This window comes from Protopterus annectens, chromosome 2.part0 (genome assembly GCF_019279795.1).
Source record: "Protopterus annectens isolate FY-2018-M chromosome 2.part0, PAN1.0, whole genome shotgun sequence".
Taxonomy (NCBI): domain Eukaryota; kingdom Metazoa; phylum Chordata; order Ceratodontiformes; family Protopteridae; genus Protopterus; species Protopterus annectens.
In genome coordinates this window covers 1425722824-1425794912 of record NC_056728.1, presented here as the reverse complement: position 1 = coordinate 1425794912, position 72089 = coordinate 1425722824, and positions in this window count along the sequence as shown.

Below are 72089 nucleotides of genomic sequence, written 5' to 3'. Positions count from 1 at the left end.
CCAGGCCTGTTCTTCAGTCAGCAGCATGCCTTAATTTCAATACCCACAGGGATTGTGCATATATACATACATATATACATACCAATGACATAGTAAGGTGCTAAAGTTGTTTCCTCTTTCGAATGCAAGGGCAAGCACTTAGTCTATAATGTCTTAAAAAGAAAGCATTGGCCAAATGGAAAAAACCTTGCAGACTGCATAGGCAGTACATTCTTATTTATTTATTACTTACTGGAAAAGTCTGACTATGTTTGCAACCCTTTTTAAGTAGAGGCCTGGGTAGAAAAGGTCCAAATAAATTTCACAACGTATTACAAAAATTACACATTACACATCTGCAGCACACATATTTGATGGGGTATTTTACCATAAAGAGATTGTTAAACTGACACTGACTTAAATGAAGGGACAACTAGAATATATTATTCAGATTGCATTGCTTATTTCAACCACATAATGTCAGCTAGATAGTCTTAGAATAAATTAAGGCCACCATTTAAGACAAAGCTAGGCATGTTGAATGTATATCCAAATAAGTACTATAATCCTAAGATGATACTTATACTTTATGTAAATTAAGAGGCACCATCATGAGGAAATATATTACACTGGCTTCGGATTTTTTTAAAAAAAAGTTAAAAAAAAGTATATTAGTTTACAAAGACAGTTTGTGCTGATACCAACTGATGACTAAATGTAATACATTTGCGAAGAGCTTATATTGCTGTTTTGTAGCACATAGTAATAATGTCAAATTATATTCAATGGAAATAATCATTTACCTGCAATGACAAAAAAAGTGCAATTTTGTTATGAATACCAGGCCACTTACATTGCATGACTCTTGTACACATTATACCTTGCCCATCTCTAGCCAAGTAGCATTCTGCAAAACATACAACATACTAAGGAAGTGTTTCCTGTTATAAAATTACAAAACAAAGATGTACAATGGCCAGTGGTATCTTACCTGAGTGGTTGTTCCATGGCAAAATGAAGAGAAGAACGTTTAACAATGTACGTTGTAAGGGTACTGCAACTGTCCAGTGATTCATTATTGTCCATGTCCACATACATAAAAGACACGAAAAGAAAAAAAGATTTTGTTCATGAGATCCCAGAAAATGCCAAAGTACAGTGATATGTCATCATCTTGGTACTGTCACTGCCATACTGTGGGCAGATATGGCTTGAAAACACCTGCAGTGGCTGTGGAATACCAAGAGACAGCATAAGGTACAGTATCCAAGACAATCATGATATAGGTTTGTCTGAAAACAAACACATGACTCAGGTTTAATAAAGTGACCACAGCATGTAGCATAAAATAACACATATCACTGACCAGAAATGCCTCTGCATTGATGTGCAAATAAAGTGTGTGATACGTGCAACAGCAGAAGCAGTAACAAGCAATGCATTTCTGAAATATGAATGAATATTATACAAAGCATGACTGGATTGTATACATCCATTTCAAACATTTATTCGGAGTGCAGAGCACCAGAGCAGCCTACAGCTGGACAATTACATGCAATTCACTACCTCACCTACAGCTTCAAATGTAGGAGTTTCAGCATGTAAATGTACTGATGAGATATAATACCCGATGCATAGAATGACAACAACTAGATGGTGGAAATCCATGTACATGTGTAATGCACATGCAAATAGGTATGCAAAAAAAAAAACAGTTTTATGGAGTCATGAATATTACAGTAATCCTTTAAATACAAGCCATTACAAAACATAACATATATATGCTTACATCTGGATAAGCATGTCTCCTGTATGTGTATGTGTGTGCACGCATGTATGTGTATATGTGCAAGTGGATGCATCTTTGTGTATGTGTCTGTATGTGTGTTTGAATGTACATTGCACCATTTCCACAACCAGATGCTTGACTAAAAAGGAAAGGAACTCATAATGAAGGCCACAAAAATTGCTGTAGGATGAAAAAGAATATGTAAGGCAGTGACAAAAGAGACTATGGGAAATTTTATCACATCAAAAGGACAGTATACACACACACACACACACACACACACACACACACACACACACACACACACACACACACACACACACACACACACACACATACAAACCAGTTGAACTCTGAGAAAAGTATACAAGTATGGTGGAAAATTATGGCTAAAGGCATATTTTATAGTGAAGGACCTTTTATCTGTTTCTAATAGACAAAAGAAAGATTACATGGATGCAAATGAAACGCAAACTGGATGTTGACACAAAAATGAAGGTACCAAGAGGTAATAATAAACAAGCAAAAAAGAGGGGGACAAATATAGAACACAAAGAAAGCATGGATGATGATACTGAAAGAGACACCTTAGAGAATGGGTGCAGCCAGCTACCAAAGCAAGGCCTGATAACAGACAAGGGAAATGAACTACCAAAGCAAGGCCTAATAAGAAATAAGCTACCCTGTCTTTGTGTAGATGGTTTCTGTAAACCCTAGTGATTAAATATGCTGAAAGGCCCTGAGGCCCCGAGGAGATTTCTAAGTGTGTTGAAGATCATCTGTGCAGTGGTGGCCATTTCACTGATAGTTGTTCAGATGTTCATTCTGACTCTCAAAGACTTCTCCTGTGCCTCAGTTCACCTGCCAGTGAAGACAAACTTTAGCATCTTAAAATTATATTTCATAATTCATATCCTGTGGAACAAATTCCATGTTATCTCCAAATGATGGTGACAACCTTCTGCTGATAAGATATCATGCTGTGAAAGGAACATTAGCCTAGAAAAGATCAGGTGTTGTATCACATTAGAAACTGTAACATATGGAGAGAGTCAGAAATAGGGATTTAAAATACAGCAACTATGCTATGTTAAAGCCAGCAATTAATATTACATATGCAAGGAAAAACAAAGAAGTGTCATTCAGACTCTGTACTATGACAGCAAGTGTGCCAGATCTATGTCAGTTGATTGAGTTTTCAGTTCAAAATTAATATCGGCGGGAAGATATGATCAAATTTCTGAAAACTTGAACGTTAAAACAAAACCCCCCACAAAAATCTGTTTTTTTCCTACAGTTTTTCAGGAGGCAAGCCCCCCTGAAAATTATAAACACCAACTCTGTGATCGCACTACATTGAGGAAAATGTGACATTTTCCTGTCCTCACTGTACTGCGATCTCCATTCAAAAGCTTCAGTTTTTGAAAACCCGATCAACTAATAGGAATCCAGTGCACCATATGCTGATATACTGATAACACTGATAGCCACTGCATTAACAATTCAGATGTATCTGGTATGTTCTGGCAGAGCATACATCAATACTCAACCATGAGTCTTAAACTGTATAAACATTTTGTAATTTAGCACAGCACTATAATTTTTATGGCATGTATGATTTGTGATTTTGTGAATGTGTGCATCTATATGTTGAGTTTCTACACAAGGGCATATGCATGAGGCATGTGCATGTGTGTGTGTGTGTGTGTGTGTGTGTGTGTGTGTGTGTGTGTGTGTGTGTGTGTGTGTGTGTGTGTGTGTGTGTGTGCACACGCGCGCACATGCGTGCACTCGTGTATGTAACAATGTGTAAATGAAAATGGGTGTTTTCCAATTTTCTTGTAAACTTTTACAAAATTACAGTATTTCAACTAAGTATTGTGAAAACAAGAGAGTTTCTGAAATCTGGCATTTTAAGCAAGAACACTCATTCACCACCACAGGTATTTCATGTTGTAATTACTACTTGTGAACCGGCCATTTCCCTTTATTCAGTGTTCCATACTTAGAACATGCTTTTGGTTGCATAAACATATATTTATATATGCAATAAAAACTGTAATGGTGCCAGGATAATGAAGATAACGACTGGAATTCATACTAATTTAGCATTGGAAAGCCTTGGAATGTCACCTAATAAAAAACAGAATTTCATTTTTGTTGCACCTAAATTAGTATCCTTAATCTTACATGTCTAACGTGTTCACCCATGTGCACAGTCTTCATGATATACGTCTGTAAGCTATGATAGTCTTTGATGTAATGGCAATAAAAAGATGAACAAAGATAACATATCATAGGCTCATAGGTTCATAGATGTGTATTAGGCTAATGCCCCTGGAGCCTTTACAAGCCTATCACATAGGATTACCCTGGCATCATGCCACCGAACCTTAGTTCCCAGTGCCTTTGTCGTGTAGAGCCACTGGAGTGATCACATGGGTGAATTATCTATTTCCCATCCACTCATCAAGCTTTCTCTTGAAGAGGGCCAGTGAGGTGCTCTGCCTGACATGTATGGGAAATCTATTTCAGAGCATGGGCAGTCTCTGGGTTATGAACCTGTCCCTCCAGCATGTTCTGTTGATTGTGGTAATGAGGTTGAGGTCTGTGGAGCGTGTGTTGTGGAAGGATTGGGATTTCTTTAGATGTAGCATTTCTAACAGAGCTGGGTCAGACATGGCTTTGTAAGTCAAGCAGAGACTGCCTCTAAGTAGGCATTATGAGACAGAGAATAGTTGGAGTTTTTTGAGTCTGTCCATATAGGACAAGTGTCATCATTTAAAAAGTGTAAGTACATATGTGCAGCACAAAGCTACACACATTGTTGTACATGGTGTATACTCATTTGTTTATGTGTATGTATCTATATGTAAAATATGTATATGTATCTTTCTCTATAGGTATATATATATATATATATATATATATTGTACAATGTAAGTAGTGAATGCTATTTCATCGTACTGATAATATCGAAACAACAAAATATCGAACAAACTGAACAGCAAATTTTTTCTAGGGAAAAAGTTTGCTGCTCCATAAAAAAATAAAAATAAACTTAAACACAAATTTAAGTGGGGGGCTTCACCCCAACACCCCCCCATGTGGGGGGGTTGTGCCCCCACAACCTGCCTACTTAAATATACCAACTTTGAGATCGCACCATAGTGGATGAAATGGCAAAGTCCCGAAGTGCAATTTCAACAGTATCAGAACGACTAAATAGCATTCGCTATTTAGTCCATTCAATAGCGTCATATAGACCCTATATATATATATATATATATATATATATATATATATATATATATATATATATATATAAAACCTTGTATTTATTTTACTTATTTATTTCTTGACATTGGATTACTGGGAAAGTCCAACTTGCATGAGATCATTTTCAGGAGAGGCCTAGTGAGAAAAGTTCCAAATTATTGCAAGACATTTTAAAAACAATAATTTTACAGTCTTCATCAAAACGTTAAAAAATGCGACATCAATGCACCACTACGCATATACTTGAACACACACACACACACACACACATATATATATATATATATATATATATATATATATATATATGTGTGTGTGTGTGTGTGTATGAAAATTACCTCTGGAAATATCACACACTTGTTATGCGAGCATAAGTGATCAAGCAGTCACATGATTACAGAATGCGGCATTACTTAGTGCATTACTAGAAGTATGTGTCGCAGCAGGGACTGGGAATTTTGCTCTCTGTTGTGTAATCTCAGTGTGGGTTTGATTAGGCCTGCCCCTGCAAAAAAAATTATTATTTTTTTTTAATATTTTGACTTTTGTTTTAAATAATTACACCAAATTAGACATAATGTGAAAACATTTTTAAGAATATATACAAATTGTATGAAAATAATTTAATAGTTATAAAGATTCTAGCCAGTTTATAGAACATTTAAAGGTAAGTAAGTGCAATACAAACAGGAATTGAAATATGAAGTGAGAGAAAAGCACGCTTATTGTATATTTAGAGAGAAAGTTAGGGGAGAAAATTGATAAAAGTAAGGAAGTGAATGAAGAATGGAGAGTAAGGAGATTAATGGTATGAATAGGTATTGGTCAAATTTAGGGATATAGTTTATCCTGGTGTTGACCAAGAACAGAGCCATGTTTTTAGCTGAAAAGTGTTTTAGTTTAGTTTTTAATGATGGGAGGGAGGGTATCGAACTGATGAATAGAGATAAGGAGTCCCAGGCCTTAGCATCATGGTATGAGTACAGGTAATACCCAACAGACTTGATAGGTTTGTGGACAGGCAAGAATTTTTGGTCATTGAATCATAATGCCCGACTGAGAACACAGTTGTTTAGAACATTATTTAGTGCTAGACAAGCAGATGAATTCTGGATAGTTCTTTAGGTGATATGAAGCTGTGTATATGTTTATTGATTTAACCAGTTTAGACAGGTTCTAACCAGTTTAGACTTTTTAGTCCGATACAATAGTGAGTTCTGAAAGGGGTATTTGCTGCAACTTTAGCAACTTTGTTATAGCATTATTCAGGTTTCGGTTTTTCCGATGACTGAAGGTTGGTAAGGACAGGAGTGCCTTAAAGAAGTGTGATGAGGAGATAAGTAGTGGCAAGTATAATTTTAGTTATGCTGCTGAAAAATTGTTTGGCTCTATAAAGCATACATAGTTTTGATGATTTGTTTTTACACAATTTTGTATATACAGATTGAACTTAAGATTGACGTCATTATAATCCCTAATAATTTGCTATGGGAAGTGGCTTCAATGGTTGTATTATTAAGAGAGAGGACTTTCAATTTTGCTTTTTCATAGGAGAGGGATTTGGGCAAAAATGTAGTGGCTTGCTTTTTTTCCCCTGAGTTGAGCATGAGTTGTGAGATATAAAGCCATGCTTCAGTCACTGTTAATGTTTCCTGAGTAAATTTCTGGAGATGTCCCATGTTCTCAGATATGCAAATAAATATGTGGAGTCATCTGTGTACTGTATTAGGGAGGCCTGTTATGTGGATGTGCAGAGGGTGCAGGTGAGAATGTTAAAGAGGAGGGGACCAAGGATAGAGCCTTAGGATCAAGCCTTGCAGTACACCCGTAGTAACTGGGAGGTATGCAGAGTGGGTGGAGTGCCATTTTACTGACCGATACCTTTTGGATAGGTAGCTTTTGAACCATAGAATGATTGGCAGAGAGACACCTAATGAGAGCAGTTTAGAAATAAGGAAGAGACTATTTTGCTGTTGTCTCTAGCTTTATAGAAAGTAATCTATATAGGTTAGAAGTGCGGTATTAATACTATGGGAAGGACAGAAGCCATGTTGTGTGGGGATATGAGTTCTTCCTACAGGGGATAGTTGAGCAATTGTTTCTGAATACATTTAAAGTACTTTAGAGAGGGAGATAAGATTGCTATAGGTCTAAAGTTAGTAATGTCTGTTGAATTTCCTCCTTTATGTGACATTTGTAAGAGAGAAGGAATGTGGAACTCCTCATATATATGTTTACTTGTATACATACATACATATATATATATATATATATATATATATATATATATATATACACACACACACACACACACACACACACACACACACACACACACACACACACACACACACACACATACAAACACACACAAACACACACACAGATACATACACACAAACACACACACAAACACACATATATATAAATATATATATATATATACACACACACACACACACACACACACACACACACACACACACACACACACACACACACACACACACACACACACACACACACACACACACGTGCATACAAACACACACACACACACACACACAGATACATACACACAAACATACACACAAACACATATATATATATATATATATATATATATATATATATATATATATATATATATATACATACAGACATACACACACATATATACATGTTTATATTTGCACATGCAGCAGGTCATCACTCCGCTATGGGGCATTGTACTCATGATAATGGAGACAAATTGGCATCATGGCTGTATAGTGGTAGTAATTCACAGAAAAAAGTTGTATGCATTCCACTTTATCTGATAGTACAAAACCAGTATCTTTCTTCTGCCTCAGCTACTTGAATTGCACTAGCATGCAGCAAGGGTGTCGATTGGCAGTTAGGCTATACGAGGAGCTGCTTGTACTTGAACTCAAACATTAGTTCAGCCAAGCAGCTGCCACATGTAATTGCTCTCGCTCTAGGGTAAGAAGTCAGGCAGCACCTGTGGGTTAGGTAACAGGGAAGGGAGATGGAGAGGGTGGACTTTCAATTTAGGAAGAGGACGGGAGGGGGATTCTTAGTTTAGGGAGCAATTGGGAGGTTAGGCTTATGGTGGGGAGGGGGGATTTAGGTTTAGAGAAAGAGAGGTACATTATATTTTCAGAGGGGAGGAGGATTTTAGGTTTAAGAAGTGAAAAGGAGTTTAGGTTTTGGGAGGGGAGGGGGATTTTAAATTTATGGAGCAATTGACACATTGGGCTTATGGAGGGCAGGGGACATTTTCAGTTTAAGGAGCAACTGATGCATTAGCTTTAGAAAGGGGAAGAGGATTTTATTGTTAGGAAGTGAAGATATGCTTATGTTTAGAGAGGGGAGTTTACAGGGAGCAAATTAGGTTTGTGGAGGGGGATTTTAGGTTTAGGGAGAGGAGGAGGATTTTTAGGTTCAGGCAGCAAACAAATGAAGCAAGTTAGTTGGAGTTAGAGATCTTGACAAAATGAGCAACTGGCAGCGAGGACATGTGTCTCGAGCAAATGTTTATCGAGCACTTATAGCAGACTTTTTCTAGATGCATGTCTTGTCATTCCCTGAAAATCCCCCCCCCCCCGCCAAATTCCCAGCTTCAGTGCACTTCAGGCACTACCCCATTTTGCCCTCCTTCCTGCTGCCCAGTTTTTCCATTATTAGCCTGTTGTCGCCTGAACAATTGCCAGTCACTCATCTTATTCCCATATCACTGGCTAGATATGCCATTCCATTATCCCACACAAACATTTACCCAGAAGTCTTGTCAACTTTGAAAAATTCAAAATCTCCTTCACCTCAGTTTAGATCTTCCAGATGATTACTTATAAAGTTTGTAAATTAAATCATTCTCTTATTTAATTTAAGATTTTTATCTTTCAAAATGATTTTCTTCTTTCTTCCTCACTTTTAACTTTTACCTATAATTATATTTAATGCTAAAGCCAATGTCAAGAGAACCATTTTCTCGCTAGCAGGATTTTTGGTCAGCTGGGTGCACATTAATAGACTTATTTAGTCTTACAGACAACATCCTTCACAACTTCAAGTTTTCACTGACCTGACTAAGGCCTTAGTTTAGGTGAACCCTGCTCCAATGTACTTTCCATATGTACCTTTCCATTTGTAGCCCTTTATTACAATATCTAGCCATTCAAAAATAAAAAAGGAGTTTTTGAAATCTGTATTGGTCTTAATGAAATTAATTATGGCATTGCCTCATTTCATTCCACCTTTTGCAACAGATTATGTTAAATCTGACTAAATTGTCAGTCTTTTGAGGTTATTGCCAGCTAAGATTCATGAATGACATCATGCCTTTTAAAGGTAAAAGTTGTAGGAATCAAATCTAAGAATGAAATATAATTGGCAGCATGTCAAAGGAAGACATCAGTGCATTAGTGGTGGATGCAGTTTCATACCACACATTGAAACAAGACCAAGTAATTATCTCATCAATACAGGGTAATTATGGGTGCCATACACATGCACTGGAATCCAAAACACAATGGGTGTGCCCAACACAACTTAAATGCAACAAAGTACAATAATGACAACTTTCTGAAAGCACTCAGCAGAGGCTAAATGCGCTTAATCTTAAAGCCAGTAAATTCCACATGTTCCTAGGGAATCCTGCAGAATCTACAACCATTCTTAAAAAAAATTGCAGTTGGATTTAAAGCAATACAGCAGGCTTGAGTACTTTAAGACCATGCAAGAGGACGATCTGTAAATGCATCACAGAATGTAGCCAGTTATGCACTGAGCCAAGCTACAGTTAAGCTAGCTCTCTGAACTGGAAATAATAGATAGATACAGATAGATACAGATTAGATAGAAAGCTGGTGCAGGCCGTATGCAGGGTGTGTGCACTCCGCATGTATACTTGCAGTCAGAAGGGTAACCCAGAACACATAAAATCAAAAATTGTGCCTGTGGCTAGGTATACCAACCTCTGGGATATTTCAGTGCCTCTCACAGTTCCTGGTAGTAATGTGCCCTAAAATGGATGAATATATTCAATTTGAAACAACACCCATGGAGAGAAGAACAGCCAGGCAACAGTTCACTACAAATGCCAAATTCTGATGTGTCCTCGGTGCAATAGATTGCACCCTTATCCCAATTAAACCCCATGATGTACCTGATGCTGAATGGTACATCAATAGATAGGGGTAACCATCACTCAATTGTGAGGTGGTGTGCTCAGCAGACAGCCTCATTTCTAATATCATGGCAAGACACCCTGGTAGTGTGCACAATGCTACTATATGGAGTGAAAGTAGTCTGAGGGCTGCTTTCCAACATGGGGAAATTCCTGGGGGACAATTACATGGTAAGTAGAGGATCACACCTGTCAACAATAAGCATGAGAACTAGATATGTGTTTTCTCCTTCTTACAAACTGGTGACTGTGGTTATCCACTGCAGCCTTGGCTAATGAGGCCATGTAGAGACCCATCAGCCCCTACCAAGGATGATTACAACAGAGCAAACACAGTGACATGAAACATCACTGAGCATGTGTTTGGTGTGGTGACAACAAAATTCAGATATCTGAACACATCTGAGGATGTAGTGCTATATACACCAGAAATGGCATCTGAGATGGTTGCCATGTGTTTCATGCTACACAATATGATAACAGCAAAACATGATGGTTAGCCAGCTGTAAGTGTGGGTGACTTACTCCAAGAACGACATATGTCTGGTGAAGACATATCAGACCTGTCACAGGATGACCAGTAGTATACTGGAGTGAGAAGAAATAGGTGTGGGTGACAGAGGATGCAGGCATTTGTTTGAGCTCAGGTAGCATTGCTGCATCTGACACACATATTTGAATCATGGCAAGCCACACTTATAAATGTACACAGATTTAATAATTATGTTTATGTGTTGTCCCATAGCAGCAGCACTGATCATGACTAAGGGAAAGAAACCATTAGTCATCTACACTGAACATCTTACAAAACAGAAACATAGGTACACCAGTAATAACATGCACAACACTCAGCAAGGAACCAATCAGGAAGTATATAGAGGAAATATCACTGTAGGCAGTCACTCTCCAAAGTACCTCATCAAAGGGTTACATCATCCAAGCAGACCACACAGCTAAATATGTGGGACACAGGAGTTGTATGCTATAGAAGGTTTTGTTGGACTGGTAGGATATCATCATGCAGGTATCTAGCATGGGAAGGTAACTGTAAAATTGCCAGTACCACAAGAAATCTAGGGCCCATACAGTGCATAGGAATGTAACAGCCTCACATCCTATGCCTGACATGGAATGTCATACATAAGGCGATGCTTTGATGTACAGGGTCTTGCTGCAACATGACTGTTATAGTTCAGAATATGTTCAGCTAGGCAGGGAATGTAACAGCTGTAACATAATCAAAAAGCAGAGGCTGTATTCTAACATTGATACATCGCACATAGCATTGTTTGGTATGTAACAGTGTGGTCTAACACATTAAACACCACAGAGTAGCATAAGCAATTGTAAATATCTGAAGAACCAGTCAAAATAAAAAAAGCCTCACATGCCATGCTTGGAATGTCACACGTAAGGCAATACTTTGATGCACAAGGTGTTGTTGCAACATTACTTTATTATAGTTCAGAATATGTTCAATTAGGCAGAGTATCAGTAACAGTGACTGCACAGCAGGTGTGGAACATGCAGGAATGCCACGGCTACAGCAACTTAAGTGTGTGTGCGTGTGTGTGTGTGTGTGTGTGTGTGTGTGTGTGTGTGTGTGTGTGTGTGTGTTTGTAATCAGTGAAATATGGCAAAGCACACATGGGAACTACAAGTCAGCATGAGGATACAGAATGGAAACAGGTCCACATAAGGCCAATAAGTGCTAAGGGTGTGGCATGTGCAGTACCTTATTAAATTGCCATAAGTAACACAGGTTTGCATACAGAGGTATGCCTGTGCATGTATGAATGGTATACAAGGGAATGTGTAATGTAACAATCGATGCTGGATGAATATGGTAACTTGCTGTTAATAATGTAAATATGTGTATATGTCAATTAGAAACAGATGCAAACATTGAACCATGGTGATTATCACATAGACCATTATGGTTGTCAATATCTGTATTAACATAAAGTAATGATAAATAAGTACAACATATCACAACTAGAAGCTAGTTACCTAAATGAAAAAAATTATCAGAAAAACACTATGGCATCAGACATTTGAAAAACCACTTACAGTGCAGCAGTCATCATTGTTACAGGGTCAAAATGATACAACAGGACACACATTAACTCAACCATAAGTGTAATTTTAATTCAGTCTGGGCCACCCACACCGACAGCTCAGACCAAAGTCCTGGCTGCCTCTGCCATGTCAGGAAACACTTATCCCATGGATCTCTATTAAGGAGCTGGATGTGGTGAAACTAGAATTGTGGGACACAGTGTGGTAGGAGCAGTAGTGTGATGTGGCTGTCTGTGTGTGAGTGCCAGCCTCAGTGTTGAGTGACCAAGATCAGATGTCCATGTACATTGCAGCACAGACATTGATGTCTGAAGGCAATATGTGTGGTTCTAATGAGAGAAGGGTCTGCCTCTCTCCACTGCTGATAATCTGCTCAGTAGAGTTAGGGCATGTAGCACCTAGGCTGTACTGTGGTACTGCTCTAGCACCACTGTAACGAGGCTTTCAGTGCAGTGTGCAACTGATACTGCACTGTCATACTGTACAGCCATTGCTGCCATGACCTCTCCGTGTCTGCACTCCTGATCTTCATGTAACACACACACAGCTGGTGTGCTACACCATCGGTGGCACAGTCAAGACATCACTGTGAATGTTCATTTCCTTGTAATAGTAGGCAGACTCCCTCTGACACTCATCCATGCACATCAGCTACACTCCCCTGTGTAGTATAGAAACAGACCATTGTGGAGAAGATTTACCATTATAACCACACATTACAGAGGTCAGTGGGACACAGTCATCAACTTGTCTTTCATCTGATGCCACCTCATCTTCAGAAGCGCCGGATACATTATCATCCCTATGGCCAGCTACACCATGAATCACATGTCTGTCCCCTTCAAGGGCCAAACAATGAATCCAGTCTCCCATGTGCCATAGACCATATTATCAAAGTGAGGCATTTTACATACCACCTCAGTATCAGGGGATGGACTACTGGAAGAGCCAAGTAGTGGATTTGCTGCAAAAAGAGACAGATAATAAATGTCATATACAGTCACAGAAGTCACATGATGCAGCATAGTGCTAACATTTGGATAACTACATAACAACACTAATGATGATTATCTGAACTTACCAGGTCATTGTGTCGGTGGGTGGTTCAGGGACCCTACATAGCAGAGATATGTCATGTCAGTGACAAATCAATCACATATGACAGATAAAGTAATTTTAAGTAAAACGTACGTGATATGTCTTCTCCTGACTTCACCATTGTTGGTGAGGGTTGAAATGACACTATCATGTAAAAATACAAGTAAGCCATTTAGTAGTAAACACATAAAAGGTATCATGCAGCATTACACCTAAGATATAATTCATAACAAATAAGATATACACATACCTTATGGCTGATGATGATGTTTTCACTGCAGGTGTTCTGTGCATGTGAATAAGACTACATTAGTCATGAATGTCACATATGTAATTATCAATAGTGAACAGAAACAAACATCCACTCAGCCTTACTAGGTACATCCTACCTTGTTGGGGAGTATATCACATGACATAAAGCAGATCCTGTAGTATAAAATGGCAAACAGACAACCATTTCAGTATAATCCGGTCATAACAGGATGCAGAAGCACACAACTATGGATCACAGGAACAGGCTATGAAGACACTTACATGAAAGATGGTACACACGTGTGCAGATATATATGTGTGAAGAAGAAGCCAGCATTAATATTATAGATCACAAGTGCACTAAACAGTACTGAAAATATCAGCAGTATGAACAATCTTACTAGTTCTGCCTGTAACTGACTGGTCCTGCCCATGTCTTGTGATGATGTATCTGAAGGTTAAAATGGCACATAACATGTGAATATTCTTCACAATCGTAACAAGAGGCAGAGTCACAAAGCAACTATGGATCACAATAACCGTATATGGAGACACATACATGACACATATTAATGATGTTCAGATGCTGATTGGCCTATGCAAGTAGAAAACACAGCTTCACAGAAGTTTCCATCATTGCTACGTATGTACTGTGTTGGTAAGATACCATGCTATAACATTTACATTGTTCATCTCCATAATGTGGGTTTTCATATCCATGGAGTAGTTCCCAGTAACAAAATTATAACAATATGTTAAGATTTGTGCAATAATGTCCTTCAATGTGAAGTGGTATTTGCTGCACTGTTCATGTACATTAGACATACATGTACAGCCTGAAAACCCTGACTCAATGCCTTCCTCTGAAATCCAATAGTCTTGGTAGATTTTATGATAGGAGGCCAGAAACAACATTATTTAATTTTGGAGAGCTATTATTAACTACTCAAGTGATGCTGACATCCTTCAAAAAGGCCTCACTGAGACCAACGACTGCTGTCAGAACCATGACCTTAAGCTCGATGCCAAAAAATGTGCCATCATCCCCCTTGGGTAAAACCCAGTTCCCTTGAATTATCACATCGATGGTAGTCCACTGAAAACAGAAGGCGTTATAAGAGATCTGGGAACACAGGTTGATACCAACCTCTTTTTTGAATACCACATTGCCACTGTGGTCAGAAAGTCCTTCTATGTGGCACATCTCATTAAGGGTTTTGCATCCAGGAAGAAAGAGGTCATTGTCTCTCTCTACTCTCCCTCATTAGGCCAATCATTGAGTACAATGCCACATTTGGCATGTACCTCACTAGACACCTGCAACAACTGGAGAGGCCACAAAAGTACCTCACACTTAAACACTGTCCTATATGGACAAACTCAAAAAACTCCAACTATTCTCTGTCTCATATCACCTACTTAAAGGCGATCTCTGCTTGTCATACAAAGCCATGTCTGACCCAGCTCTGTAAGAAATACTACATCTAAAGAAATCCCAATCCTCCGCAGCACACACTCCACATACCTCAACCTCATTACCACAATCAACAAAACATGCTGGAGGGACAGGTTCATAGGTTCATAGGTTCATAGGTTCATACTAGGCTATCTGCCCAAGGGCATTTATAAGCCTAGCCCATAGTTATTTGGCTTTCGCCACCCCTTTAGTTTGAATAAAACTATGCCTATTATTTTGCTGTGCCTCTGTCAAGCAGTGACACTGAAGTAATCCCTGGGGTATATCTGCGATCCCCCATCCATTGGTCAAGATTCCTCTTGAACAAGGCCAGCGAGGTGCTCTGCCTCACATGTACCGGGATTTTGTTCCACAGCATAGGGAGTCTCTGGGTGATGAATCTGTCCCTCCAGCATGTTCTATTAATAACCGTGTCAAGGTTTAAGTCTCCGCCCTTGTGGTTCTGAGGGATCTAGATTTTTGAGGTGAAGCATATTCATCAAATCAGGGTTTGACATGGCCTTATATGTCAGGCACAGGTCACCTCTGAGCAAGCGGTATGAGACTGAATAGAGCTGGAGTTCTTTCAGTCGGGCAGCATAAGACATATTTTTGAGACCCTTTATCCTTTTGGTGAGGAACTTTTGGGGCCTTTCCAGCTGCTGCAGGTGTCTGGTCAGATACATTCCGAATGGGGCATTGTAGTCAATCATAGGTCTAATGAGTGATGAGTACAGGGGCGATGACCTCCCTTGATCTAGATGTGAATCCCTTCATGATCAGGTGGGCAATGTAGAAGGTTTTCCTAACTACTTTAGCAACATGAGTGTCAAATGAAAGGCTACTGTCAACCTGGGTCCCCAGATCCCTGATGACTTCTTCTGTGCTCAGTGGATTGCCACCTATATGGTAGCTAGGGGTAACCTTGTTTTTCCCGAAGGGTATGACTATGCATTTCTTGGCATTTAACTTTAGGCCATGGCTCTGGCACCAGTTATCCGTTTCTGTGAGGCACTTCTGAAGGATATCTGTGTCAGATGTGTTTTCGACTATGGCGCCCAGTTTGCAGTCACCTGCAAACGTTGTCAGCCATAACCCTCCTGTGTTTGCTTGTACTTCAGAAAAGTAGATGCCGAACAAGAGTGGACCCAGGACTGAGCCCTGTGGGACACCACTTGTGACAGGCTTTGAGTCTGACATGGCTCCAGCAACTCTGACCCTGTGGGTTCTGTCACTTAGCCAGTTTGCAACCCATCTTGTGATGTATGGGTTTATATTCAAGCTGATGAGTTTTTTGATAATACCTGAGTGGGGTATTGTGTCGAAGGCCTTTGCCAGGTCAAGGTAGGCTGTATGGACTGCCTTTCCCTCATCAATGGCCTTGGTGACTGTCTCGAAAAAGTCAACCAAGTTTAAAAGGCATGATCTGCCTTTGACAAAGCCAAACTGGGTTGGATCCAAAGTCTGCAAGTTCCCTATGTCTTTATTTATGAGTTCCATTATGATCCTCTCCATGGCTTTGCAGATAAGGCTTGTCAAGCTGATGGGACGGTAATTTCCAGGGTCGGTGGAGGCACCGCCCTTGTGAAGTGGGACCACAGTCACCGTGCGCCACTCCTTGGGTACGTATCCTGAGGTGAGGCTAAGATTAAACAGCTGTCCTAACTGCGGGTTTAATTCCTCATTGAGTTCATGGAGCACACAGCCGGGGACACCATCCGGTCCCATGGATGCTGTGTTTTTTGCTTTGGAGAGAGCAGTTCGCACCTGGGAGTTGGAGATGTTTGGGGGGCTACAACCCTCTGGTATAGATATCTCTCCTTTTGGGGGGGAGGGGAGAAGTTTGCACTGAACCTGTCAGCCAGTATGTTGGCAATGTGTGTAGAATCAGTAATCTTCACATCATTTTGAACTAATTCTGAGCATATCTGGGAGTTTCCTCCTAGGTTTCTAACATAGCTAAAGAAGGCCTTATGATTGTCTTTTGAATCCTTGGCGATTTTTCTCTCAAAATTTACCTTGGATGATTTTATGAGAGCTCTTAGTTTTTTACTTATAATGGTCAAAGGTGTCTTACCTTTCAAGGATTTTGCTCTATCTTGTATTAGCTTCCTCCTTTTGTTGTAGAGCTTGTTTATGGCTGGGGTCCACCAGACTGGACGCTTGCCTTTGGTACAAAGAGTCTTAGTTTTGTTTGGGATTGCCTGATCCATGCAGTCCTGTAGGTGCTGGTAGAAGGCATTTGTAAGTGATTCAGCAGTTTGAGTAATGTTTACCACTGGCTCAGGGGCCTTAAAGGAGACCACACTAGTTTTTAGAAGTGTGAAGTTGGCTTTTGAGAAGTTTTTCACTGTGGTCTTTTTGTTTCAGGTGGGGGGGATGAGGACCTCCAGCGAGATTAGTTTATGATCTGATCTCACCAGTGAGGGGTATACTTCGGTGTTGAACATTGTGATCCCATGTTCGTGATGATGAGATCAAGTATGTTTTCTCCTCTTGTGGGGATGGTGACTAGTTGTTCCATGGCATTTGAGTTTATGAACTCCAGGAACCTTTGGGCTAGAGTGTTTGGGCTTGAGTAGTGTTCCCAGTCTATATTAGGGTAGTTGAAGTCACCTAGTATGATGGTGTTTGGAGATACATTTTTCCCTCCATTGTTTTCAGGAAGGTCATGTGAGGTTCCTGAGTTTGAGAGGGTGGCCTGTAACATGCTACAAATTGCAGAGCAGTCTTGCCTATGGTTAATTGCACCTGGATGGTCTCCGATGCATCGTGTGTTGCCACCAACCTTGAGGTGTGGGTGTCCTTTATGAATATGGACACCCCCCTCCTTTCTTGGTGTTGTCCGGATTTTGGGGCCGGAACGCATGATATGAGGTGAAACCTGCTAGTGCTGGGGTGCTCTCAGGAGCCTTGAACCAGGTTTCTGTCACAGCACAGACATCGATGTTCTCCATACTGAGAACATAAATAAACCAGAGACTGCTCATGCTCTGGAATAGACTTCCCATACATGTCAAGCAGAGCACCTCACTGGCCCTCTTCAAGAGAAATCTTAATGAGTGGATGGGAAATAAAAAATTCATCCCGGGGATCACTCCAGTGGCTATACTCGACAAAGTCACTAGGAACTAAGGTTGGGTGGCACAATGCCAGGTTAATCCTATGTGCTAGGCTTGTAAAGGCTCCAGGGCCATTAGCCTAGTACACACCTATGAACCTATGAACCTATGAGAGGCAATGGTGGCCTACCTCCAGTGGCAATCCTCACCCTCTCATAGTGGCAGATTATCTTGGCTGTACTGATGATCATGTCAAAGCGACATTGCCACCAGACTTCATTAGATCTATAACCACTCATGGCATTTATCATATGTAGATCTATCCAGACTTGATTCTTTCACATACTACTGGCCATCCTTCCAAACAAGCTGTGTCCATGCTGGTGCAGATCCTTTATTATAATCTCATTTTCTGTATGTGAGAAATTGCCTCATCTATTATAGTTCAACATCTGGAAATCAGGGTGATATGCACATCTAGGGTTTAATAAAGGGACTCAGATATTTACATAATAATTTTACATGCATATATCACATGAATGACTCACCTCCTGTTTACATTGTAGAATTATGCAAAAAAATCGGTGTCATTATATCACTGTCATGCACAGGTAATCAAAATGAATGTTAAGAACATGTACGAAGAGCTGATCCATGCCCTAATATCATCAGCATACATGTGCACAGCTGTCAATGCATTCAACAACTTTGTAGAGGTCATATATGAAGAGGAAAAAGTTTTTTTTTTTTCTCAAAAATTTTTTATTAATTATATGAATAGCAAGACAATTAAAAGATTATACATAACAAGAAGGCATAAATGAACATATAACAATTCATCTAGTGATAACAACCTTCATGAGATTTTGATAAGTTATTTAGAAATAAAACATACACCATATGTACACTATATACAAGTTAGGCAACCTGAGGGGGGGGGGAAATATATATATATATTTAACATTAACTATTTAATATGTTTAGAACCTTTTCTAACACAACCTTTCTAATAGCTTTTTTTTGGACTTCCACCTAAGTATCTTTGAGCATCAATAAATTTAGAAGCCATTTTCTGGAAAGTAACCCATTTTAATTTAGAACGATCAATCCAATTTTGTATTATATAAAGTTTTAGTAATGAGCAAATAAAAATGATAACATGAATATCAACTTTTGAAAGATGAATCAATGGAATATGTAGAATAGCAAATTCCCACGTCAACGTGGATTTTTGATATCCCATTTTCTGCAGTCTGACTTTCAAAGATGTCCACAATCTGTGAGAAAAATGACAATACCATAGAATATGAAGGAGGTCTGCTTGGGGATGAGAACAGCATGAACACGAAGGGGACTTATTTGGGTTAAATTTGTTTAATTTGATTGGGGTAAAGTAGGCATCATTATTAATCATTAATTGTGTGTATGCTAATTTTTAAAAGGGATAAATTCCTTAGTGTGTCTAATAGCCAGGACTTTCTGAGATTCTGACAATTGGGAATTATAATTCAACCAAACATTAGATAAAAGACAGTTGTGGTCCATCATTAAAGAATTAATTAATTTATATGAGTTTGAGAGCATTTTATCAGATGATGAAAGTATTTTGATAATCGTGTTAAGGTTTTTCAATTGTGAGTCTATGGGGACCAGAGATACAAATTTGTTTTTAATTATTGCTCTTAGTTGTGTAAGAATTGGTGAGTAATTCCAGTTTACTTTCAATAACTTACGCCAGTCAGATAAAGGCAAGTCAAGATATTTCAAAACATCTCCTACTTTTAGATTTTTAATTAAAGGATAGTTTGTTAAGTTCAAAAGTTTATTGTCCAATAACATATTTGGGTTTAGATGAATTGGCTGAACATGGTGCGAGATCTTTTCTAGTTTACACATTTTGAGTAAGGTTTGGAAATCTCTAATCTTTTGTTTAAATACTGTAGATATATTTTTAATAAATAAACTATCCAGAGAGATAAAGGGAATAGCTTCAGGATTTAAATTATTAGAAATGACATAATTATACCATAATTTTATCCATAAAGAGTGATTTGGATAAGAAGTGTTATTGAATTTAGAGATAGTAAGAAGTTTATTGGATGAGACAATCAAATAATAGAGATAAAGATTAGGTAAACCCAAACCTCCCTTGTCCTTCGAAAGTGCCAATCTAGAATAGGAAATTCTAACAGATTTAGGGAACCATATGAATTTTGCCAAAGCTTTATTTACAGACTCAAAAAATTTTTTGAAATTATCTGATCAGATGATGAGAATTGGTAAAGAAATTTAGGCAGAATATTCATTTTAATAATGGCCACCCTTGAAAGAAATGAAAGGTTTAGATGCTTCCATCTGTCCATATCAGACAATATAGAGTTCCATAATTTATTAATATTATTTTGAAAGGAAGATTTATTATTGTGTTCTAAATTGATTCCTAAATATTTTATATTATAAGTAAACTGAAAATGATCGTCTGGAAACAAAAAGATTTGTGTGCTAAATGATTTAAGGGAAAAATATGAGTTTTTGTAGAATTTAAAAGATAGTTGGAAACCAAAGAAAAATAATCAATAGAATTCATTATTTTCCTGTAATCAGATAATGGAGTTTGAAAGTAGATTACTAAATCATCCATAAAAGCAGAGAAATGAATATTAGTATTAAGAATTCTAGGGATGTTATGAAAAGTATTTTGAGTAATAAACAATAGCAAAGGTTCTAAGTAAATGTTGAAAAGAAAAGGGGACAATGGACAACCCTGTCTTGTTCCTTTAGTGATCTTTATCGGAGCAGAAAATTGACCATTAATGTATAGTCTAGTAAACATATTCTTGTATAAAACTTTTAAAAAATTATAAAGAATAAGGGAATATTAAAACATAACATAGTTTGAAATAGAAAGTTCCAACATACTCTGTCAAAGGCATTTGATGCATCTATAATCAAAGCATATATAGGGTTTGGATTTTTCTTAATGAGATGAAGTATAGTCTCTAAAGATAGAGTATTATCCCAAGCATGTCTCTGAGACATAAAACCTGATTGATCTGACGAGATAATTGAGGGTAAAATCCGTTTCAATCTGTTAGCCAGAATAGATGACATAATCTTAATATCCACGTTAATTAAAGAATTGGGTCTATAATTTACTGGGTCAGATTTATCTTTATTATTTTTTAGAATTAGAATGGTTTTGGATGTGTTCCAATGAATATCTGAGATATCATTAACTCTTATATGATTGTAAACTTTAAATAGAAAGGGAAGAACTACCAATTTGAAAGTTTTGAAAAATTCTGGAGTAAAACCATCAGGTCCTGGAGATTTACCCAATTTAAGATTATCTATTGAATCCGAGATTTCTTGTACCGATATAGGGGTAGAAAGTAGTTTTTGCTGATTATCATTAAGTTTAGGGAACTGCAAAGAGTCTAAAAAGAGTTTTGAGTGATTATCTTTAACAGAATTAGAAGTACCTGAATATAACTCAGTGTAAAGAGAGGTGAAAAGTTGAATAATCTCTTCATCGGTATTATATAATCTGTTATTATAAGATAAAGATGTAATATTTGGATTTCTGAAGTTAACTTTAATAATTCTCGCTAACAATTTAGATGGAACCTGGGCCCACTCTGAATATGAAGCAAGTAGCTTTTGTTCAGCTAAGGAGAGGTTATTTTGGTGAAGCAGAATTAAATCTTTCTGACAATCAAAATTTGTTTTTCTAAAGTAGCATCGTAGTTCAGACTAAGATGATTTTCCAACGAAGAAATTCTTGATTTTAAAATTCCTCTTTCTTAAAGTATTGTTTTTGAAAAAGCAGCTTTACTAATAAATAAACCTCTTAATCTTGCTTTACATGCAGCCCATTGTATGTCATAAGGAATGTCTGATGATTCAAGACTATTCACCATTTCATTTAGGATTTCTGAAGCTTGTTTGCAAATATCTTCATTTGACAATAAGTTATTATTTAAGGTCCACTTATTAAACATAGTTTTATTTTTGATATTGGGTTTTATGTTCAATTTTAGTGAAATTCTTGAGTGATCCGAAAAGAATCTGGGTTCTGTAGTAAAGTCCACAATATATTTTGAAATATAATCTGAAATTAAAAAGAAGTCTAATCTGGACCACGAATGATAGCACTTAGAATAATAAGTATATATATCATTCTTGTTTATATTTTTAACAGTGCGGAGGGGGTCTATTAAATTATATTCTGTCATCAAATCATTTAGAGCCAGAGTAGATTGAAGATTATAGGTGACAGTGGAGCAGGAACGATCAATTACAGGGTTTATAACTGCATTCCAGTCACCACCCACTATAATATGATGATCCTTATAGGATGCAAGAATATTGTAAATTTTAAAATGAACAAATGTTGTGAATTACATGGGCCATATAGATTTAAAATTAATAAGGGTTTGTCCAAACCAGCAATAGAAGCGGTAAATAAGCACCACCTCCCCTCATCATCAAATTTCTCATCAATAATATTCCCAATGATTTTTTGTTTAATGATTATAGCTACACCTCTGGAGTTAGATGAGTCACCTGAAGCTATAATCTTTTTGATCCATTTTTTTTTTAACTCTTTATTCCAATCAGTACGTGAAATATGGGTATCTTGAATAAAACAAATGTTAGCCTGTGATTTAAAGATCATATGAAATAATAGTGACTTTTTCGCTTTATCTTGAATGCCTCTAACATTCCAAGAATCTAAAATTATGTCAACAGGCATATTCTACAAGTATAATCATTATTGATGCTATAAAAGTGAACTCAAGGTGCAAATCCAACACATTAAAAAGAAGAAGAAAAAAAATAAAAGAAAAAACAGTCTTTAAGTATTCAAGCAAGTCATCAAATAACATTTGTTGAAAAAAAAAGAAAAAAGATTTTTTAAGAACCATGAAATGTATAATAATAGCCTTTATCCTAACCCTAGTGCCTACCCACCAATCCCCCTGTGATAAAGGAAGAGCAGAAGAACATGAAAAAAAACATTGTAATTATAGATAATAATAACCTCAAGTTAGAATACAAATTACTCAAAGGAAGCCTAACATAACATAAAGTCCGAGTAATACTACTAAAAATATATACAAAATTAACTAATATCAAGATGTCCAACATGCTTAATCCCTACTTCTAATACTAATATAAAGCTCCTATCCTTAAATTGAAATTTATAGTGATTAAATGTATTTCCTCAAGTATTTCAAGAGAAAGAGAAACAAGTAAATAATAAATAAATCAAACTCTGCTTAACTAGAACACTCTATCATAAGAAGTAATACAACTAAAACTGAAAGATATGTAAGATAACATATATAAGTATAACAAAACCAACTGGTAACATTATAATATAAGTAAATAAGCATAGCATTACTGAACTAAAGATAATAGTCATGCACTACCTACTGAACCTTCTTTAGTACTTTAGTGATAATTTCATTAATCAACATGACCATTAGTATGATAAAAGCACTAATAGCTGTAGAATGAGTATTTAGTTATAGTTCAAATAAAGCAAAAAACAACTACCAAGCAACCATATCTCAAAATGAAAAACAATTCAGTCTGGAGATGTATCTATTAACTAGATAATAATAGTACAGGAACTATTCAAAATGAAATATTATAAGCTGTAAGGTTTTAACACTAGTTAATATACATGAATAAAGTATAATTATATTATTAAATAGTAACTTAAACAGCATCATATATATTGGACTGAATGTACAACAATGTGCATACATATAATTTTAAATCTACTTTTTGAATATTTTACTAATGACTCTGTTAGGTTATGTAGCCATACTATTCTTCTAAGCCATAGATGTAACATAGCAAAACAGCATGAAAAGACAAGGCTTTTAAAGTAAACATTTTGAACATCTAATTAAAACAGAAACAAGCAAGCTAAATGCAGTAAATCTAAGGGCTTAAATATATATATGTAGATTCAGCTAATCATATTAAAGATAGTTATTTCAAACCTTTCAAATAAGTAAAGGCTTTCTTAAACATAAACTACTAATCATAAATATCACATCCAGCCTCTGAGAAGAGAGAGAGCAGAGAATAGAAAGAACATGAAACTTTCTTATGAACAGGTATACTTTGTAACATTTGTCAAATTAAACACTTCAGTATAATATAAAATATTGTATGAAAAAATATTCTGAATAGGAAAATATGTTCATTTCTTTACACATCCTTTAGAATTTTAATATATAAAACTAACCTGTTCATTTGTTTCCAGAAACATTTTCACTCTGCTTTATGAAAGTAGCAGCTTGCTTTGAAGTCATGCAGACACACTAAAAGTCACTGAATATATTATGTGACATGAATCTGTTTAAATTTAAAAAGCAACCTTCATTTATGAAGAGAAAACACTTTAAATAATAGCCAGATCTATTAAAAAGTTAGTGCTATTGAATACTTGTTGAAAACAAGCAGACTTGTGTATTTGAAACTGTCCTTATTTCCTCACAAATGATGACATCACCATCCATCTCAGAGAGACTGTAGTGTGCATGTTCATGCAGAGCATCAGCTGGAACTCTGAGGGGAAGATTTTCTTGCTAGAATGTTGAGATGGAATGTTTTTCCCTCCAAAAATCATTTAGCTTACACAGAAGGCTGTAACTCCAAAGCTTGTAGTAAAATTAACATATTATCTATTTACACAGCAAGCATATGTGAGAGAAAGAGAAAAAGTAAATACAGGAATTTAAATGCTTCTATTAATCCACACAAATCTAACAAGCATATATCCTGTCACTGCACACTGTCACACCAAATCCATCATGTGTAAATTACATGACAAGTTCTTAAGGTAATATAATTATGTCACACCAGAATTACAAATCATGTAACACAAATACTGTCAGATTAAAGAAAAGAAAAGATCAAACCTTATTGTAGTTCTTTAACAGTAGAATATTAAGATACAGTGTCAGGAAGCTTTTTAAATGTTTTAAGAAAAATGTCTTTTGCATCTTTAGGATCTGAACATACAAATCTTTTGTCATTAGCTGTGAAAGACAAGGTATTAGGATATGCCATTCGAAATCTAATCCCTCTTTTTATCAAGTCAGCACAATAGGGGGCTAGTTTTTCTCTATTTAATTTGATCTGTGCAGGAAGATCTTGGGAAAATGATAGTTTGTGAGACTTCCATATGAATTGTTTCTTTGTTTTAGCAGTTTCTAGGATCTGGAAAGTGTCTTGAAAGTTTAGTAACTTAGTATAAATTAACCTTGGTGTAGAAGAATCTTGTTTTGTACGCAGTGCTCTGTGTGCTCTCTCTACAATTATGGATTTTGAAGAAGCTTCACAATTTAACAGTGTTTCAAAGATATTTTTAGTCACAGATAACAAGTTTTTATTGTCATAAGATTCAGGTAAACCACGAATAATGATGTTATTTCTTCGACTCCTGGCTTCCAGATCCAATATTTTAGTTTATAAATCTGAAATAGTTTTATCTCTAGATTTAAAGTCACTTTCCAATAAGTCTGTTTTAACTTCCAAAGCTAAGATTTTATTTTCAATAGTAACAATACTATTGTTTATTTGCTTTAAAGATTTACTAAAGTCAGCAAACTGTTCTGAAAAGTTTTGTATAGCACTTTGGATTGGTTTTAATGCTATTTTTAGTTCTTCTAAAAGGAAATTTGAGCCATTTAAATCTTTATTACTTACATTAATAGTTTCTGTAGGTTGTCTAGATGATTTCAGTCTTTTGAACCTGAATCTTTTCAGGAGAGAGCATTGAAGTATATTTGGCCTTTGTAGGCTGAGTCTCCATGGAGTCAGATTTTGTAGCCATGCCCAGAAATGGAATGCAGTCAACAGGATACCAGGAACCAGGAACAGACTGGAGCAGTAGGAGTCCCAGCAGCAGAGAGACCAAGAATGTTCTGAGGTAAAATAAATCCCAGGATAATAATTCCAGAAGAAAAAATAATCCAAATGCGTAGAAAAAGATTTATAAAATCTTTTAGTATAAAAATTTGAGGAAAAAGGTTGATGTAAAGTTGTAAAAAAAACAAAAGTTAAATAGCTGTGAGGAGCTCAGAGAGTAAGGACTAGACTAGTCGGCGGCCATCTTGGAATCAAGAGGAAAAAGTTGAACTCATGTCAATGGACATCATTATAAGTAAGGGCAAAACCCATAATCAATGTACCACAACTCAAGTACTTTAACAATTGTGCTGCCACAGCTAAATGCACATCTGAAAATAACTATCAACTCTACCTCGGTAATGGAGGATGCATGCCAGATATTAATGCAGTTAGTGGCAGACAGCATCACCTATGTGACTGTCATGATAGGGTATGCAACACAACTACTGACATTTATACAGAAACAAGTCAGGAAAACAACAGCATTTGAAAATGACCTGCTATGCAGTCATGACCACATATAACTGACATAAATGGAGGGACAAAGGCTCAAAATAGGGACAGATGTTAAATGTTCCTCTTATAAACTTAAAAAGTTGCTAGAATGACATATTCTGTCTTGGCATGCCCTTTTCTGAAGGATATGAAGTCTGAAACTCAAGTATATGTCATTATTTGGTGACTTCAATCCTCAAATCACCCCAGCAATTTGCCAGTAAACCACAGATTTTATAAGGAACAGACCAAATGTGAGGCAAAAGTATGGACATTCTGCAAAAATTAAGACAGTTGTGAGTTATGAACAGGGCTGGTTTGTTTGTAGCCATACAACTGCATATGGGGAAAATCTCCTTGTTACTGATAGACATTTATCCATATGAATACATATTGTGGAAGTCTTCCCCATTCTTTTGTAACTGGCAGACTATAATGCAGAGAATTTTTAAAAAGTGTATGAATGAAAACATATTTCAGTTGTTTTGTACAGCTTAATGTGAACATAAATATGCAATAATAACATTGTATTCTACCACAGCAATGCTAACAGGTGACAGCTTACCTTTTGAAAGTTAGCCCTCATTCAGCTATACCCCAGTTTGACGTTAGCTAAGCATAGAAACCTTTTAAGTGCCATTTGCACCATACATAATTAAAGAGGATCGTTAGCTTTCAGTGTTTTAGAATTCCATTCGTGACTGTCCATATAAGTTCTCAAATCTTGATGAATTAACACAATAAATGTACAGTATTCAGCACAACTACCAAATAGTTATCAAAAACAGGAATACCTGTAACAGTTTCAGAGCTCTACAATAGTATGTGCTAACTTTAAAATGTAATATTAATAGATATCCTTATCATACCATTGCTATCTGTGAAATGAGTGGGACCTTAGTTAACATTTTTGGAACCTGGACTGCAGCACAGCGGTGCAGCGGTTAGCACTGTCACCTCACAGCAAGTGGTTCTCCGGTTCAGTTCTCAGCTGGGGTGCCTTCTGTGCAGAGTCTGCATGTCCTACCTCTGTATGAGTGGGTTTCCTCCAGGTGCTCCTGTTTCCTGCCGCATTCTAAAGACATGCGTCAATAGTGTTTCTCGCTGGGCCTCCACTGAAAATGGGATCAATCTCATCTGGACTTTCCCAGTAAACAAATGTTAGATAAAATAAATAAATAATTGTAAGGCATGTTTCTGTAATGTATTACTTCTTCAGTTTGGATATTGAACAAGAGGATACTTCAGTGAATCCAGCTGCCAAACTGGACAGATGAGGAGAAGATGCAGATGCTCACTGTCTATACTGGATATGAGCAGATGATGTGAGAACACCCCAGGAGCTCTCTGGTGATCAATATCTGAAACCAGATTGTGAGGGAGTACAGCAGATGACCTGGGATCTGCCAGTGTGGCATGCAGGTCCACCACAGATCTGATGACATACATCTGCGGGACACAGATGATCTTCGCTGCAGGTTTACAGAGATCTGACTCCAGCCACCAGATGCCTACAAAAGTTGCATACTCCACATCACAACATATCATATATTCTTGTGCTAAGCATATCTGTTTGTGACGTGCATTATTCTGTATTAGTCATTGTAATTTACATGGAACAACTATCCTTCTATTCATTAAAGTTAGCAGTCATGTGTCAATACATTAATGAACTACTGCAGACTCTCCTTGGCTGCCCGCGTGGTGTGCTCCATCATCTAAGCATAGTGCTCCTCATCGGGTTGTCCCCTCCCTGCTGGCCTATCTCTCTTGGTTACCCAGAAGCTACAAGGCAGACCAGCTGTATTGGCACCCAGGAAGCACCCCTACCTCCACCTGAGTGACGGTTTATTGACTATTTACATTAATCTTTACTGGCTCATCTAAGCATAGTGCTCCTCATCGGGTTGTCCCCTCCCTGCTGGCCTATCTCTCTTGGTTACCCAGAAGCTACAAGGCAGACCAGCTGTATTGGCACCCAGGAAGCACCCCTACCTCCACCTGAGTGACGGTTTATTGACTATTTACATTAATCTTTACTGGCTGTACGTCCATTTATTTACCTATTTACCTTATTTTATGGTTTTGTCCTCCTGTGGACAGCACACGTGGCGCCAGCTAAGGTTGTCTTGTCCTTACCTATTCTGCAGTGTAAAAGCTCCTTTCATCTATCATTGCTTCTCCCTCCTGCCCCTGGTTTACCTGATTTCCCCTTTGTTCGCTAGCATTACTATAGCTGTAACACCCAGCTTATCTAGCCTCTCCTGTTCTCTTACTGTCTCCACACTACCTCCCTGGCTGTTGCACTCCTTTCTCTCTTGTTTCCTACATTTTAATTTCACCAATTGACTGTATCCTAATACTCCTGCTTACTTACTTTTTAGTACCCCTCTCAGGGTCCCATTGCAAACTGTACACATCCTACACACACCCTGAGCCTGATTTACTCTTGTCTTTTACCTTCTCCTTTCCATCTTTCTCTACCTAACTCTCCCCAACTTCTACTTAAACTACATAGCTTAGGAAAACGTACTGTTCAGCTTCCCTGCTAAGCTGATTGACTCACTCTCTTCTCTGACTGTTTTCCGGTGCTATCGCCTCCCGCCCCTCTCCTATTCCCTTCATGCTATTGGCTTCCCCTTCTGACTACACCCCCCCTTCCCCCTTGAAGTCTACATGTAGTGGCTTCCTCTCCGAGGCGCCATCTTTAAACTCCATCTGAACTACTGCAGATTCTCCTTGGCTGCCCGCGTGGTGTGCTCCATGTAAGTGTGTATTTTCAGCTGAGACATTGCTTTATTGCCTCTATTATTTGTTATAAACCTGTGCATAGTGGTAATCCCACGGTCGCTAAGGTCCGGGCAACCGGAATACAGCAAACGCTATTTTGTGACTGTATTTTCAGCTGAGACATTGCTTTATTGACTATATTTTTTGTTATAAACCTGTGCATAGTGGTAATCCTACAGTCGCTAAGGTCCGGGTATCCGGAGTACAGCAAATGCTATTTTGTGTCTGTATTTTCAGCTGAGACATTGCTTTCTTGACTATATTTTTTGTTATAAACCTGTGCTTAGTGGTAATCCTACAGTCGCTAAGGTCCGGGTAACCGGAGTACAGCATACGCTATTTTGTGACTGCTCGTCGTTGATTATAGTCCTGTGCCCTACTGTAGTGTGTTTTCCTGCAGTCGCTAAGGTCCTAACGGCCTGAGCACGCTGTTTTTTATGTAAGGTTCAAGTGTCTTACTGTAGTGTGTTTTCCTACAGTCGCTGAAGTCCTACCAGTCTACGTACTGCAAAAACTGTGCTAGGGCAGTTTGTCCTTGTTTTTATCCACCGCAATTTGTCTAGTGACGGCATGGAGTTGATTTTTATACACTGCACTTAGTCTGTAGTGATTGGTAAAGCCTTGACTACTGTGTTACCTTCTTGAGATCCCTAAAATCAGAACTTTGTGTGTAGACTTTTAGTCGCTAAAAGGTATACAATTATTGCTTCAGGAAAGCATTATTCTATTGGTGTTTGCCCCGATCTACACTACTGTTTGCAGTCACTAAGAGGTTGTTTCTCTTTCCAGGAACAGAGATACCACTAACGCTGCCCTAGTCTAGTCCATGCCTAGTACAGGGTGGTCAGCGTGCTATTTCTAACTGATTAAGTAATATTTTGCACTGTCCCCACTCCTTGTATGTACACATAACTACCCTTATTTGTTAGTAAATGAGCTTTCTGTTTCCATCTGCATTGAACCCTGTTATGAACAACTATTTAATTTGTACTTCCTTAATACCAATGCTTCTTGTATTAATGCATTATAACTGCTGCTGCTAGAAATGTTTAATATCTTGATGTACCTGTTTCTGTGACTTGTAGATATATTGTTTTTCTCACTCTTTTTTCTGCATACTCCTTCTTTGGTACCTCTCTACCCAATCCTTTGCTAACCACCTATGTTCTATCTGCTACCTTGTTTTCCTAACCCTTCTTTTCCTTTTTTTGTATTCCAGCATCTAAGCATAGTGCTCCTCATCAGGTTGTCCCCTCCCTGCTGGCCTATCTCTCTTGGTTACCCAGAAGCTACAAGGCAGACCAGCTGTATTGGCACCCAGGAAGCACCCCTACCTCCACCTGAGTGACGGTTTATTGACTATTTACATTAATCTTTACTGGCTGTACGTCCATTTATTTACCTATTTACCTTATTTGATGGTTTTGTCCTCCTGTGGACAGCACACACGTGGCACCAGCTAAGGTTGTCTTGTCCCTTACCTATTCTGCAGTGTAAAAGCTCCCCTTTCATCTATCATTGCTTCTCCCTCCTGCCCCTGGTTTACCTGATTTCCCCTTTGTTCGCTAGCATTACTATAGCTGTAACACCCAGCTTATCTAGCCTCTCCTGTTCTCTTACTGTCTCCACACTACCTCCCTGGCTGTTGCACTCCTTTCTCTCTTGTTTCCTACATTTTAATTTCACCAATTGACTGTATCCTAATACTCCTGCTTACTTACTTTTTAGTACCCCTCTCAGGGTCCCATTGCAAACTGTACACATCCTACACACACCCTGAGCCTGATTTACTCTTGTCTTTTACCTTCTCCTTTCCATCTTTCTCTACCTAACTCTCCCCAACTTCTACTTAAACTACATAGCTTAGGAAAACGTACTGTTCAGCTTCCCTGCTAAGCTGATTGACTCACTCTCTTCTCTGACTGTTTCTGCCCGGCCTCCCTCCCTACCCCCTTATCCCACCCACCCCACGTACCCTTCACCTTATACCTCACACACCACACCCCCTCTACATTTACACCTATCCAGACCTCCTACCATACTAGCAACTCCCTACCAATTATACCTCCCACTCTTACCCCTCCTATCTTCCCTCCCCACCCTAAGTTAAATACTTACTCTAACTTATCCTGCCAACCTTTCTTACTTATTATATTATCTGAGTCTAATTCCTTTGATTCTTCCTTTCTTCTCTCCACAGCATATCCATCAAAGCTTACAAATCATCTTCTAAGACCTCTGTAACAGAAACAACTCTATTAAAGCTAACACTACTACTGAGTATTTCTCTTGTTCTTTCTCTACCCTACTTCCTGACCTGGTATGAATCACACCTTAACTGCCACCTTATCTACTCTCCCAAACATACAGCCTCTGACTTTGAAAGCCTAAACTTTACTCACGCAAATATTACATCTACCCCTAGCTACCTTCTAGCTAGATATCATAGGCTGTCTCATAATAAAACCCAGACTCTCTTGCTCAGGAAACTAAAATACTTACTGAACTCCTCTAACAAAGCCTACCTTGAATATCACCACTCCATCTTGGCAGATGGGGACATTCACCCAAACCCAGGACCCTTAGCCTCTATATCTGATGCTTTACCTGTTACACTAAACTCTTCCCTACTAATACCAACCTCCAATGCTAATACTCTACTTATAGGGCACCTTAATATACGAAGTGTCAATAACAAAATCACCCATCTCCACTCCTTCTTGAACAACACTCCTTTGATATTCTCTGTTTAACTGAAACCTGGTTAAAACCCTTTACTACAGATAATGAAATCATTCCTCCAGGTTACAACATCTTAAGACTCGACCGCAAAACTAAAAAAGGAGGAGGAGTGGCAATATTATTCAAAACTGAACTAAATGTAACATTAGTACCCTCTGAGAACCTAGACATTACCAAGACTGAACTTCTTATCTCAAAGCTTCAACTAAACCCAAAAAAATCCATCTATATTATCTGTATTTATCTACCTCCTGGAAATAACTCGTCTACCATAGAAAATATCCTCAGTTGGGCCACCTCCACCTACCCACAAGAAACCATAATACTTGGTGACCTTAACCTTGACTGGTCCTCGTTAAACACTAACAACCCGACCTCTCATATTAACCTCTATGGCTTCACACAGACAATAGACACCTCTACCAGGACAAACAAACTCAACAACAAAGAAAGTATTCTTGACTGGATTCTCGTTAACAAACCACTTCTAAAATATCAATCTGGAACTTTACCCGATGACTTTAGTGATCACAAACTAACCTACATTCTAAGACAAAAACGCCGCTAACAATACTCCCATCTATAGGACCCTCCGCGATCTCAAAGCGATTCAACCCTATTCAATTTAAAAGTGAACTAAATGCCTGCAACTGGAATCCTCTAAAGACACTTCCTCTTGAAGAAGCTGTCCTTTACTTCAATACCACATTCCTAACAATTCTAGATAATCATGCTCCAAAACGCTCCATCCGAATTAAATCTAAACCTGCCCCTTGGCTATCTAAAGATACAAGACAAAAAATGTTACTTAGAAACAAATCCTGGACGAAATGGCGAACTAGCAAATCTCCAATAGACCATCAGACATTTAGGCACCTAAGAAACATTACCAAAAAAGCTATCTTCTCTGATAAAAGGAGTTATTATAGTAATCTCCAGCAAGCAAATCACAATAACCCTCAAAAATTCTGGTCAACCCTAAATAAACTTCTTCACCCAGGACAGACTACCACTCCATCCCCTTCCGGGTCTGAAAAGTATTCCGCCCTTGATACAGCCAATACCTTCAACTCATTCTTTATTGATACTATTAATTCCTTGGCCTCTCATCTCTCTAGTGACAACACTAATATCCCTGACCTTCCATCCCTCAAACTACCAACCTTTAGGCTACAACCCATCCCTACTTCCTTTATTCTGAAATGTATCCACAAACTCAAACCTTGCTCCCCCTCAGCTGACCAACTGCCATCTGAATTCCTTCAAAAGCAGCCTCTGAAATAGCCTATCCTATATCCATTCTCATTAATAGAACTGTTAATGAAGAAACCATACCTGATATCTGGAAAATTTCTCACATTATACCCTTACATAAAGGAGGGAACTCCTATGACTATTCTAATTATAGACCCATAGCTCTCTTATCCCCACTAGCAAAGATCATGGAAAAATGTGTTCACCATCAGTTAATGAACCACTTAATAAAAAACAACATTCTTACAAACTGTCAACGTGGCTTTAGGCCTTTTCATAGCACAACCACCGCTCTCCTCTCCTTCACAGACTTTATTAACAAAAATCGCAATAATAACATCCTATCTTCAGCTCTCTTTATTGACCTGTCCAAGGCCTTTGACATGGTCAACCACTCTCTCCTCTTAAAATTCTCGAATCTCTTTCCTTAGAACCTAACGCTGTCCACTGGTTTAGTTCCTATCTCACTAACAGGAAACAGGCCGTCCTCTGGAATAAGGAACTCTCATCTCTTCTCCCAATCTCACTCGGAGTCCCCAAGGCTCTATCCTTGGACCCCTTCTTTTCTCCCTCTTTATAAATGACCTACAAGTAGCTATTCCCCAGGCTACTTGTATACAATATGCTGATGATTCCACACTAATTTGCTCTGCTAAATCCATTTCTGAACTTCAAACAAATACTCAAACTGTATTTTCAAAGTTGAAACTTGGTTCTTAAATCGTTGCCTACTCCTAAGCAAAAAAACCAAACTCTTACTCTTTAAGCCTACTACCAGATCCCCAGCTTTAGATTTCACTATCTTATCTAACAATGGAACCATTATAACACCCGACCCTACTACCAAGCTGTTAGGTGTCACAATTGACAACAATCTTACCTTTGACTGTCATATCAACAACACCATTAAATGTGTAAATAGGAAACTTGGCTCTCTCTATAGAATTAAGACTTTCTTAACCTCCCCAGCCAAAACTACTCTTGCCCACTCTCATCTCATTTCCACTCTTCTCTACGCTTCTCCCATCTATACCAACCTCAAGAAAAACAATCTTTCCAAACTGTCTACTACCTACAATAACATAGCTAGATTTGTTACTGGGAAGCCTTTCAGAACTCACCACTGTCTGAATCTGCAGCAACTGAACTGGCTTGAACTGTCAAACATGTTACTTCTTTCCCAACTTACATTTGTCCAAAGAGCTTTCTACCAATCTCTTAACACACCTGTACTTTCTAACCTCTTAACCCCATATGCTAATCTAAACTCACTCCGCTCATCTAGCAAACTGCTAGTTACGCTAACCAAATCTAATAACCTAGCTGGTGACTCCCTCTTCTCAAACTCCATCGGTAAACACTGGAACCAACTTCCTACCGAACTTACTTCCATTCCAACTACTTTTCTGTTTAAACAAAAACTCAGAACATACCTCAAAAGCCACTGGATGTGTCCCTGCTCTAATCCTGACTAAATGTTGTTTCCCCCCTCAACCCTCTTTTCTCTCCCTTCTGTTGTGCCTCCTCATTTCTCCCCTTAGCTTCCCTCCACCCTACATACCTCTCTCATATTTCTCTCCTCCCTATTTGGCTATGACTCTTTTCCTATATACCTGTATCTCTAATCTCTCTCTATTGTTGTCTCTCTCTCCTCCTTGGTCTTCCACTTTCTTCACCTGCTATTAAACTTAAGCAAAAATGTTCAATATGATGTTATTTTAGATTATCCAGATAGTTAAACTCCTTTCCTTTTGGTAACAATGTACATTTCTCTGTCCTTGGTCTTTCAATTTTTTGTTTCCTTGTTTTTTAAACTATGTAATAATATTCATTATGATCGCATTTAGATTGTCTAGAAATTTTTAACTCCTACTCTTGTTTGGATAACAATATTCCTTGTCTAAGTCCTACCAGTCTGTAATCTGTAATCTCTATATGTGGAGCTTTTCTCCCTGGGCCTCTACTGAAAATGGAAATATATCCAGCTAGACTAGCCCGGTTAACAAATGTAAAATAAATAAATAAATAAATAAATATGGTCTTCAAAATGTATTAGTTTCATGACAATCCCATAATATCCTCTTTTAAAGCATGCAATGAGCCATGATGTCCCTTAGCTCAACTGGTTAAGCAATATGGCAGAGTGAATGTGTTTTCTCTATGCATGGGTTCACAGAGTAGCATCTTTTTAAACGTTAATTTCAGTAATTCATGTACTATTGCACATCATATTTAGTAGATCTATGTTTGTTTGATAACTTATATATGTACATGTCTATCATGGCAGTAGTGAACTGATGGATATAACACTTAAGCTGCCGATGACTACACATCTCTCCATTATCAGCAAAGTTTCTAGAAACATCTTATGGTATACTTCTGTATGTGTGAATGCTGAGTAATACATACATTAATAAACCCTAAAGTTAAAAAAACACAAGAGTCTTTTTCTGACACTCTCCCTAGCTCCCCTCTCTCTTCTTTATTATCTCCTCCTTCCTCCCTGGTTAAACCCTTTATTTTCCTTCAAGTGCTCTCATCCCACTGCCCACTTGTATGCTTACTCTCACATTTAAATCTTTTGCCATTTACACAAGGTGTTTTCCTGGACTCAATCACAAAATGAACATTAGTTTATCTGTTCTTTTTCTATCCTCTTCTGGACACCTCTCCTTTAATTTATTTGATTCTTCTTCGCTTCTCCCATGCTTCCCTGCTCTTGCATTCAAACTCTATCTATAATTTCCTTTTTCTTTCCTACTTTACTAACATTACAGTTGCATTAATATATCATTTTCTTATGTATAGTGCCCAATGTACCTCATTTTTGTTTGGAGATTGTTAAAGTATTATGCTATTAGAACAGAGAGTGTTTTTGTGTGTAATGTATTAGTTTAGAGGTTTTCTGCTGTGTTTTTGTGTGAAATGTATTATCATGGAGCTTTTCTCCCCGGGCCTCCACTGAAAACGGGCTTTCGGGCCCAGTGGACTTCCCCAGTTATCAAACTGGAAATAAATAAATAAATAAATAAATAAATAAATAAATAAATAATCCATGCCTGCTTTCATTAAGTTTTAATGAATGCAAGATCAACGCAGGTCATCATGGCTGAAATGTTGTGTGAGTCTTATAAATACAATGCAAGTACTAGAAGTTGATATGTAAGCCTTATACTGTCTTATGGCTGAAAGGTTAGCACATTATGTGCAGACTATCCTCTCGCCTAATTTACATGTGTAGGTCTGAATCCCATGTTTTTGAAATAATTTGTGTCATGGCTATTTAATTTTTTTATAGTACACACAATTATTTTTAATGTAAACTATGAAAGTGAACCTTAGCAAGCTGACACACGATAGTTTTATAATGCTGATAAATGCGCAGTCCATAGTTATTCCATAGACTTTGACATCATTAAAAGAACTGTGATGTCCATTACCTCAAACAGCCAAGTAATAGAACAGTATAAATGTTGTTAGATTATGTGTGGGTTCAAATCCCAGTTTAGCCTTTTTTTTTAACTTTACCGTCAGTGATTCATGTACCATTGTACATCACATATGGAAGATCTGTATGTGTTTGGTAACTTATGCACTAATTATTTTTATGCATCTAGCATGGCTGTGGTGCATTGACACCTATAGCTATCAGGCCATGGATGATGCATATCTCTGTTATCCACAAAGTTTCTAGAAACATCATACAGTACACTTCTGTTGATAATGCTGTTATATGTGAATGCTGGCTAATACACATATATGTTATTTCTACAGTTTAAGTTATGCAACAGTCTGTTATAATCCATTACTTCTTTTAATTGACTGCCCTCCTACAAAATGTACATATACATTTGAACAACACAGTTGTACAGTTATTAATTTAATAGCTATTTATATGTTGCAAGTGTAGACAAATATTTTCTTGCAAACTATGTTTGTTTGTCTTTCGGCTTTTCCCGGTAAGGGGTCGCCACAGTGGAACTCCGGCCCGCTAATGATTGGCAGTAGATTTTTTACAAAATGCTGAGGTGCCAGCTCGATGCCCAAACTTCAACGAAGGGACGCCCATTTATGCACACATCTTTCGAACTCTACCAAACCGCGGGGAGGACATGCAGACTCCACACAAAAGGCAATCCCAAGCCCAGCTGAGAATCGAACGGGAGAACCTCTTGCTGTGAGGTAACAATGCTATCACCGTACCACCACGCCGTTGAAAACCTGAATGTGTATATTGATACGTATTTGCCCAGATGGTTAGTTATATCTGTACACTTATAAAATGTCATCGTAAAGCTGCACACCTGTTAGTGTGTGTAATGCTTCCCTGCATATTCATAGATGAAAGTTGTTTACTTCCATTAACTCATGTGCCAGCAGCAAAGTCTTTTCCACAGGCTAAGTAGATAGGGTTCTTGTTTGTAGTGTGAAAATAGCTAACAGTTGCAAGTTAAGGTAACTCCTCTTGGTGCACAGTAATCCTCATTTGTTTCACAATATTGATAGTGAAGTGCTAATGTCAAAATACGTAAAACTTATATGTTGTATGGCTAACATGTACTGATACATTTTTCACACTGTTCTTTTTTTGTACATAGTACTCATTATGTATTGAGCTTAAGCAATCTTTCTGTTGGCATAATACATTTTTTTCTGTTTGCAGCTGTTGAAGATTTTTCCAAGAACAGAGCCTTGTGTATAGAGCTTTTCCACAAGCTTGAGGAGAAGTGGAGGGAGAGAGGTATGTGTTATGACTTTCAGCTTTATGTCTCCAGAAATAGTAATAACATCATTAAATCTTTAAATCTTTAGATGTGTAGTCTTACAACATTCCAATATGCTAATATTGTCAGACTTCCCAGAATGCATATCAAGGCATGTGTAATACATAGGGATTTACTGTGAATAACATTAACATTTACATAAATTTCAGTAGAATATAGTGTTATGTGTTATCAACAGGTGTTTATCATTATATCAAATAAATGCGCTGTTTGTTGGCACAACCTAAGTAACAGATACCTGTGTTCACCTGACATATTAGTTCTGATATGACTGTTTTAGATATATGTTACTTGGACTGTTGCAGCTGTTTTTATAGTAGGTAGTCGCAAACCTTTATGTATGTTAGTGGTTCTCATTGCATTGTACATAACCTGCCTATTTTATTATTGAGTGGATGTCTGCTAACTCAGCATTCTTAATGCTGTTGGCAGACCTTTATTGGCATGTAGTTCTTGAATTCCAGTTCTTTTGCAATGTTGCATAGCTGCACTCTGATTCATAGGTTCATAGTTGTTTACTTGGCTAGCAACCATAAGGGTTATTTTAAGCCTAGCCATGCATCCTTAAATCTCTGAAGAGTTCTGGTACCCTTGATAATTGCAAGCAGAGGCTTGAGAGATGAAACATTTACAAGTAGGTGCCTGAGAGATGAACCATTTACAGGTTGCCTATGTCCATTAGAGACATAGGTGCCCAGCCAGGGATGAATTTTCTATTCCCCATCCAATTGTCCAAATTTCCCACTAATCTGGTTAGGGAGGAACTTTGCTTTACATGGATGGGCAGCCTGTTCCAGAGATGGGGCAATCTCTGGGATACATACCTCTCTCTCAAACAGGGACTATTTTATACCGCAAGCAAGGTTTAAGTCTTTTGATTGGGTCATTCTGGTGCTGTTTGTTTTGCAGATATGCAGGAGGTCCATCAGACAGGAGTCTGACATACTCCTGTATGTCAAGCATAAATCTCCCCTCAACAGCCTGATGACTTATTAAACACAGCATTACATATACCACTTCCTGTTACTGGTGTGCCACAAGACATCCCTAAATTTACTTTGTGTCTGGATGTTGAATACCATCTTCATAATCATCTTTACATTGTTTTCTCTGTGCAATTACATATGTAAGCATAAAAAATGTAGTCAGTGACAGTGATACAGTTGTTAGGGGAGAGTTACATATGTGTGTCATATACATGAATTCTAGATATTACAGAATGTTGCTCTGCTTGTGACTGTGTGCAGGTTTTCTTCAGCTTTCAGCTTCCATTCCAATTATATACTGTCGTGATGTAATACATTAACCGTGTTCCATTCTTCATCTTATTTGCACATACATTTTATATTTACCGTGGATTGTTAATCTTAACAATATATGTTTTGCTCACAAATATTTTAACCATGGTATGTAAACATGACACATAAGTTACACATAATGATGAGCTATGATGGAAATGGAAATGTTATATTAGCACCTCAACTTAAACATTTGTGAGGCACATGAGTAAAGAATAGAGAGCATGTTGGTAAGGGTTTGCTGTTAGAGTCTGTTGTTGCTATTATTGTAGTCTATCTGGCAGCATGCTTACAACAGGGGCAACATTCCCAAAGCTCTGCTCTCAGTGTCAATGTCAATTTGTAGTGCATTGAGTGTTTTAGAATCGGGCCCCATGTCAGTGTAGCAAACTAGAGTTGTATGGCATACTTGTCATACAAATTAATGACATATATGTCTTTGTGCTGTGCATGTGTATTTTACATTCATATTTAAGGCAGAGACATCAGTAAATGTACAAGTCTTAACAGATGTATGTCTAATAGATTACTAAATGCCTTGTAATGCACCAGAGTAACTTAATTACAACATATCACAGACACACTTACCCGTTCACTGCTTTCTACTTATATCATTAACATATGACTATTATGGCATTTACAATATTGCATAATCATGATATTACACTTACTATTATACATTTGTATATTTTGTTATACAGCATAAAAGCAAATCTTATGGTAAACTTTTGGTGACCATTACTTTGTCAAAAGAAATGTACTGCAATGTGATGTACTTCGGGCAAAAATTATACATGTCCAGTTTCGTATGTTTTGATGTTGTTACTTGCATATCATATAATCTATCTACAGTTATGTTGGTGTTGGTTCACATTTGTCATTAGAGTGGTACATAGCTGTTTCACATGTCTGTGTTTAAGGCTGATTGTGATATGAGACTCATGTCAATGCATAATGAGATGCAATAGATAGATGTGGCAATATTGGATGCATTGTCATGTGTATTACATCTACATATATATCAGTATTCTGAGAGTGATTTCCTTTCCATGATGCTCATTATGCTTCAGTAACATTTATTGTGCATAGTTTAATCAGTAGTTTGTTACACAATGGATACAGATATGATTGCTGTCATGTTTTGTGACAGACCTGTTATAGCAACACATTGTACAAGGTCACACCAAGTATATGATGTCTGCCTATATACATTCATAATGGGAATGTATTTTAACTGGCATATGGATTCACATGCATGCTTTATCAGTAGCTGAGTTTTATTTCAGACATAGTTTCATAGGACAATACTAGGCTATTCACATGGAGGGCCTTATAAGCCTTGGCAAAAATTTCACCCATGTAAAGATGTGACTACTTCCACATTAAAATCATTAAAACTATCACCCATGCTAACTTCTCTAGTCCACTGAGCCACACAGGCTGCTAAATAATCAGTGCTGCAAGTCTTGAACCCAGGACCCTGCACATGATAGCCACAGCAATCTACCACTAAGCCATCTGTTTTGCATATGACTGTGCTGTACATTATAAATCATTTTGTAATGTTTTTATGGCTAGGATGTATGCCTGTGATCACATAAGCTGTTATACTTCCATAAAACTCAGACAGTAGTGTAACATCCCATACATAACAGTTACAGCATGTAGATTGTGTAACTTCTGGATGTGTTTTAATTCATTCATCAACTTCAGGTTAATATCTATTTATTATGTATGGAAAATGTTTTTTTGCTGTGCTCAAAATTGACAGACTGTGGGACCCATGCCAGATCACCAAATGGATGATGATGATGCTGCACGAGACCACTACCAGCAGAGTCAGACTCCGAGGACCAGAATGATGACCACGGATGGGGTGATGATGCAAATGACAGACCAGGACCTAGAGCTCAGTGGAGAAGACATCCAATGCCATGCCAGGCAAATGCCTTTTGAGACCAGATCAGGGATGTAATGGCAAGCATCTTCCAAATACAAATGAAAGACATGATGGGAAAATCCATTTAGGACATAGTATAAGCAAAGCAGTATGTGACTCCTTCTAGGAGATCATTATAGAGATCTTTCATTATGTTTGACCCGTATCAGTGTTGTCCCTCTGGATGTAAGCATTGTCCATGTGATCCACTTTTGTAATGCTGGTATCATAATGTTTTCCATATTGAAATATGTACTGCTTAGGCACACTTGTGCAGACATCCTATATTGCTGTCATGCTTTCCTGTCATATGCTATAATGTGCACTTCACATATCAGGTGATATGTGGCTTTATCTTGCTACTGCAGTATGACAGGCATTGCCAAATGCCACATATTACCATTAGTATTTACATCATCATCTAATGCTGTCATTATGGCATACATGGCTCCATATGGACTGGGTAGCTACTCTTTCAGTCTGCATGCATGTGAACTCTTATTCATGCAGTGTAGCATAATATTATAGTGCTTAATATACTCTGACCATGTATGTGACAGATATGACTGTTGCATGATACGAGTGAGACACAATTGTTTTACTTCAGTTCTTCCTGTCTGTACTTATGAGGGATGACAGTAACTCACGTTGCTACATTATTCCCATTTTTATTCTATAACAAAGTGAGGCCAGTCAAGTATATTTATTTGTACATGTTATCAATCTGTATGTATTGCACATATTTTGTGTATTGATAGTGTCTGACTTGTGTCTATTTAACAATGTGTCCTTGATTTTGTAACTTATATAACATTTTTAGTCATGCTGTCCCAGTTTCACAACAACCTTGTGTGTGCCATGTACTGGTAACTTTTTTGCCATGTGGTTGTACAGTTCTGTGACAGGTATATATAAACATGTATCATCCACATACAGCATTAACATTCACAGGTCCCGTAGCCCTTAGTGAATATACAGAGGTAATGCTATGCTTAAAATCATTCATGATTGCTTTTTTGTCCATATCTTGCTTATGACACTAGCCAGTCTTTTTCCAACTAGCTTATATTAGGACATATATTTATGAGTTAACATACATGTCAGTGCATATGCCTTTGTAGTGCATATGCACTGATTTAAATGGATGTATGTATGTATGGCCATAATATGATTGACACAAAACAACCTTGTAATACGTAGCTTTTTAAATACACTTACTTCATTTTGTTGGGCTGTACTTGTGTACACAGAATTGTGTTTTAATCAGTCCAATACATATACGGTGATGTATATTTATATACACACACACACACACACACACACACACACACACACTGAATATATATATATATATATATATATATATATATATATATATATATATATATATATATATATGGGTTCCCTTCAGAAGCTCGAAATACTGAAATCTCAAATTTCAGTATTTTGAGCCCAAGAAGCCGAATCCACATAATAGCGAAAGTTTAGAAGCGTGAAATTCAAAACTTTGAATACCAGAGGTTTTGAGTTTCATGCTTCTAAAGTTCCGCTATGGTCATGTATTCAGGTAAGTGTGTGTTAAGGGGTTCGGGTAGGGGCTGTGGTGTGTGTCAGTGTGTTTTATTGCTGTGATGTGTGTGTGCGAGGAGAATGTAGCTTGTGTGGTGGTGTTTTGTGTGTGTTTGTATGTAGTGTGACCTCAGAGTGAGAATATTTAAGTAGTGGGGTGTAGGCGTGCTTGCACCCCTGCTTTCATGTAGTAGAGTGATTGTGTGTATTTGTGTGGTGGATGGTGTGTGTGTGTGTGTGTGTGTGTGTGTGTGTGTGTGTGTGTGTGTGTGTGTGTGTGTGTAGTAAAACCACAAAATTTAAAATCTCTGGTATTCGAGGTTTTGAATTTCACGTTTTTTAGTTTTGTTGTTTTGTGGATTCAGCTTCTTGGGCTCGAGATACTGAAATTCAAGATTTCAGTATTTCGAGCATCTGAAGTGAATCCATGTATATATATATATATATATATATATATATATATATATATATATATATTTTTTTTATATATATATATATATATATATATATATATATTGAGAGAGAGAGAGAGAGACACACACACACACACACACACACACACACACACACACACACACACATACACACACACACACACACATACACACACATTGTTATCAGCATTATGTTACATTATGTTGTCAGCAGGTAACAGAGTTGATGAAGGTGGATGAGTTTAAATACTTAGGATCAACAATTCAGAGTAATGGTGAGTGTGGAAGAGAGGTGAAGAAGAGAGTACAGGCAGGGTGGAGTGGGTAGTGAAGAGTATCAGGAGTGATTTGTGACAGATGGGTACCAGTAAGAGTGAAAGGGAAGGTCTATATGATGTTAGTGAGATCAGCTATGTTATATCTATATATTTATGGATTCACTTTATAATCCCGAAATACTGAAATATTGAATTTCAGTATCTTGAGATTATAAAGCCAAAATCTCACAAAATCGAAACCGCAAAACCGCGAAATTCAAAACTGCGACAGTCAAAAAAACACTACACCACACAAACACAAATACGCCTACCCCCCGAAACTACAACAAACCGACACAACACACACAAACACAACAAAACAAACACACACAACTACCTTTCCTATAAGCATGGGTGCAAGCCCCACTGCAGCCCCCATGTGGGGGGTGCAGCCCCCCACATCCCTGCTACTTGTATATACTAACTCTGATGTTGCATTAAAAAATGAAAGACAGAAAACCCACCACCACTCATTATACATCCCCCATGCACAAACACTCAACACATTCATGCAAATACCACCACTCTCAACACTTACACACTCACACTCTTACCTACCTACCCTAACCCACACCTAAATCTCCTCAGCACACTCACATACGCACAAACCCTCAGCAAAACCCTTAAAAGACATTGCACTTACGTAATGCGCCATCAGTACTGTGGGTTTGACATTTCCGGGTTCGACATTCTGCAGTTTAGAGCAACTGCAGATTCGACACTTTGGTCTCGAGAGACTAAAATTTAATATTTCAATAGTCTGAGATTCCAAATGAACCCATATATATATATATATATATATATATATATATATATATATAGAGAGAGAGAGAGAGAGAGATATGTATATATATATATATATATATATATATATATATATAGAGAGAGAGAGAGAGAGAGAGAGCTATAGATAGGTTTACTATCATGTTCTCGTGATGGACTTAGTCAAATACACTTCACACGAAGTCCGAACCTGGAATGCTGGCAATGTCGAACACTGATAATGCGGGAGTACAATTCTCTGCCCCATCTCGACCCATGTTAGTGCTCGTCCCAAAATCACATTAAATTTGTAATTTGACATTACCAGAGTTCGACACTTTCAGTTTTTGCGGTCATGGGTCAATGATATGACCATTCAACCGAGTCCGTTTCGGGAATCTGATAGTAAACTATATATATATATATATATATATATATATATATATATATATATATATATATATATATATATATATATATATATATATATATATATATATATAAACAACTTTTCTTGGAATACAGATTTGACATGTCGGCTGTGTTTGCAGAGACATTGAGGTTATGTCTACCTTACTCTCAGGTATTCTCTGCAGACTTGGGTATATTTGTATTTTGCTTATTTATCTGTAATTCTTGTGTGGAACTCAGTAAATTGTGCCAAATTTGGTGAACTTTATGGAAAACATTGTTTGTATACAGCTTATTGTCATAACCAACCTTGCATCACAAAATATATGCACAAACACACTGCAATGCATATTTTTACTGCACAGAAAGATAAGCATGCATTCTCTGCCTCTGAACGGTCAGAGAACAGCATGTCTGAATTTATAATATAAACTGTGATGACAGGATATTACAAGGCTGAAGATCAAACACTATTAGTCAGTGTGCTTGTCACCCATTTCAGAACATTGGGCACCGCACCTATTATACTACAGAGCAATGCAAAAATACAGCCACTGTTTCTCAGTTTGGAAATGCACCAAGCTAATATATTCATGGGATTGCTAAATAGCCTCATTTTCCAGCACACAGGTCAAGAAAGCTGTTATTTTTCTACCTGATGAGATTGCTTGACCTGGCCTGTCACTTCACGGAAGTGGAATTCTTGTCATGTGCTAGTAGATGAGAGACAAACCAGACTACAAGTCTGGAATTATCAAATTTGCAACTCAATATCATCATTTTAGTACTGCATTTTCTTCATTAAAGAACAGTATTTTAAAATACTAAAAGTAGATAAAAGTAAGCTTTGAAAAACAGCTTTGTGTGAAGGAGGTGATACAGAGGAATAAAATAAGGCAGTAGTGACTTCAAGACATATTAATTAATAATATTGTCAGCTAGCATTCTACTTAAAGACCCAGCATAAAATCTAACCTACAGGTGTATATACTAGTAAAGATTTTCATGGCAGTGCTCCATTAGTAAAGTACTGGAGAAGGGAAATAAATGATGCCACTAATGATTACTACACAACTGCTGGGTAAACCACAAAGACAGCATTATTAATACTTTTGGGATAGATTTATCCAGAAGTCTCAGTGATCACTCTTTTTCCCTTTTGAGCTTTAGCTACTTAAAATTCTGATTACTTTTATACCAATGGCATTTGTAATATGGATGAATTTATGTATGGGAGCATTCACTACTGGCAACCTGTAACTGCTATCAGTATTAGTGACCTCTTTGTTTCTGTCTTAGTGGACCTGAAAGTAGCATTGCTATGCATTAAGCTACTGAAATGGTAATTAGGAAAACTTACAGTAGTCTGTCGGTCAAAACCTGAATTGTTGAATATTTGAGCCAAGTGCCCATAAGAGTAGCATGTGAATGAACTCATACAAAAAGGTCAGTAATGTACAGCCACAACTGAGCATTTGGTATGTTTTACTGAAGCAACATTTAGGGTCTTGCTGCACTGGGCATCTTAAAATATAAAAGAAAGTATGCAGATTTTTCAAAAAAAATTTTTTGAAATGTCAACTTTGCAAATCACTAAAATAACACTTCTTTAAATCAAGAGTAATATGTCAGGATGCGCTGTCTAATCAAGAGGCACATAGCATGACAAAAAGCTAATTACATTATGAATGACAAATGGGGCATTCCAAGATGCAATTAAAAAAAATCCTTTCCTCTTCCATTTAATCTATTTTCCCCAATTTGAAAAACAGCTCCAGTCATACAATTCATAAAATTTACAATCACAAATACCTTCTTATTCTCTGTTTTCTTTCTCTTGTTTTTCATAAGCATTCAAAGTAACTCCCAGATAGTGTGGTGTCTTTTTGGTATCCATTTATTTTCATTTTTCAAAAATGAGGCCATGATCACTTGCTGTGTTAGAATATTGCTGGAGGATCTAGTTTGCAAATATTCCAAATTATTTTCAGACTTCTTTTTTCAGTTACTTTAGTAGGAAGGATATTACAATTTGAAAGTACACTTGCTATTTTTGAAATTTTAATTCTGTCCTTTGGAATTGTAATGTTGTTCTGTATGTAATATGACTACAGCACACTGTCATTTTCAGCATATGGAATTTTGGTTATGCTAAGTTTGCACCTACAAAAACGTTATACTTTTTCTAGGCAAATACTGGTAATAGTTGCTCCTGACATAATGACAGCACAGCAACGGTATAATCCGGACACGAGCTCCACACTTCCATACCACCTTAAGGAAAAGTAATAATCCGAGGTCTAATGGATATCAAGCATAAGGCAGGCACATAATAATGGCCATTTAGGGACAGTGATGGAGCCAAGGTATGCAAACATATTTCTTAAACAAGTTTACTTTTTCTAGTAAATTATTGGATAATAGATCTGGGTATTCAGTTAAATGAGTAGTTAAGCAATATTTCTAGATTATAGGTAATGGAATGAATAAATAAATGCTAAATTTCTTAGTGCTAAGTCACACTTTCTGGTAATACTTTTTTTTTTCTTAATATTTCAAATGCTACATAAAATAGCACAATCATGACAAACAAATATTGATCAGAACTCTTAAGCTGTAAATGACAAATGCATTTATGATTGTATTTATTATGTACTTGACCCACAGGATAAATGGAAATATGTATCTTTGCTAAGCATTGAATCTATAGACATTTGTAACTATACTGTGAAATTAAAGTAATAATGAAATAGGTTGAAAGACAAGCATGAATTTGTCTTTCACTGTATTTCTAAAATACAAAATAAATTCAATTTATTTTCTTTTTCACACATACTATACAATCAAATCATACCCCTTCTCATAGGGTACATTCCTTTTACCTGTAAATATGTGATATAAATTGCTGAGTTATCAGAAAAGACTGAGGTTATAATTTTTCTTTTTGTACAGGGATTTCACTTTTCCATAATCTGCCCCCGAAATGTTATATCTATGACAAGTTAATAGTAATCAAATGATAATAGTGGTCAGTCACTTTCACACACAGCCTGATTTTCTTAAACCTTCAATGTCTGTCACATTCAACTTGCACATTTTATACTTCATTGTGATTTAAGTGAAATACATTATTAGTGAAATACATTATTACTATAGAGATATAATTCTGTGCATTGCTGTCATACTTACGCATGACCAACTCTGGTGGGCTATACTGATGATCATCAAATAGAAATCACATAATCGTTCTTTGCTTTCACATAAAACTTGCCTCTCCCACAAACGCAGCTACATTCTACACATTTCTCTGATGCATTTTTTGTTGAAAAGTGAATGAACCTGTGGTCACAGTAATATGTTGAATCTTGCCAATCTGAGACACATATAGTCCCCTTCTGACAAACTATATCAATGATCATTTATCAGGAATCATGCAATTTCCTTATGCTTTTATATTTGGCTACCCTCCAGAAGAAAAAGGAAGAGAGTTTCTCTATAACTTTATGATGTGTATCATGAAGTGAAAAAATAAAGGTGACAGTAATGAAGTGCAGATTGACACTCTGCCTCCCTGAAAGCCACATGACAGATTTTTACCTGTTATTCTTTTATATATATATATATATATATATATATATATATATATATATATATATATATATATGCTCCCATTAATAAGAGGCATTTACTGCATAACTCAGATGTCTGACTTGGAAAAAAAAGTGAAAACATAATATCAATAGTAATATATTTCAGCTTGCGATTTTAAGATGTAAACTATCTCCAGAAACTGTGTTAGTGGCATTTTATTACAGATCAAAAAATTTCTTGTTGCTTTCACAGACAGCCTGGCTCCTACAGAGAGTACTACTGCATTTGTAAACCATTGATTCTTTACTGTCTTGAAAGTTTTTATTTATTTATTTTACATTTGTTGACCGGGATTGTCCAACTGAGCTGAAGAGCCCTTTTTCAGCAGAGGTCCGGGGAGAAAAGCTCCAATATATTATGCAATTTTCATTATAAATTAGCATTAAACAGCAATGCTACATGATTATTACAAGGAATTAAGTAGCAATACAGTGTTATACAGTGTCAATAATCAAAAGTATATCATAACTATTTCAAGATGTATAAAAATAAATATGTCATTAAGATGAGTATAGTTTTTGGGGTAAGTGGTTACAAAAACCCAGTTTTTTCATGGTGTAGTTGCATGAAGGCAAGACAATTAACAATAGAAAGTTTTTCTGAGGCAATTTGCTTAATAGATTTTAGAAGACAGTAGAAAGAGTAGTCAAGGAAGATTAGAAAGAGCTAGTGAGAAGAGTGAGTTAAGGGCAGAAAGTAGATTAAGGTATGAGAAGTAGGGGATGTTAAGGGAGAGTGCAGTGGCAGGGCCAGTGACTTTTAAGGTGCTCATTGTTTAGGATGTGTAAGGGTCCTGATTTCTAGTGGGAGCCTATCCCAGGCAATAGTAGGGTGATAGCTATACATGTTGCGTCCAAATTTAGACTTGGGTTTGTAGATTTGTAGTAGGTCTTAGTTAGAGCTTCGGAGAGGTCTGGAGGGAGAATATGTGAGATGAGAGGGGATAGAGCTAGACAGTAGGAAGGCTGGTATAGGATAGAATGGATGATCTGGAGCTGAGGGAGAAGAAGCTGGTGGGGTAATTCAAGCCAGTTTAGGTGTTTTAGAGAGAGAGAGAGAGAGAGAGAGAGAGTGATGGGATTTGTAGGTTTGTTGGGCAGCAAATCTAGCTGCTTTGTTATCGGTATATTAGAGTTTGGTCAGGAGTGCTGAGTTAAGATTTGTGAGAATATGAGAATTGTACATTAGATTAGGTAGAAGGTAGGTAAGAGAGAGAGAGAGTAATCTTGGCTTCAGAGGTAAGGAATTTCTTGCTACAGTAAAGGAGCCCTCGTTTTGAATAAGTCTTTTTGATACAGTTATTAACAGCAAGTCAAATTTAAGCTGATCGTCAATGGTTATACCTATGAGCTTAGTACTGGATTCTACCTGAATGTAAGTGTTATTGAGGGACTGTATGGAGAAGGAGGGTTTAATATTGTTGAACCTTTTAGGTAGGAAGAGTAACTGCTTTGTTTTTTTTAGGGTTAAGTATGAGCTGGTTGTTGGAGAGCCATGTTTCAACTAAGTTAAAAGATGCCTGAGTAGCTGAGAAGAGCTTAGAGGGAGAGTTGGCTGTGGTGATGACTGTAAATTTATCTGCGTATTGCACTAAAGATGGCTGAGGACAGGAGGTATACAGCTGATTAGTAAAGATATTAAAAAGTAAAGGCCCTAGGATAGACCCTTGAGGTATACCCATTTTGACAGGGAGAGGAAGGGAGAGTGCAGAATGCCATCTCACTGATTGACATCTATCAGTGAGGTAGCTGGAGAACCATGCAACAGTATCAGAGGAGAAGTTGAGGTTATGCAGTTTGTGTAGCAGAAGAGAGTGTGAGACAGTGTTGAAACTTTTGAGAGGTCCAACAATAGGCAAGAAATAAGTTTATGGTTGTCCATGGCTATAAAGACAATGTTGAAGAAGGATAATAGAGCTCTAGTGGTGCTATGTTTGGGTCTGAAGCCATGTTGAGTGGGTGTAAGCAGATTTTCCTGTATTAGATACTGCATAACTTGTTTATGAATACATTTTTCTAGTACTTTAGAGAGAGGGGGGAGAGGATAGCGATAGGTCTAAAGTTGGAGATATCAGAGTGTAGCATTGTTTCCAGATGGAAGGGACTTTAGATTCAGAGACAGAGTGATTAATTAGGATAGATACAGGGAGAGCAAGAGAGTCAGCTGCTAGTAGAAGAAAAGTGGAAGGAATATTGTCAGCTGATGCTGAACATGGTTTTAATTTAGGGAGTAGAGTTTTGATGTAGCTAGTAGGTACAGGTTTGAGGAAGAAGGTATTTGAGGAGATAGTATTAGGAGTAGGTTCAGAAAAGTGGGAGATGTTAATAGTAGAGGAGTTCATGTTAGGGTTCAGTAGCTTAGATATTGAATCGATAAAATAGGTATTGAAGATAGAGGCAGTTTCTTCAGTTGTCTTGCCTGGGCATGTATTGGGGGAGCTAAGATTACCAGGATGTAATATTTGGTTAATGGAATTCCAGAATTTTTTAGAATTAGATTTTAGGGTTGTGGTAGGTTTGTTATAGAAGTCCTTTTTATCTTTGTTTATGTGTTTTTTGTCAGATTTCTGAGTTCTTTATATTTTTGTAAGTCTGCAGAGAGCTTAGTTTGTGACCATTTTACATAGTTTGTCTCTAGTTATCCTAAGGGTACAAGTGGCTTTTGAAAGCCACAGAGATATGCTGGACTTAATTCGGACTTTGCGAGGGGGAGAAAGTGAATGTAAGATGCTAAGGAAGGGGGAGTTGAAAGCTAGGACTGCTTCTTCTAGTGGGAGTTGGGTAAGAAATTTACAGTTTACTTTAGAGAGGAGAGCATTAAGGGTTTCTAGTTAGAAGTTAGAGAGTTTATGACAAGTGATAAATTTAAGAGGTTTTAAGAAGTGGGGAGTGAACCTAAGCACTTTTACAGGGGAGTGATCACTCATGGTGTTTGTTAGAGTTTCAGGGTTATGATATTTAGAAGGATTAGATACAAGTACCCAGTCAATAAGAGTACTAGATGTGTGAGAGTTGTTTGTATGGGTAGGTTGGGAGATTAGCTGTGTAAAGCCATATAAATTAATATGACTATTAGAGTATGGATTACTGAGAGTTAACCAGTTAATGTTGACATTCCCAAGGAGGATAGTTTCATTGGGGATGTGTTGAGAAAAGTACGAAAGAATATTTTCGAGCAGAGGAATGTTGTCTCCTGGAGGAATATAGATGGCTGCTACTGTGATAGTGGTGTGGTCATTTATTTTAAGGTTAGCTGTAAGTAGTTCAGCAGGAGAAAAGGATGGGATAGGTTTCATAATACTTGTAATGATGAGGTGGTTGGAGTAGAGGATGGCAATGCCACCCCTTTTTGTTTTGGTGATCTATGCAGAGTATATTATAACCAGGGGAGAGAATGTCTTTATCAGAGGTTTGGAGTTTTAGCCAAGTTCTGTTAGGGTGATGACATCAGGACTGTGGAAGGCTATCCAGGTATAGATTTCACTAACTTTGTTTAGAATACTACAGGCATTCATAGAGTAAAAAGAAATATGTTTGCTTGAAGAGTATGAGTTTATTAAGTTGGGAGAGGTAGAGTTATGCATGGTGGGGTGGTGGATGGGCTCAGGATTTGGATGTATATCTCCTGATAGAAGCAGGGCTACATGAAGTTGGTAAAGTTTTAAATTAAATAGGTTGTAAGTCAAGTACTTAGGCTTGGTTTTAGATGCTAGAGAGTGAGGGGGAGGAAGTCTGATTTTAGGCAGAGGGATGTTCATGGAAAAGATAGAGAAGGAGATTGTAGAGTACTGCAGAGATGAGAAGCAGTTAGTATGAGGATTAGTGGGATCTCTACGGACAGGTGGTAATGGAATAGTGCAAGATTTAAGAATGAGAAGGAGAAGTAATGGAGGCAAGAGGAAAATGGAAAGGGTTGCAAAAGCCATGGCCTAAGGTGGGGAAGTAGGATTAGGATGGAGTGAGGCATAGATAAGGGACTAGGAAAAGTAAGTTGTTGGACCTGTTAGAGAGTTGAAGTAAAATTTAAGTGAAACAACCTGTAGGGGGAAGTAGGAGATATGTAGAAAGGAGGATTTGCAGCAGACTAAACTATGAAGTGATAAGTAGGGGAGGGTAAGGTGTTTAGAATGTTATAGCAGACAGGAAGGGGTGGAGTTAGGGGAGGAAGGGATTAGGTATAAAGGAAATGATATGGGGGGGTGGGAAGCGAAGTGAACCCAAGCATAGTGGGATTGGCCAGGAAGAGTCACCACAAGAAACAATCAGCAGGGCAGGAGGGAAAGAGTAAGGAGCACACAGTGAGAGTCAGCAGGTAAGTAGGAACACACAGTGAGAGTCAGCCGGTAAGTAGAAGCACACAGCGAGGGTCAGCAGGTACGTAGGAGCACACAGTGAGAGTCAGCAGGTAAGTAGGAGCACACAGTGAGACAGCAGGTAAGTAGGAGCACACAGTGAGAGTCAGCAGGTATGTAGGAGCACATAGAGTCAGCAGGTAAGTATGAGCACACTATGAAAGTCAGCAGGTAAGTATGAGCATACAGTGAGAGTCAGCAGGTAAGTAGGAGCACACAGTGAGACAGCAGGTAAGTAGGAGCACACAGTGAGAGTCAGCAGGTAAGTAGGAGCACACAGTGAGAGTCAGCAGATAAATAGGAGCACACAGTCAGAGTCAGCAGGTAAGTAGGAGCACACAGTGAGAGTCAGCAGGTAAGTAGAAGAGGTGGGGAGGTGCAGACAGAAAAGGTAGAGATGCAATAGCGAGGTATACACAGGTATTTGCAGTAAGATAAAAACAGTTAAAAGGAAACAACAAACAGAAAAACAAAGAGTATAGCTAACTGAGAAAGAGTTGACACTAGGGTAGTAACTAACTTATGGATGGCAGAGAGAGACAGAGGCAAGGTTTCTAAACAGGTGAGTATGGGGGGGGGTGCTCTCAGTGGTATGCAAGTATCCTGTGCAGTAGACAAAGTAAGACTACTTTGTGGTATGAGCTTAGAACATATTTTTAGTGTAAACTGGCTATACAATAGAGCACAGGTGTAATTCCAGGAGTTGGAGCAGTATCAGTAAAGGTAGACACAGTCTTGAGGGAATGCACTTTGCTTTAAAACCTAGGGAAAATAGGAGGGGAGGGAGTGTGTTGAATATAAAAACTAGGGAAAAAACAAAAACAACAGAGGTACTATACACGCAACTACTGATAACAGCTAGAGAGGAGTTAGTTGAGATAAAATATAAAAATACAGAAAAAAATAAAATAAAGTGCATAATGATAATAACTTTACAGATTAGAGCAGTAACAATGTAAGACAAACGTTCAGTAACTTACTTCTGCTATAACACTTTCACATAAACAATGGTAAAAAAACTATTAACCATGATGTCTTAGTGTAAAATAACTGACAATAAAAATGTCTGCTGTAGTTCATGTAGTAAACATGTGCCATTTTGTAGTAGAAATAATCAAACTAACTGAGATATGAGAATATAGCTAAACAGAAGTTCTGTACTTTAAGTCTTGAATTCTACAAGCCAGGTTAAGGAGTTAAAACAATTGGCAGTCTCATGGCAACAGAACTTAGAACTAAACAAAGTGAGCTATACTTCACATCCATAAGACTGCTACTAAAAGTATCTGACATAGAGGTCATGCCATAAAGCTGTCACTGTACAAGTTAAATGCCCAGTAATGCAATACCTAGATTCTACAAACCAACTCTCACCAGTTAACACTGCTAAAGAAATTCAAACTGCAATCTACAGATATATGGTAGAATTAAACAAAAAACAATTGCTACACAAGTAGAAATATATCCAAAAGCAGATAAAAAATAACCTGTATCAGTTTATATTTCACTTGTGTGACATGAGACAATAACTCAGCCAAGCCATGACTTCACAAATATTTGAAAAAGGTGCTTAACAAAGTCCCACAAATAAGTTGCAACAGCATACAAAGCTCTTCCAGGTGAAGTAAATGTAGTTCACATGCTGACTACAAGTAAAAAGCTGTTTACATCAGTAATATCAGTGGCTGAAGTCATGAATTAAATTCATTGCAATTAGACCTAAATGCTACCATATAAGTGTCTAACAATGTTCATGTAACTGTCTTTTACTTTCACAATCAGCTGTTACTTTCCATTCCTATCTCCTACAAGGCACATCAATGACTGTTTAACACTGATGAAGTAAATGTTCTTTGCTTGGTCCATAGCTTGCCCTGTGTCCTATCAAAAAATAGCCTACTTCCATGCTTGACTGTGTAGAAAGTAAAATGAATATTCTTCACGGTGATGTCTTTATCGGTGCTGCTCCCCTTGCCGAAAAAAAAATGAAAAAGTCTGGAAAACTCCTTTAGGCGTTGTATATTAATAGCAGTGCCAACAGATATCAGACTTTCTTACAGTATTTTTCTGTAAATATATACAAAAACCATAAAGATGCAGAACATTTACTCTCAGTACCATCCCTAGCAAATAATTTGAGATTACCAGGTAACACTGAGATCTGATGCTTTGAGCATGCTATGGCTAATCATATTCTGTTATTATGCAGTGATGGACATTCCATTCTAATAAGTAGAATGCAATTTTAATTTTAGGCATCCATTTTCATTCATTCTTCTCACACGCTTAATGCAAATTATCTTATTACTTCATTTAATCTAATCTGTTTTCTGAGGCTGATACTTTTGTCAAGTAAAGTTTTATTAATGTTTCTGACCATATTTACAATACTTTCACAGAAAGGCTGATTTAGAATGGAATTAAATAACTTCAAGAAAGCACTAATTTAGTTTATGAATAAACTGAAATTGTCTTTTCTAAAAGTAAACATACACACACAAACACACACATGTATGTATATATATATATATATATATATATATATATATATATATATATATACATATATATGGGTCTACTTTGTTTTGTTGAATCTCATTTCACTGAATTTCATTTCACCCCAACCACTTTGCTGAAAACTCAAATTACTGAAAACTCATTTCACTGAATCTCATTTCACTGAACTGCAGTTAGTATATATGGCACTGTGTAGACTACTGTAAGGCAAGTAAAAGGTATATGCCCTTTCCCCACTGTAGTGGGATCCTGGAGTTAGTATATATAGTTAGGGGCATTGATGTAACTTTTATAGCTGCCATCCTTCCATTTCTTGGAACAAGCTGCCAATACATATCAGGTCCTTCAATCAACTTAAACAATTCAAAGCTGCCACCTAGAAATACTTGAAAAGTCACTGATCCTGGCACTGTACTTACCATACTTAATCTTCCCTACTTTCTCTCAGACTCTGTCCTGTCTGTTTTCTACATTGTTTTGCTCTACTGACCTCTTGCTCTCACTACCTCAGTGCTCCCCCCAGCCTCCTTTAGCACACTGATACCTTGTATCCCAACCAAGTGCTGTTACCTCCTTACATTACTATTAATAGCTCACATCTCTCATCTCATTTCCTCAGCAACTCTAAAGCATTACCATGTTTCCACCTCACCTTCCTTGATTTACAACATTGTGTCCACACTATTATATAGTTATATACTGCATCTTTATTATACTTTTATCAACACTGTTACTGTTTTATATTGCTTCTTTATGATTACTTTTTTGAACTTTTAACTACTTATTGTAAAAATGTATTTTCTGCATAACTTGTTAATTAATTATGCATAACCTTTCTTGTAATGTTCATGGAGCTTTTCTTCCCGGGCCTCTACTGAAAAGGGGCTATTCAGCTCACTTGGGCTATCCCAGTCAACAAATGCAAAATAAATAAATAAATATAGATGCAGCACACAGGAGGCATGGGAATATAGAGGTATAGACTGCAGTGACACAGATATGGTCATTTAAATATGAGTTTTCTTTAAATATCATGCCTATCTTTCGGTTATCTGTTTTTTTGTTAATTGAAAAGGTAAATGTTATGATATTGATCAATAATTAGCATTACCACTATGTGTATGTCAGATACTACAACTGTACTTCTGTTTGCTGCTAGAATAGCAAAATTGCAAGAGTTTGGTTTTGATACAGATAGCAATTATTTGTTTGATTGAAATTTAAGAGTAGTCTAAACTATGCTAGTCATTCTCCAATCCATGACGAGGAGATTTTTAATCCGATTTTAAACTAATTGACAGTTGGGGCTGAGCCTAACAGTACTGAGTCATCAGCACTTTGAATGTTTTTTGCTGGATATGCAGTTGTGCACATTGTATTTGCAAAAATATTAAATATTAAGGTGCTTAATGTGAAGTCTTAGTGTACTCGGAGTGCAATGGGTTGATCGCATATCACTCCAGAGCAGATATTATATTAACTTGCTTGGGTACTTAGGGGCCCTCTGCATAGTTTGATTTTTGAGACGTAATACGCAAGATATTATAGGACCTAATACATACTCAAATGCTTTAAATAATATATGGAATATTTACTCCACAACATTTCCTTTATAATGTTTCTCTTGTATCATGTTCATGAAGGTTTTTTTTGTCAACTAACTTGACAAGAAACCATATACTTCTGTTGAACAGTATGCTATATTTAAGTATTTGATTAAGAAGCTGTTTCTGACTATTTTGTGAGTATAAGAATGGTGGAACAGAATGTTGATAGTCTTATAATTAGTTCTTGAATAGAGCAGTCTTTATTAAGGGAAATTATGAATCATCACTTCCAGTGTTCTTAGACTGTTAACTTTGACTGAGTAACTTAATATTATAGATACAGTTTATACTGTGGCATCAGCTGCATTAGAACATAATTGTGATGAAAAGTTACCTGCTGCTAGTAAATTACTTTTAAGATATTACTGTTTGAGCTTCTTTAAAGCATATGTAGGAGTAAGTGTAAGAAGTAAAGTTTTTGTATTGGTACATAAACTGTTGAACTCTGATGGTGGATTATATGAGAATTATTGACAGAATTGCCAGTAATTATATACTGTGTCTTAAGTTTTATTCTATATTGAACATACTTCCTTTTGGACTTGGGAAAGAGGAAAAGTAAGGATTGCTGCCATGTTTTAGGAGATTTTTGATAGATGAGAAGTTGTTTGCATTTACCCTATGTTTGATTAAGTCATACATAAATGTATTAATTTTATTGACTTTTCTAAGAAGCAAAACTCAGAAATGTTATGTAAGAAGATACCCCCCTTTAACCAACTCCATAAAAGTGCAGAAATATTAAAAGCAAATCCTTGTCCATCCCCAGAAATGACCTTCTACAGGCACTGAACTGCTAATCAGACTGACATCACATGCTTTCTTCTTCTATACCATGGCATTGGCATAATGTTACTTTATAAATCTTGAGTGTCCTAGTAAAATGCCCCTTATCTGGTTATTGCCAATGCTATATAAGATTCTGCTCATAGTAATTAATCATATATATATATATATATATATATATATATATATATATATATATATATATATATCATAATATTCATAGCCTTTGGTCTAGTTCTTTACCTTGATTCAGTATCTGAAGATCAGTACACTATGTAAGACCTAGTAGCCTCTTCAAAAGTAATTGATGAATAAATGAAAGATTTTTTTGTCTTACAGCAAGTCTGAAACCTTTGTCTCATCACTGCAATAGTCAGACTTCACCTCTGTTAAAACATAAATGAGGTATACACTTTCATGGCATCTTCCTTTCTGACATGCAGTAATGTAAAAAGCTATATCTGTGCATGTTTTTGAGGTTCTGGTCACAGTCAGGAATAACTTGAATTTCTTGATCCAGAGATTCCAGGTCTAAGAAAAGTTATTCTGAAGACAGACGTTACAAGGGTCATTTCATCTAGACCATTTGTCAATCAAAATAAGAATCATTTTCAATAACTTCTGACACAATGTAACATATGGAATATCAGAATTGCTCAGAAAATGAGACCAAGCCCAGCTGTGTGTGGCCAGAGTCATTACTTGTATTTCAGACTGCACCACAGTATTGGATATCAGACCACATGCTGCACATTTTTAATTGCTACACAAGTTAAGGCACCATTTAATGTAGTGCAGCTATACATTACCATCTGCACTAGAAAAACTCTAGATCTTTTAGTTACTAGATATGCATTTGCCTACCAGTTCTCCTTGTACTAGCTGCAGGTCTGCCTATACTACTCAAGGTTTAGCATGACTAATACCCAGTACAATGTCAGTATTCCAGCTTTGCCTCTGGTATTTATCACCTAATAATATATCCTACTATCCAGTTTTCTGCTGTCACTGCCCTCTTACTCTTTTCTCCTGCCAGCTGAACTAAACACAAAAATCATTTGCCTGCTCTGTTGCTATCAGTCCCACACCTTTAAGATGACACTTCACATTAAGTCTGTGGTAACCATACCTCTTAACTGTTTAACAATTTGCAGAGTGTCCAGATTTCTGTCTCATATTTTTGGACTGTCCCTCATATTTTTCTTTTTTTGTTAAAGAAATGATTGAGGTAAGTTAGACGTTTGGGGGGAGTACGTTGGTACATTTACTTATTGGCCCTATCCATAAGTGACATGGGTGCCAAACTGGGGGTGAATTGAATTTGTGATTTCCTATCCATTTAACTAGGTTTCATTTGAATAGAGTAAGAGAAATGCTTTGTTTTAAATGGACTAGAAGTAGTTCTATACAAGCAGTATTGTCTGTGATACATAGCTATTCCTCCAACATGAACTATTTATATTGTGATATTGAGATCCCTTGAGCAGATGTTAACATTACCATGGACTTGTGAATGTGTAATAGGTCAGAAAAGGTATGGTGTGCAGAAATTCTGTATATGAGGCAGAGGTCACCTCTTAACAGCCTGTATGACAACAAGAAAAGGGACCAGATCCTGAGATGATCTGCAAATTAATTATGATTTAGGCCTCTGTGTTTTTTAGAAAGCATTGTAGTCTTTCCATTTCTGTCAAAAGTTTGGACATCTACATACCAAAATGGGCATAGGTTCATAGGTATATATAAGGCTATCAACCAACAAGGCCTTTATAATCCTAGCCATGCAATCCAACAGAATCATGTCCCTATGTATCATGGGCATTTATTAGGGGGAGGTATGTTAGTAAGGAAGTTTCTAGAGGTTATGTGGGGGATATGTTAGTCTGAGCATTAATGTCTGCCTCTGTTTATCAGAGACATGGAGGGACCAGACCAGAGGCAAACTTCTGATTTCCCATCCATTTGTCAAGGTTATACTTAAATAGGGTTACAGATGGACTCTCCTTCATGTGGATGGGAAGCCTTCTTGAGAGAATAGAGATCCTATGAGACACAAATCTGTTGTGCTAACACATTTTATTTATGTCACAAACAAAATATAAATCATTGGATCTAGTGGTTTAGATGGTGTTCATTTTGCAGATGTGCAAAAGTTCCATCAGATCTGGATCCAAGAATGCTACGCCAGGCACAGATTGCCTCTCAGTAACTTGTAGGAGACAGAGTATAGAGATTGGGCTTTAAGGCAATCCATATAGGACAATGCATTTATGCCCTGGATTCTCCTGGTAAGGAACCTTTGTGGGCATTCTGTCTGTTGCATATTAGTGAGGTACATGCCAGAGGAGGTATTATACTCAGTGATGGGTCTGATAATGGCAGAATAAAGTGGCACTATGACTTCCTTGGATTGGATGCCATGTCCTTATTTATAAGTTGTGCAACAAAAAAATATTTTCTTGCTATCTTGGCCACATGCGGTCAAAGGCCAGATTAATGTCTACATATCTTTCCAGACTCCTGACTATTAGGTCAGCTCTTAAGGGTATCAAAGTGGTAGTTTTCCCAAAATGGCACTATAATCCATTTCTTGACATTGTGTTTTAGTCTGTGACTTTGGCACCAATCATTTGTCTGTGTTAGACCCTCTTGTTAAATGTTTGTGTCATAGCAGGAATCTATGATAACTCCCAAATTGTGGTAATTTGCAAACTTGGTCAGCCAAAAGCCCTTGACATTAGCCCTTACCCCAGAGAAATAGATGGCAAATAGGAACAGTCCTAGTACTGGGCCCTGAGGTACCCTGCTGGAGGCCAGTCACTTAGTGGTGCAGCTATCACCAATCCTGACTTTATGGGTCCTGTCTGTGAACCAACTAGCAATTCACTGAGTTATGTAGGTGTAGGGTGTATGCACCATTTTCCCATCATTCATTGTTTTGGTGACCCTCTCAAAGAAGTCCACCAGACTTAGTAAGCATGACTTTCCCTTGAAAAAGCCAAACTTGGTTGGGTCCAGTGTCTGAAGGTTGCCTAAGTCTTTGTTGATCATTTCCATGATACTTTATTCCATGGCCTTGCATATTAGACTAATCAAACTAATAGGTCTACAATTTCTGGGGTCAATTAATAGTCCACCCTTGTGAAGTGGGATAACCATTGCTGTCCTCCATTCTACTGGTACAAAGTCTGTTTTGAAAAGTGACTCAAGTGGTCCTGATAGTTCATGTTTAAAGCTATTTAGGAGGCATCCCTGGACATTGTTGGGGTCCATTGAATGTTTTTGTCATTAGTGAGTGCCACCAGGATCTGCTCTCTGCTAATAGTTGGGGGGTTATTGTAGTTGGTATTTCATGTGAGAGGTGGGGGAGTGGGGGTGAAGTTAGAGCTAAATCTCTCAGCCAGCAAATTTGCTATGTCACTCTGCACAGTGAAGGTGGAATCACCTGCCAACAGTTTGGCACAATGATGTGTGCTTCCTTCGAAGTGTCAGACATAGTTGAAGAAGGCTCTGTGGTTCCCTTTAGCCTGTGAGGCTACTTTGACCTCATAATTGGTCCTGTTGGACTTATTAGTTGTGTTAGTTTCCTGTTATTTTAATTAGAGAGCTCCTGTCATTATGGGAGTTGCTCTTCCCGATTTTACCCGTGACAATAATTATATTATAGTCAATGATCAGCCTAATGAGGACTAAGTACAGTGGAATTATTACATTCTTGGACCTTGAAGCCATACTTTTAGATATAAGCTGTGCAGTAAAAAAGGGCTGCCTTCCCATAGTAGATACTGTATGTAGTGATCAAAGGAGAGTTAGTTGTTAGTATAGGTTCCCAAATCTCTGACTACAGGACCAGCTGTCAGGAAGGTGTTGTCAAAGTGATAATTACAAGAGAAGTTATGCATGCCAAAAAAACTACACATTTCTTGGCATTTATTTTTGTCCATTGTTTGGGCACCAGCTATCTGTTTGGAAAATGCATTCTTGAAGGATCATTTTATCATCTGGGGAGTTAAAATGACACTAAGTTTACAGTAATCTGAAAGCATGGTAAGCCAAAAACTCATATTTTTGCTATGAACTCTGAGGAGTAAATGACAAACAGGAGTGGCTCAAAGGCTGAACTCTGGGGAACACAGCTAGTGGTGGCTCATCCTTTTGGAGGATGTAGAGCTGCTCTATTCACCCTAATTTCATGAATTCTTTCTGTGTGGAAATATATATCTGAATAGTTACATGTGATTTGCATTTAGCTGGTAGAGTTTATCTATGATACGTAAGTGTGGGATAGTGATAAATGGCTTTGCATGGTCTATAAAAGTTATGTATTACTTTGTCCAAATCCATTGCTTCCGTAACTCTCTTGAAGAAGGATCTGCCATTGGCAAATCTGAACTGGCTTGTGCCAAGAGTTTGCAGGTTACAAATGTCCTTATTTATTAATTCCATAATATTATTTTCCATAGTCTTACAGATGAGTCTAGTGCAGCTTATGGGTCTAAATATACCTGGGTCCATTGACACCACCTTTTTGCAAGGGGATGGCTGTTGCAGTCCTACATTCATCTGGTATAAATCCTGTTTGGAAGATGATATTGAATGGCATCTGTAAGTGGTATGAAAAGTCATGCTTCAGCCTGGCTGGTAGGCCACGTGCTATGTTATCCAGTCTCAAACAAGTAGTGTTCTTTGTTTTAGATAGTGTCTTCAGCACTTGTTCTTGGGAAGGGGCTCTTTAAATACAGGTATGTTATCTGGGAATATAGGACGAGAAATGGGGTAAAGTTTAAGATAGGTTTGTCCACTAGGAGATTGCCTATGTTGTCTGGGTCTGAGTATGTGATATTATTTACTTTTAGTTCTCCACAGTGTTGGGCATTGCTTTTGAGAATTCTACAATAGTCAAAGAAGCCTCTGCGGTTATTCTTCACCTAGGTGGCTATTTTTGCCTCATACCTGGCTTGGATAATTTGATCAACATCCAGAGTTCCCTGTTGTCTTTAGTGAGAGCAATTTTAGCATCATGAAAGTTAAACTTATTTTTGTATGGAGTGAGGCATTTTTATAGTGCCTGTTTATATTTGTCTACCACCATAGAAGTTTATTTTTAAAGCTGGCATTGTATTCACTTCAAATGGAACAGATGCATCTATGCAGCAATTCACATGTGTATTGAGTGTGGTTGTAAGTGGTTCCGCATGAGCAGTGTGGTCATCAGATTGGAAGGGGAGTTTGAATCTATGAATGGCGAGGTATCGGTCTTATGGTGAAAGGAACTGATCTGTGTTCTGATTTAATCAGGTAGAAAGTTACAACTGGTGGAGAGCAAAGCTGCCCCATATTGGTAAGAACCAAGTGTAAGATTTAATTGCAAGACCCAAGTACAATATTTAATCACACTTGGTTGGTGTATGGACTACCTCGTCTAGATGTTTTGCATTGACAAAGTCCAGAAATTTCTGGGCATATATACTTATGCATGTATGTATAAGAATCCCAGTTAATGAAGAGAAAAAATGATGTCTGGTTTAATACCCAGGGACTACATCCCAGTTATGTAGGAGATATGGGCTGAGGAGGACATAGAGGAAATCCTATGGTTATCTATGATATGACCTGGAGGTTCTGTTTATAGCAAACAGAACATGAAGGAGTTCCAGACCATTTTCTTTTCTAATGAGTCGAAGGTAAGTTTCTTTTTAATACGGAAACACTACTACCATTAGTAGTTTCGTGTAGTGCAGCAGGCCTGAATGTGTGGTAGGCATTGAAAGCCATCACAGATTGATCTTCAGCCAGGTCTTCATGGCAAAACATGTTTTCCAGAGTAAGGCATGCTTGTAGAGAGGAGATGTTTTTAAGGCTTGAGCATCAATACTTTTATGATATCAAGATTCGGTTTTGTATTGCTGGAAGCATTATGAGACTGACATTAACTAAAAAGGCACTGGATAATGATTTAGTCAATGTACAAAACCCCTGGAGGGGATAGGTACTGGCCATCCCTGGCAAAGCAGATATGAATTTCTACCATCTTCTCCCAGGTTGACATGTATTATATTTCTTTTGAATAACACCAGAAGCTAAGCCAATTGTCAAAGTCAATAAGCTTTTGTTTCTTGGTGACAGAAGAATGCTGACCAAGGCTGGGTCCAAGCTTTCCTCAGACACATATTCTGAGAGCTCCATCATGTCTCTCTTCATATAGTCCCAAGTCATTTAGACCATGGTACTATTACTGTGTCATATGTGTGCTTCTGGTACAAGGACTTGAGAGCATGTGTGATGGGGCAAATCCTGGTACCTGACAAATAACTGACCATGTCCTGCTCCATGCACATCCTGATGAGTGTCACAATAATCTGTTTCACTATGGTGTCATCTACACCGAAGATAATGGATTTTGTGGTTGTTTGCCTTATGGGCGTTTGAAATGAGGCGATGTGATCCTTGGATGAATGTTTCATGTTAGAAGTTGCCTTTGTTGTATGTCTTTGAGGCTGTTGAGGGTTCTTGCATCTTTTTAGATGTTGTGCGTGTGTATTTCATTTTATCTATTAACAGCTTCTTATCAGACAGAAGTAGACATTGATAATAAGTAGAATTTTTAAAGTACTCTTAGAAACAAAGGATAACAGTTTTGCCATTGCATTATGCAACTGCTGGAAGTAACTATATAAATCAGAGGGCAACAAAAATTTGGTTTAAGAAGAGCTCTGTCACATCTGTTGTGGAAGAAACAGCAACATCCAGTATGTCAAACTCAGGTCTTGCTTTGTGTCTATAACTGTGCACAACAGTTGTTGTTACCAGTTCTTGGTTTTTGTCTATTACTGTGAGGATTCCAGTTTGTTATTGGTTCATAGGTTCATAGATTAGTACTAGTCTAACTGCCTTTATGGGCCATTTTTATCCTGGTCAATTACCCCATCTAAGAATCAAACCTTGCACCCTGTGTTTGTAATGTAAGCATTGTATCATTATGCTCTGTCGGATCATAATATTGCTGTACTCACTAGAAGTAAATGAGATAACAGCAGGTCAAGGTACTGAAATTAATTTAAACTAACAAAATGACAAGGCAAATCTTGAACAACTGGTGCCAAGCTTGAGGTGGGCAGAATGGTTAGGTTGTTTAACTCAGATACAGGATACAGGACTTGATTCTTACCTTTCATCTGGGAAATTTGTCTAGACTTAAAAATAGCCAACAAGAGTAGATGTCCTAGTACTAACCTACAGTAAGGGGGTTTGATTCTTACCTTTATGTTGCGAGATTTGTCTAGGATTAAAATGACCCACAAGGGCAGATACTTTAGTTCTAACCTATGGCAAGGAGGTTTGATTCTTACTTTTGTGTTGTAAAATATATCTAGGTTCCCTACGTTAGACCGACAGCTCGGAAGATCGACACTCAAAACACTGACGCCAGAAGAATGAAAACTGAAAAACATGAAAATTCACATGCCCGACAAACCACAATCCCGACACTTAACAAAACAAAAAGTTCACTGTTACACACAACACACATGCAACAAAAGCACACCAACAATCTAAAAACCTACACTACACCTTACACAAAATATTAAGAATCACCTCTTATATTTTGAATTATGGTGGCAGGTATATACTGATGCCACTACAGCACCTGGTTTAAATGAATACATCTCAATTAAACCCCTACTTTCTATGGACTGATTTTATTTTTTAGTGTGTATATTTACATTTTTATGCAGTATCAGTATGTTGTGATTTATTAAGGACTGTTCAGATCTACTTCAACACACCATAGACATCATTATATTTTCATATATATTATTATATATATTTGTAACATTTTTAAATGATTCAGGATTTTTTTAAACGAATTACCATTTTTTAATGATGTAATTAATTGTAATTAGCCAATTTTTGGCGCCTTTACTTGTATATAAACTGTTGACTTCCTTTTTACGTTGTTCTGATGAAGCTTGCCTTTTGCAAGTGAAAGCGCTAAACCTTTGTTATTAAATGAAGTTTTGTATTTAATTTATCTTTTGGAACTATTTGGTGTTTTGCTTGGTTCAAGCTGTTGGCTGAGAGCGGAGGCAGTAAGCGTGTTGTGTCAGCCGCCACTTGTACATTTATTCAGTTATCCACAGCTCGCATCTGTTAAGTTGTTGTTATGGATTCCTCTCCCAGCAACATCAGCGACTCCTCACCCGTCTATAGAAGGATTTACAACATTTACGCACAGAAGTTGCTTCCTTACGCGGGGAGGTAGCCAAGGTTTTAGAACTTTTTGGTAACTTAGCTGCATATCAACGGAATTTGTTACCAACTTCTAATTTGACACATTCTGATTCCATACCGGCAAATGACCTGGACATGCCGAGACGGTCGCTGGATGATGACTCACGTACCAGCCTAGTAGTTGCGGATAAGGTGGAAGTATTATCCACATCTTCATTTGAAATACCTAATGGCCAAGGGTCAGGACATTGTCCGCGTGGTGGTATTGATTTGACTGGGTCCGCATTTCAAGCGGACAACATTAGGAACGATGAATGTGATTTCACATTCGATTTTTCATTCAGTAATTTTGTGGATGAAGCAAAACGCACTGGCGCTAGACCCAAACTAGCGTTACCATCACGTTCTTATGCTGCCTCGGCCCGTAACTCTAACCATCCTAAAGGTACTAATTTTTCTAATGCAGCTTCCAAGCGTGTTATCGAGTCTGCAGATAATAGTAATGTTTTAAAGAAATGTATTGAACATGATTGTAATTTTGACTGTGCGGCTGATATCAGGACTAATGAAGGTACAAGATCAGCCAAAAGTTCTTTAAGGGACTACATTTATAATTTTGGCAAGAAACTAAACAACATTAATGCATTAAAATTGGACAATGCTTATCTTAATCAATGTTTAACTGCTAAAATAGTGCCTATGGGACTTCACTTTTTTAAATTGCCTTTGGGCATTGATGTCACTGCTGATGTGGAAAATGATTAATAATTAATGATTAATAATTAATAATGCCTTATTTGATTCATTTGGTTTTGAATATATGAAAAAGTTAATTAAATACAATGATGTTAAACTTTGCAAACATATCACTGAAATGAACTGCTTAACAACACTATTACACATGACCTAGCCTTTCAGCAGTGGGAAAAACTTTTTTTCAAACAATTCTCTATTGCTGAGGATAGGGCTAGGAAAGCTTTCGAGCGTAAAACAAAGAAATTTCAGAGGGACAAAGAACAATATAGTAGACAAGTATGTTATAAATGGACTAGTGTGAAGCCAGATGACAAATTTGATTCAGTGAATAGAGACTCTGAATTTGATAGTACAAATTTACACACTAAACAGGATTTTCATCCCTTCCCAAGGAAGGTCTATCAAAGGACCTGGAAAAATGGAGGAAAATGGAGGGAAAAATATTAAGTGATACAGAATCCATTAATAGTTCTGATGTATGTTCGGGTCCCACTTCCAATATTATTGTTACGGACAATATTATTAGTGAATGTAATAATTTTAAGATTTACAATTATAGTAATATTCACCTCAACACTGCCCATTTTAGTTTGCTGTCTAAAGGGCTGAAATTTATACCTACTCCATCCTTTCAGGTAGTGAACACCATTTTTGACCTTAAGAAATATATTAGAAAATTAAATCTTTCTGTTATGTTTGATAAGGGTGATAATAGAGAACAGGACATTGCTACAAGCTTGAGAAAGAAAAGTCAGTTTATGCCGCATAGTAACCCAGTTATATCTACATTTGAAAATATGGTTATCAAAGATATATACAAATTTAATAATAAAAATAAAAAGAACAAACCAGTTCAGAGTTGTTCCAATTTAACTAAGGAGGAAGCTTGCATACTTAACGACCTATGCATGGATCGTAGCTATAGGATTATGAAGCCTGACAAGGGTGGTGGTATTGTGATCTACGATTCTACGATATATAGTGCGAAGATTCACAATATACTACATTCATCTGGTAATTATGAACTTTCGTCCTTGAACGAATTAAATATTTCATACAGAAGAATTGACACTTTCCTCGAGGACTACAGGTTAGAACAAAGAATCACCGAGGAACAATATGAGTACATGAAGGTGGATTTCCCTATTATGGCCACCATAGTGGGGATCCCCAAAGTTCATAAAGATCATTTGGACCCACCTTTTAGACCTATCATCTCTGGTAGTAAGGCCAAGACTTTTCCTATAGGTAAATTTATAGACACCACCCTTAAATTTATTTACGATAAGGTGAGGCATCTAGTCAAAGACTCATGGGAATTTCTACGCAATTTTCCCATCAATACAGCCGAGGACAATTTAATATTCAGTTCAGTCGATGTTATCGACTTATTCAGCAGCATACCAATAGAGGAAGGACTGGAGGCCTTTACTAGGAGCCTTAGGAAATACACCTGCTTTAGTTGGGACAAAATCACCCTTCTGGTAGACTTAATGAGTATCGTCTTAGAATACAATTTTATATTTTACGAAGGAGAAATATTCAGACAGATCAGTGGAGTGGCTATGGGTGCTGCATGCGCCCCAATCTTTGCAAACCTAGTCATGTTGGACTGGGAAGAGAACCATGTTTTTAACAGCCCCCACTTTGATAAGGTAGCATACTTCTCCCGATTCTTAGGTGACATATATATTCTCTGGAAGGGTGATACTATCACATTTGAGAACTTTATGCTTGTCTTAAATTCTAGCAGTGAGTTTTTAAAATTCACTTTTACATACAACAACAAAGGGGTACCCTATTTAGACACCTTAGTTTCCAAGGACATCAAAGGTTTTAAATCCACTATTTATAGGAAGATGACGTTCTCTAACTCATATTTAGATTTCAATAGTTACCATCCTTATAAATTGAAAAGAAACATCTTTAAGGGCCAATGTATTCGGGCCATAAGAATGACCTCTAACTTTGAAGACTTAGCTAATGAACTGAGTTTTATATTTGATCTATTTAAGGAAAGAGGCTATGATGAGTTAATGTTGAACGATATCATCAAATACACCTTGGGACAACGTGAACAGAGATATGTACCTTTATTGGGGACAGTGAACATGTTAACAACTAGTGCTGGAACTGAAGACAAAAGTAGTTCCACTTTTAACAGCAGTAAGCACTTAGACGCTATTACTACGAACTGCACTCGATCATACTGTAATGCTCTTGTTATTGAATATGGTCCATGTAGTCAGTCGATTAGAAATATAGTGGTTAACAATTGGTATATCTTAACATCTGCAAAAGATATAATGGACAGGGTAGGGGCACAACCACACTTTGTATCTAAAATGGGTAAAAATTTAAAACACATTTTGGAAAGGAAACCATTATTTTCTATCCAAAATGGAATTAGTACTTCCAAATGTGGAACATGTCATCAGTGCCCTTATATTTTTGAGCTTAATACAATACGTCTCAACAACACAAGTCATACTAGGTTACATTTAATCAAAGGAAATTGTAGGTCCACCATGTTGGTTTACATTGCAATATGTATGTCATGCCAGTATTTCTACATTGGAAAAACAGAGAGACAGCTCAGACAAAGAATTTACACCCATTTGTACTCCATAAGGAAGAAGGACACTAAAAATGCCTTATTTAGACATACTACAAATTTTGGTTGTGATCACAGTTTCAAGTTTGGGATCTTGGAACTGGTTAAGAACAACCCTAGAGGTGGTAATATTAAGAATCACCTCTTATATCGTGAATTATGGTGGCAGGTATATACTGATGCCACTACAGCACCTGGTTTAAATGAATACATCTCAATTAAACCCCTACTTTCTATGGACTGATTTTATTTTTTAGTGTGTATATTTACATTTTTATGCAGTATCAGTATGTTGTGATTTATGTAAGGACTGTTCAGATCTACTTCAACACACCATAGACATCATTATATTTTCATATATATTATTATATATATTTGTAACATTTTTAAATGATTCAGGATTTTTTTAAACGAATTACCATTTTTTAATGATGTAATTAATTGTAATTAGCCAATTTTTGGCGCCTTTACTTGTATATAAACTGTTGACTTCCTTTTTACGTTGTTCTGATGAAGCTTGCCTTTTGCAAGTGAAAGCGCTAAACCTTTGTTATTAAACGAAGTTTTGTATTTAATTTATCTTTTGGAACTATTTGGTGTTTTGCTTGGTTCAAGCTGTTGGCTGAGAGCGGAGGCAGTAAGCGTGTTGTGTCAGCTGCCACTTGTACACCTTACACAAAACTATGCACTCAACATTAACTCAAACCCTAACTTTATATATATATATATATATATATATATATATATATATATATATATATATATATATATATATATATATATATATATATATATATATATATATATGTGTGTGTGTGTGTGTGTGTGTGTGTGTGTGTGTGTGTGTGTGTAGAGTCCCATATTGCTTTGGTTTAGGTAATTTGTCCTCAACAAAACCCAGAAACAATAACAGATCTATTACCAATGCAGAATAACAAAACTAATTTGAAACTCTGTCATCTGCAACTTAAATCATTTTCTTAGTAGGAGTTCCAAAACAAATGGGTGTGTTTTCTTTTTAACCAAATTAAATCTCCCATAGGCTTTTTATGGGAAGTATTAAAAAATATATATTCAGTGCATTCTGTAGACATTTCAGCAACACATTAAATTAGTGGTGAACAGTGTAGTAGAATGACTTACATTTTAGTTAATTTATCACTATTGTGCATATGTCTGCGTATTTTTTAAAGTTTGAATAAAATTCTGGCAGCTAAGCAGAAAGAAGATATAGGCATCTATGGTGCCAATAATGTGCTCATGAAAACTGTAAATACTGTGGAACAAATGGACAATTTTATAATATTTTTATTAAACGTTCATATTAAAGCCACTTCTTTTTATATAACCTTTGTTCATCAGACTATTCATTCTGATCTTATGCCATCCTTAAAATGGCTGACAAGTCAGTATAACGGAGAGCAGATGCATTAGCACGGCATACATTTTTCACCAAGGAGAAGGACAAGATACTTGTGTTGTTTCCTTTCCTTTGCTGCATTGCAGTGTTATTTATTTTTTTTTTTTTCTTGGACTTATAAACGTTTTAGTTCAGTAGAAAAGCAAGCCTTTATTTTTTGTGAGGCTCAAAAGGTGTGATTGCTTGTGATTTCTAAGATATGTTAGAAAGCATTAATGGTTTATTTCATGCAAGCAGGAACTAGCTCAGGAGCTGCAACAGTAAACTTTATTTTAGCTACAAGGAAGTATCATTTCAGTTTAGACATACTTTTCTATGTGCTTTAAAGGTTATAATTTAGGACAAATGGGATTAATTGAAAGTCATCTGTTATTTAAGAAATATTTCAATGGTTTCTGGCTGACTAAATTTGCAGATCATTGCAAATTAGGAGCTATCCTTGAATCCCCCACTGACACAAATATTCTCCAGGAAGGGATGACACAGACAGACAACTGGTGTCAGAGCCATAGACTAAAACTATATGCCACGAAATGCATAATAGTATCCTTCACAAAGTCTTCCATCCATGGTAAATATCATATTCACAACACACCCCTTAGAGTTGACCCAGTAGTCAGGGACATAGGGACACACATAGATGGTAATCTTGCCTTTGACCATCATGTGTCTACAGTAGTGAGGATATCAGTCTATGTTGCACAACTTATAGACAAAGGTATCTCATCTAAGTCCAAGGAAGTCATTGTTCCACTGTTTTCGGTATTCAACAATGTTTCATATTAGTTTTGCTATATCTGGTAATAGATCTGGTATTGTTTCTCTTCTAATTTAATCAGTTTGCATATAGACTTTAGTAAAACTGCAAAATACAGATTGTTGGGAAGCTGGGTTTGGAAAATAGTATGCAGATGTTCTTCTGTTGCTAGTATGTATCAGTAAATCATTAAATTTTATTGGGTTAGATTGCAATGACTGTGTGAAATAGTGAATAATATACAGTTTCAATGTTTTAATGTATTACTAAGACTAAAGACCTTAGAAAAGGTCAATTAGTAGCCTTATTACAGAAATTAGAAGCTGTAAAACCCCAATCCAAACAAAGGAATCAGATTAAACTTTGCAATAGCTCATTGAGTCTGAATGTCTAATAATTAAAATTAGTCTTTTCTGACATTTGCCAATTGCATATATTGAAAAAAGAATCCCGTATTACCAGTTTCACTATCAAGTGCTAGTGAGAGAT